This window comes from Rutidosis leptorrhynchoides, chromosome 9 (assembly GCF_046630445.1).
Source record: "Rutidosis leptorrhynchoides isolate AG116_Rl617_1_P2 chromosome 9, CSIRO_AGI_Rlap_v1, whole genome shotgun sequence".
Taxonomy (NCBI): domain Eukaryota; kingdom Viridiplantae; phylum Streptophyta; class Magnoliopsida; order Asterales; family Asteraceae; genus Rutidosis; species Rutidosis leptorrhynchoides.
The window spans coordinates 157,462,647-157,534,735 of record NC_092341.1 but is presented as its reverse complement, the minus strand read 5'-3'; the positions used below and the strand labels follow the sequence as shown (position 1 = coordinate 157,534,735).

Genomic DNA, 72,089 nt, shown 5'->3' with positions numbered 1-72,089 from the left:
TATATATATATATATATATATATATATATATATATATATATTTCTTTTCCTTTTCAATTAATTCAAAGATCATTATGAGTGATTTCATTCCGTTTAAAAGTCCAAAAACGCAAATTTGTACTCGTTATTATTAATTGTTGAGCTTGGCCGATATGATTCTGTGAAGAAGAAGAGGATAATAGGGATGAACTAATCACGGGTTAAATGTAAACTGTTATCGAATTAAATCAGAAAAATCATAATGGACGAATGGTTTAAGGAGTGTGTTGGTGAGCGAGAGGTCTCGGGTTCAATTCCGGTTTGGAGCAATCTTTTTGTAAAATCTCCTTAAAGAGGGTATACTTCTTATTTTTTTATATATTGTTATTATTTTTGCTTCTATTATTATTTATTATTGTTATCGTTATTATTATTAGTAATGTACTTATTATTATTATTATTATGTATTTATTAAGTATTAGTATTATTAATATTGTTAGTATTATTAATATGACTATTATTATTATTATTATTATTATTATTATTATTATTATTATTATTATTATTATTATTATTAGTATTAATATCATTTTGTGATTATAAGTATAAGTAGTAATATTAATGTAAGTAGTATTATTAAAATTTATATAAGTATTATTATTAACCTTATCGTAGTTATTATTATGAGTATCACTCTTAAATGAACTATTACTAAAATTAATATCACTAGTAGTAAAAATGGTTAATTTATAGTTATTATTAATATTAGCATTATTATAGTTATCATTAAAACTAAAAGTATCATTAATATTATTATTATCAATATAGTATTAATATCATTACTATGGTTATAATTATTATTATTATCATTAATATTTCTATCATTTAAAATTAATATTTGTATTAGTTTATGAATGATAACATTATTATTAGTATTATTACGAGTATTATAATTATTATTAGTAATACGATTATCTTATAAGTATCATCATCAGTATTATTATTATTACCATTACAAGTATGAATATTTATATTATAATGAGTGTTATTAATATGAAATTACTAAAATCATTATGATAAGTATCATTAATCGAAAAATTTATATTTTACATTTATTATTATAAATATCATTATTAATATCATTAATATAATTATTAACAATAATACCTTATGTACTAATATTAAGTCTTATGATTATTATCATTTTTATCAAAGTATTACTAAAATTACTATTTCTAACAAACAAATGATATATACATATATAAAAATACATTTAATATATATAACATAATAAAAAGTAATATTTTATATAACAAAATAAATATATGAAACATATATATTATTAATATAAAAAGTATATAACTAATAAATTTATATATATCACTCGATTACAACTATGTATATTAATAATTATATAAATGATATAGGTTCGTGAATCCGAGGCCAACCCTGCATTGTTCAGTTTTATCATATGTATTTTTACTACAAAATACATTAGGTGAGTTTCATTATTCCCTTTTTATATACATTTTTGGGCTGAGAATACATGCAAATGCTTTATTAACTGTTTTACAATACTTATATGTGTGAGTTTCATTTGCCCCTTTTACTCTTTATGTTTTTGGGCTGAGAATACATGCAAATTCTTTATTAACTGTTTTACAATATTTATATGCATGAGTTTTATTATTCCCTTTTTATATACATTTTTGGGCTGAGAATACATGCAAATGCTTTATTAACTGTTTTACAATACTTATATGTGTGAGTTTCATTTGCCCCTTTTACTCTTTATGTTTTTGGGCTGAGAATACATGTAAATGCTTTATTAACTGTTTTACAATATTTATATGCGTGAGTTTCATTATTCCCTTTTTATATACATTTTTGGGCTGAGAATACATGCAAATGCTTTATTAACTGTTTTACAATACTTATATGTGTGAGTTTCATTTTCCCCTTTTACTCTTTATGTTTTTGGGCTGAGAATACATGCAAATGCTTTATTAACTGTTTTACAATATTTATATGCGTGAGTTTCATTATTCCCTTTTTATATACATTTTTGGGCTGAGAATACATGCAAATACTTTATTAACTGTTTTACAATATTTATATGCGTGAGTTTCATTATTCCCTTTTTATATACATTTTTGGGCTGAGAATACATGCAAATGCTTTATTAACTGTTTTACAATGCTTATATGTGTGAGTTTCATTTGCCTTTTTTACCCTTTATATTTTTGGGCTGAGAATACATGCGCTGATTTTATAACTGTTTTACGAAATAGACACGAGTAAATGAAACTACATTCTATGGTTGGATTATTAAACCAAATATGCCCCTTTTTAGTCTGGTAATCTAAGAATTAGGGAACAGACACCCTAATTGATGCGAATCCTAAAGCTAGATCTGTCGGGCCTAACAAGCCCCATCCAAAGTACCGGATGCTTTAGTACTTCGAAATTTATATCATGTCCGAAGGAGGATCCCGGAATGATGGGGATATTCTTATATACATATTGTGAATGTCGGTTACCAGGTGTTCAATCCATATGAATGATATTTTTGTCTCTATGCATGGGACGTATGTTTATGAGAAATGGAAATATGAAATCTTGTGGTCTATTAAAATTATGAGATGATTATTTATGTTAAACTAATGAACTCACCAACCTTTTGGTTGACACTTGAAAGCATGTTTATTCTCAGGTACTTAAGAAATCTTCCGCTGTGCATTTGCTCATCTTAGAGATATTACTTGGAGTCATTCATGACATATTTCAAAAGACGTTGCATTCGAGTCGTTGAGTTTATCAAGATTATTATTAAGTCAATTATAATAAGATATATTACGAAATGGTATGCATGTTGTCAACTTTCGATGTAATGAAAGATTGTCTTTTCAAAAACGAATGCAATGTTTGTAAAATGTATCATATAGAGGTCAAGTACCTCGCGATGTAATCAACTGTTGTGAATCATTTATAATCGACATGGACTTCGTCCGGATGGATTAGGACGGGGGGTTTCAGTTGGTATCAGAGCGGTGGTCTTAGCGAACCAGGTCTTGCATTAGTATGTCTAACTGATAGTTGTTTAGATGCATTAGTGAGTCTGGACTTCGACCGTGTCTGCATGTCAAAAGTTTTGCTTATCATTTCTAGTCGGAAATCATCTACTTATCATCCTTAGGAAATTACCTGCTTATCATTCCTAGTCTAGACACATAATACTGCATTGATTACATGAATAGTGTATAGATAAATTCATATCTTAGCGTATCTGTTATTGTTACCTTTACCTGACAGATTCTGTAGATTCCTCCGTAATTTATGAGATTTTAGTATTTTATATGCATATGTAATTTAAGTATTGCAGGATACTAATCTACATCCTATAATCTATTTCTTATCAAAAATCTTTCATCTAATCGTACGAGATGAATCCTGCAACCAGTTCGAGTCCCTCAGATTCCGATAGCTATTCCGATAGTTATTCCGACAGCTATTCCGACATAGATGTTCACCTAAGCTCCGAAAACAGCGTCACCAGAATGAATCAACCAATCAGCCATTATCAATTCATCTGATGGGTTCGTAGTCGACTTAATTAATGAAAACGCGCAGAAGGCAATCCCTTCCACCAACCGAATTCACCTCTTGACAATGAACCTGAAACGTTTACCGGCAAACCTGTTCGAGACACCATTTTCAGTCTCATTTCCAGGGTAACTCGACAAGATTATATTCTATCCACAATTCTGAACCTTATTCATCCGCTCGTTCCGATCGACAATCGTCCTGGAGTAATAAGTCAACGAACTTCGTGCTCGAATAATCAATTCGGAGAATATGGTGCAAAATGTACCAGCTTCAGCAACATCACCGGCACCAACAGTACCATCAGTAACAACACCAGTACCATCAACAATCCATGCTTCAATTATCATCATCTGTACTTTGAGTGTGATCTTCGTTCTACGTATTGTTCTACCTCATTTATCTTCGTTCGACATGACGAATATATAATCTATAAAGTTTTAGAGATTATTTATTCTAGTTCCAACCGAAAAGCAAATGAGTTTAATATCATATTAACTCATTAAATCCATGAATATATCTGAAGAAAATATATATGTATATATGTTTTCATAAAGATTGTAATTAAAAATTCTCTTGTACAAACTGTTAATGGTGAAAGTATTTAACGGGTAGGTAATACCCGAGGAATATTTAACTTTCACATTAATAAGTTACATTGTACGTTCTTCGAATCTGTTTCAACAGTCATATGCTATCCTACTTACATCCACCGATATACAAATCCGTTCACCACAGAATAACCATATTCATCCAATTACATATTTGGATTTTGACCTATCAGAATCCAACAAGTGGCATAATGAAGAAATAATGGACACAATAAAAATTGATTAGAAACAGATTAATTAACAATATGAAATTCTATTAAGAATCCACGCTAACAAAATCCTAGCTAACTGTTCCTAGCTAATTGTTAATTCCGTATTACCATTTAATTATCGCAATTTATTTATTGCAAATTACATTCTCGCAATTTTATTTATCGTCATTTAATTTCTGTTATTTACTTTACTCACTTTATTTATCGTCATTTAATTTCTGTTATTTATTTTACGCACTTTAAATATCGAGACACGTATACAAGGTTTTGACATATCATATCGACGTATCTATATATATTATTTGGAGTCACCATAGACACTCTATATGCAGTAATGATCGAGTTCTCTATACAGGGTTGAGGTTGATTCTCAAATAATATATATACTTTGAGTTGTGATCGAGTCTGAGACATGTACACGGGTCACGATACGTATTAATTAATTCAAATATTATATATTAAATGATATATAAATTGTTGAATTGGTAACTGTGGACTATCAATCGAGGACTACCAACATTGGACAATTAAAATGAATTAAAATATTGATTATAACATATGAAACTAAACAAATCTTCAAGTTTGCCACTTGATTTCACCCTAAAACTTCATTTGTATCTTGACGATTACAATCTGCGTCCAAACCTTTCGTAATTCTTGAAAACACATCAATCAAGAGGATGAACCAACCGCACTTCATCTACGTAAGAAGAGATTGATGCATATAGTTATGCACTTGAAAACACTCAGAACCTGAGTAAACGTTTAACACATATCTGTGCTAATTCCTTTAGCGTTATTATTACCCAAAATAACTTGGTAATTTCTTCCAAAGTAGCAAATTTTGTCACAGCTCCGGCAAGTCAACTTCGAATTTTCGTTCGAAACAACATTATTATCACCTTGATTTATATGTATGCTCTTTTATTGTTACCGGGAAATCTTTTATATTCTACCATATTACCAGCAGACGTACCAGCAACCTTGTTGCTTCTTGACTTAAATCTCTCTGATAAATCATTATATTTATTCATTAAAACCCTATCATATACTCATCCGCATCCTATAACGAGAACTGCCATACCAATTACCGGGAATCAGCAATCGGTACTTTGAAAACTCACAGCATATCTACATCAACAGTTATATGTATAATAGTCGTCTCTTAAGAATTATGATCTTTCATTCTGAAATTCCGAAAAGCACCCAGTCTACAAATCAATACTTCAAATTCTGAAGAAAAAAAAAGCTGAATACAACAGCAAAAATTATACAAGCTGAATATAGCAGCAAAAACTGTATACGACCTTAACCGTCGAAGGTATAAAGATAAAGAATAGTATATTGGCAAAGCTCAGAAAAGTTAGAACTGGAAACCAGATTGAGCAAACCATGAAGGAGACTCTGAACAATTACAAGGACTAAACTTGTACATAAAGAATCCAGATGATTCTGTTTCTGATGAAATCTTTAGCGAATGCCTTACTCCTTGAGCACTCTAAATCATCGTGAATGAATTTCTTCATCACAATTTGATTCTGAAATCCTAAGATATCATCGTACCTTTCTTTATTAATATCCTCAATATTTCTGAAGATATCTTCATAAATATTCTCGTTCGATATTAATTATCTCTCTGCGATATCCGTATTATATCATAAAAGGAAACTGTTTTAGTTTCTATATTCTGCGAACCTTCGAATTCAAAATATGAATGTTTTTGAAGTAGTGTTGGAAACTGATGCATGAGTTAGTATAATATAATGACACTTGATCAACGTGATTATATTACAGTAAGTCATGCTGAGTTTCTAATGAAACGTGATGATTCACAGTACCATCATCATGTGCCATGTTACACGACTCTTACATTCTATCTAATCTCTAAACATATTAAGAACATATCTTCTTGATAGTTCTATCTTTTCAGATATTCTGGTAAATTAACAAATCAAAATCGCGCCATTACGATTTCCTTCTTAGAACATTTACTATGTTCATTCTGAAATTCATATCTGCGAATTCTGAACCATTACAAGTAGTGCTTAATCACAAGAAGAGGAAACGAAAGAATGAAAACTCCAAACTAGAAATTGGAGTATAAATCACAGCAAATAAGAGAGAGCATTAACTGTGGATGACGATGATTATAGGAGACAGAAGCAGGAACACCGAGATATAAGAGAAAATATAAAGCTCAATAACAACCCGAATGTTACAAACCATGGATATTAATACGAATAGCAATATAAAGACACGGTATAATTAAGAATAGTATCACCCCAAGGTAATAGTAGAAGTAAACAGATTCTTCTGATGGAAGATTGAAAAGAAGGATAACAGAAATGATAATTAGAAAAATATCAAGGATTAGAACTGGATTAAGCATTTTCACAATTTTTTTGGATGTATGAACTAAGAAAGAAAGTATAGGAATGGTGAGAATAATAAAATGGAAGAGGTAAATTTATAATGGAAACATCCGACAGAGCAATCGAGACAGATGATCGCATTTAATTAAAGAGATCTTAATTTCCATAAATCGCGAAGAATCAGATCTTATAGATTTTCTAGATTTTTTTTTAATCTTTTGAATTCCGGAATCCAACCCTGACTCTGTCAAAAGTTAAGATGAATCTTTACTTTTCTATTTCACTCTTTGGTGATAGCTTCATTCGTACTCTTCGAATAATCAAATTTTTTTTTATCCATATTACTCAATAATAATAAAACTCAATTTATCAACTCATATTCATCATGAAAACATTTTTTATTGTTAGCCATGACCACCTCCCTCAAATTTAGGGACGAAATTTCTTTAACGGGTAGGTACGGTGATGACCCGGGAATTTCCGACCAAATTTAAACTTAATCTTTATATGTTTCCGACATGATAAGCAAAGTCTGTTAAACTGAATCTCAAAAACTTTGAACTATTTTTCATGAATGCATTTAACCATTAACTATTCCCGACGATTCACAAACTTTGTGTGTAAATAAATATGTACATATATGTAAATGTAAGAATGTATAATAATTAGAAGTAATGAAACATAACTTAAATTAAATATGTAAAATAAAATACAATTTAATCAATTGAATTGAATAGGTAAAGGAGTATATAAAATAATGAAGTTATTGTTAAAATAAATATTTATATATATATGAATCTATACATAATTAATGTTGTATGTATATTATAACATATGTAAAATGTATAAATATTAAATATTCCATATATGTTAATATATCATATTAATAATAAAGACTAAGTACAAGTTAAAATATTAAAGTTAGGTTACTAACCTTACTTTCATGATAAATGTTAATATTTGTATTATTAATATTATTATATATAAAATATATAGAATTTGATATGTATAACTTATCATGATTAGAAAAAAAAAATATTATTGTTAGTATTATGATTATTATTGTTATTATTTGTATTACAATTATTATTATTATACCTATAAAGTATTAGGGGAATTATTATCATTTGTATTACTATTATTTATAATATTAAGAGTAACATTACTATAATTATATTTAGTAACAAGATAAATTATAAATTGTAAATACATGTACATAAGTAAAAGAGATATATAATTTTGGGATATAAATACAAATACAATATACAAATAGAAATATATATATAGATAGATACCATGTATGCAGTTAAATAAATAAATATGTACGGTATATATATGAAGATAAATATTTTTTATTTATAAAAAAAATAATTAAATATGTAATTTGATATCTATCTTAATCAAGCTGTAGGTAATCTTGGATTTTGTCCATAAAATCTGTACTAGAAAGATTCAATATCAGTAATATACAAAAGCAGTTGGCAATCTTTTTCACTTTTTATTTTTTTTATTTATTTTCGTGTACTGGGTGATTCAATCCTGTCGATCAAATGGTAGGATAAAACAAGCGATTCTATTGATAATTGATACGATACAATCTCACATAATCATTTATCAATTTACAACTACTGTATGGATTAATTTTTTTAAAATATAAAAGCAAGAACACCTCTCAACCTCTGTTCTTGACTTGATTTTTAAAAGATTCGATTTCGAGTAGCATTTCAAAATCTGTAAGTACAGTCGTGTTAGAATTCAATTACTAAAACTATCTGCAGAATTTCAATCCTCAATTCATAGTATCGATTACGAATTTTCGAGTCAAACATTTTGAATTAAAAAGTCAAACATTTGTTCTTGATTAAATTTGAGTTCATGTTTAAGTTTCAAGATCAATTGAGGTTTGAGATAGTTTATAGGAAGGATTTACAATCTTTTTCATGTTGGACTTACTAGCTGAAAACGTCTAAAAATCAAAAATCAAAAATCAAACTTTATTTTTTTTCAAAGTTGCGACGGCAGTAAGCATACATATATATATATATATATATATATATATATATATATATATATATATATATATATATATATATATATATATATATATATATATATATATATATATATATATATATATATATATATATATATATATATATATATTTTTTTTTTTCTTTTCCTTTTCAATTAATTAAAAGATCATTATGAGTGATTTCATTCCATTTGAAAGTCCAAAAACGCAAATTTGTACTCGTTATTATTAATTGTTGAGCTTGGCCGATATGATTCTGTGAAGAAGAAGAGGATAATAGGGATGAACTAATCACGGGTTAAATGTAAACTGTTATCGAATTAAATCAGAAAAATCATAATGGACGAATGGTTTAAGGAGTGTGTTGGTGAGCGAGAGGTCTCGGGTTCGATTCCGGTTTGGAGCAATCTTTTTGTAAAATCTCCTTAAAGAGGGTATACTTCTTATTTTTTTTTATATATTATTATTATTTTTGCTTCTATTATTATTTATTATTGTTATCGTTATTATTATTAGTAATGTACTTATTATTATTATTATTATGTATTTATTAAGTATTAGTATTATTAATATTGTTAGTATTATTAATATGACTATTATTATTATTATTATTATTATTATTATTATTAGTATTAATATCATTTTGTGATTATAAGTATAAGTAGTAATATTAATGTAAGTAGTATTATTAAAATTTATATAAGTATTATTATTAACCTTATCGTAGTTATTATTATGAGTATCACTCTTAAATGAACTATTACTAAAATTAATATCACTAGTAGTAAAAATGGTTAATTTATAGTTATTATTAATATTAGCATTATTATAGTTATCATTAAAACTAAAAGTATCATTAATATTATTATTATCAATATAGTATTAATATCATTACTATGGTTATAATTATTATTATTATCATTAATATTTCTATCATTTAAAATTAATATTTGTATTAGTTTATGAATGATAACATTATTATTAGTATTATTACGAGTATTATAATTATTATTAGTAATACGATTATCTTATAAGTATCATCATCAGTATTATTATTATTACCATTACAAGTATGAATATTTATATTATAATGAGTGTTATTAATATGAAATTACTAAAATCATTATGATAAGTATCATTAATCGAAAAATTTATATTTTACATTTATTATTATAAATATCATTATTAATATCATTAATATAATTATTAACAATAATACCTTATGTACTAATATTAAGTCTTATGATTATTATCATTTTTATCAAAGTATTACTAAAATTACTATTTCTAACAAACAAATGATATATACATATATAAAAATACATTTAATATATATAACATAATAAAAAGTAATATTTTATATAACAAAATAAATATATGAAACATATATATTATTAATATAAAAAGTATATAACTAATAAATTTATATATATCACTCGATTACAACTATGTATATTAATAATTATATAAATGATATAGGTTCGTGAATCCGAGGCCAACCCTGCATTGTTCAGTTTTATCATATGTATTTTTACTACAAAATACATTAGGTGAGTTTCATTATTCCCTTTTTATATACATTTTTGGGCTGAGAATACATGCAAATGCTTTATTAACTGTTTTACAATACTTATATGTGTGAGTTTCATTTGCCCCTTTTACTCTTTATGTTTTTGGGCTGAGAATACATGCAAATTCTTTATTAACTGTTTTACAATATTTATATGCATGAGTTTTATTATTCCCTTTTTATATACATTTTTGGGCTGAGAATACATGCAAATGCTTTATTAACTGTTTTACAATGCTTATATGTGTGAGTTTCATTTGCCCCTTTTACTCTTTATGTTTTTGGGCTGAGAATACATGTAAATGCTTTATTAACTGTTTTACAATATTTATATGCGTGAGTTTCATTATTCCCTTTTTATATACATTTTTGGGCTGAGAATACATGCAAATGCTTTATTAACTGTTTTACAATACTTATATGTGTGAGTTTCATTTTCCCCTTTTACTCTTTATGTTTTTGGGCTGAGAATACATGCAAATGCTTTATTAACTGTTTTACAATATTTATATGCGTGAGTTTCATTATTCCCTTTTTATATACATTTTTGGGCTGAGAATACATGCAAATACTTTATTAACTGTTTTACAATATTTATATGCGTGAGTTTCATTATTCCCTTTTTATATACATTTTTGGGCTGAGAATACATGCAAATGCTTTATTAACTGTTTTACAATGCTTATATGTGTGAGTTTCATTTGCCTTTTTTACCCTTTATATTTTTGGGCTGAGAATACATGCGCTGATTTTATAACTGTTTTACGAAATAGACACGAGTAAATGAAACTACATTCTATGGTTGGATTATTAAACCGAATATGCCCCTTTTTAGTCTGGTAATCTAAGAATTAGGGAACAGACACCCTAATTGACGCGAATCCTGTAACATCCCGCGTTTTTCCGTTAAATTTATTTTTAACACCGTCTTTTTCTTTTAAATAATACCTTTCGTTATTTAAATTCGTAGTTTCCGTTGACTAACGTTCATAATAATTCCGTCATTTAATTATAACATCTCTCGTTAACTTGCGTTTTAAAAATATTCGATCGGTTAAATCCCGCACCCGCTTTGAAACTCGAGGGACCGGAGTTGCCAAATGGGCAAACTAGTTGACTAGGTCAACTAGTCAACCCATTTCATCCATTCCATCATCTCCCTCATCCCTTTTCTCTCCATCTCAAGAACACACACACAAACCCATTCCATTCATTCATCATCTAAATTCAATCTTGGAAGCTCACAACAAATCCGATTACATATTTGGAATCCTCTCTTCATCCTCTACAATTTGATACCAACTTCATCTCGTTTGGGTAACATTTCTAAAACTCTAGATTTCTCTAAATTCGTGTTTTGATTTGAAATGGTGTTAGTTAGTGTCTATGGCTCGAGTCTAACATGAATATATGTTTGGTTTGCTCGATTTGTTGTTTTTGGAGTAACTAGCATGAACTTGAAATGGGTGTGCTTAATCCTTGATTTTGGATGAGTTAATGTTGTTAGATTGTTAAAGTGCATGTTTAAATTGTGTTACTAGTATCACTAGCTTCGTTTTGATGCGTAGGTTGATTAAGAAAACTTCAAAAACATGAATATTGATTTTGTGATGTTTGACTAGGGTTTGATAGTTCTTGACATGAACTTTTGATGCTTGAATGCCATGGAATGTTAATTGTTAGTGATTAGTTGTAATGTATGCTTAATTACCTTCGAAACGGCATATCGTATGTGTAAATTGGATTCCCGAATCATAAAATACGTTTTACGAACTTGAAACTTTGAAAATAAACCTTTCTTGATCAATTGACGAGTTTTCGGTTATTGTAAATGATGTTTTTGATTGATGATACATGTTTAGTTGTGTTCCTTGTCAAAAGAGCTTTCCAACGGTATAAGATACGCCTTCTAGTTGTTTACGGTTTGCGTTTTATGGTTGTTTGAAGTTTTGACCAAGACTTGAACATTTGAAACTGACCAGGTACCAGGCCACGCCTAATGTCGCGGCGCGACACCTCTGGCCGCGGCGCGGCATATGCCGTGGTCAGATTCTGACCTACTTTGTCAAATTTCGAAAAATGTTAACTATGCTACGCACCTCCGATTAACATGTAACTTGGCCAACATGCTCATATATGACTTCTAAGCTTAGAAAAATAGTTCGGGACCCGACCCGAACGTGTTGACTTTTCGTTGACTTTGACCAAGTTTGACTTTTAGTCAAACTTAACCAAACTTTTATACAATCGTTCTAACATGCTTTTGTACGTGATTCTTGCATGAAACTTGACAACGTGATTCACATGCTATACTATTCAAGTCGTATTGAGCCATAGGACTAATTGAACACATTTCACCCGACCTTGTGTCGTAACCGGTTAATTGATACAACTTATTTGTTTAGGTCAAGGCTAAGCAACATTCATGCACACGTTTACTTTGTGAAGTACATTTATACTCGTGCAATCAAAGGTGAGATCATAGTCCCACTTTTACTCTTTTTGAACTTATATTGGGATGAGAAAACATAAACGATTCTTTTGAACTAAGTGAACACAAGAACGGGAAAACAAACATTCTACATACGAGTTTAGAACAAAATCCTCAATTCGATTATCATTAGTTACACTTGCCGGGTGTAAGCGAGAACTTATGTTATATGGCCATATGGGTTGACAACCCTCATCCTTGACGGTTCGCTACCGTCTACGGATGAAATATATTTTCGAGAATCAGTGTTTGTTCTAGCACTAAGTGATGGGGTATACAATGGAAGGAATGTTAAGCTTTGATAATTGGGTGCTCGTGAAACAAACTTTTGGAATGTATTACTATTATTTCATTGATGCAAATCTTGTGGTTCACTTGTACTTACTTACTTAAACCTATGATTTCACCAACGTTTTCGTTGATAGATTTCTATGTTTTTCTCAGGTCTTGCACGATATGTGAAACATGCTTCCGCTTACTATTTGATACTTGCATCCGATGTCGAGTATACATGCATTTCATGGAGCGTCTTTTGACTTTACTTTAAACCGTGTCGCCTAGATTTCAATCGTATCTATAACGTTGTAACTTAACTTTTGGTTGAACAATTCTTGTAAACTTTGAAACAATCTTTATTTTGAAATGAAGGCGACATATTTTGGTCAAACGTTATCTTAAAGACTTATAATCAGGTAATGGGACCCACGTAGCCGACGCCGTCACTTGACGATTTGTCGGGGTCGCTACAGGTGGTATCAGAGCCTTGGTTGTAGGGATTTAGAGTTCATTTGTGTTCACCCCGAGTCATAGGGTACATAGGTGAATCTAGACTACAACCGGCATATAGACTGAAGTAGGAATTATTTGACTAATTGTGCATTTATACTCGAACTCTTCTATCATATCTAACTCGTATTCGATCTTGATCTTACGTTGATAAATTTTGTTGGTGCGCCACCTTGACTTTATGAAGTAATGTTAAATGCACATGAGAATCAGGGTAATATAATTTCCGGGATTATATTACGGTGATTCACATGGACGTTCCGACATTATGACATAGAGAATTTAAGGCGAGTCAAGGAAAATTTCCTCTCTATCTTTATTCCATGCCACGGTTAGTATTGTTGAAAATACTAACCAACGATATTCTTGTCTCATGAAGGAACAATGGCTCACCAAGGTCAACACAATACTCCTCTCGAAACCCTAGAACAAGCTCTTCAACGAATGATAACCACCGCCGTGGGTACGGCCGTGGCCGATCACTTTTCTAACAACAACAATCATGGAGCCGGTAATTCAATCGAAGGTTGCTCCTACAAGAACTTCATGAAGTACAATCCTCCCACTTTCGATGGAACCGGGGGACCGGTCACTCTCACCCGATGGTTTGAACAAATGGAGACCGTTTTTAACACAAGCGGTTGTCGAGACCAAGATAAGGTCAAGTTTTCCACCATCACTTTCACCGGTATTGCTCTCTCATGGTGGAACACGTATGTACAATTAGTGGGAAGCGATGAAGCCCACACACTCTCTTGGACCGAATTAAGAGAAAGAATGATCACCGAATACTTCCCGCGCGATGAGACTCGAAGGCTCGAACAGGGTCTAAGGAATTTAAAAACGGCCGGAAATGACCTCAAGGCTTATAATCAACGGTTTACCGAACTAGTCTCGATGTGTCCAATTCTCATGACTCCCGAATCCCTAAGAGTCGAACTTTACATGGATGGCCTCCCTAAGAGCATTCAACACAAGGTAATGACATCTCAACCCACTAACCTACAAGAGGCTTTAACAATGGCCCGCCAAGCCTTAGAAACGGTGAATGAAATGGAAGCACCGGCACCAATGGTCGAGAACCACCCGAGTAACAACAAAAGAACATGGGAAGCCTCTCAATCAAGCAACCACAACAATAACAACAACCCCGCCAAGAAGCCTTTTACCTCCAACGACAAGAAAGGCTATGCCGGAAAACTGCCTTTTTGTGACGAATGCCACAAGCATCACTTTGAAGGATGTGGCAGGTTTCGCCACCGGCGCCAAGGACCCGTCGCTCGAAAGATGCCCAACGCACACAGAACGGGTGCTTGCTTCGAATGTGGTCAACTGGGTCATTTTAGGAATGTGTGCCCAAATAAGAAAATCAACCCCAACGCACGCCGTTGAACCTTCGACATCGACACCAATGATGCCCGGAACGACGATGGACTAGTAACGGGTACGTTTCTTCACAACAAACCGTATATTTCATACTTGTTCGATTCGATTACCGCTAGACGTTTTATAACCAAGGATTTGACTCATGCTCTTTATATTCCACCTCTTTCCCCCAGATACTACTTAGACGATTTAAGTGACCGACGGAAAAATATTGTGTGCCTATAAATTTTATTGGAGGAAATACGTTAAGACTTTTGACTTGACACCTATAGAACTAGGGAGCTCGGAACCTATTCGTTAAAAAAAAAAAAAAAAAAAAAAAAAAAAATGTTTCCCCATCATCTTGTATAGATTATTGTGAACTGAGTAATTTTCGGTTGGAAACCGATACCCTCTCCCTCGCATCCATGACCTCATGATTATTTGCACGAATCCCGTATGTTCCAAATCGAACTCCGTTCCGGTTATCATCAATTGGGGGTTAAGTGAGACGATGTCTCCTAAGCCACTTTCCGAACTCGCAACGTTAGTTGTAAAACTCTCTTAGTACCGTTTGATTTATTTAGGGCTCGCCCATATCCATAAACCTCTTGAACCGCGTATACAAATTCATATAGACTAATCTGTTATCGTATTTATAGATGACATCTTAACTTATTTAAGTAAAGAAGGAAAACGAACAACATCACCATCTTACGCTCGAACTTTTGAGAAAAGAGCAACTTTATACCAAATTCTCCGAGTGAGAATTTCTGTTGAACGAAGTCCAATTTTCTAGACCATGAAGTTAATGGTCAAGGCATTACAATCAATCTCGAAATCAAGCCACATGTAATCAGGAAACTCTCCCAACTCAGACTTGTATTCGTAAAAATCTTAGATCTCACCGGTTGTTACCGAAGATTCATTTCTGACTTTTCTCGTATTACACGACTTTAATCTCTCCGCGATCGAACCTTGAGCGTGATTCTTCACACCAACATTTCTAGCTAAATTCGTACAACACCAGATGGGACTCAAATATGGAAATATTTCTACTTGGACGCCGAAAGGCATACTCCCTCGACTCGAAATCAACGGGACGGAAATTCGTTATTTTGCACGAAGAATTCGAATACTAAATTGTGGATCCGATCAATATTCTTGTCATCACGTACCACACTACATACCTCTGTTATTTCACCGTTACCGTCTGATATTACTGGAAATTAAGATAACACACAATCCAACGATACTTCACTCTTCTTTGACTTAACGCCCTTGTGTTTCTGATAATCGGTCAACTATTATTCAACCCCGAACTATACAACTACGTGTACTACCTCGTTTCTCTTTCAGACTTCAACTTTTGACAACTAGAGGCACGTTATAGCAACCTCGAGATGTAAACTCATCCTATTCTAAGTCCTCATTTCACTACTATCTTTACCGTTCGCATTTCCGTTTAAAGAAACTCCTTGTAACATTTCTCCATGGATAGAGAAACTCCTCATATTACATAAGTATTCGCCACGAGGGTGAATAGTCCTAACGAACATTTTTCGAACCCTAACTAACTTGTTCAAACGTATCTTAAGAGATTCTTTTCCAACACGGTGTATCTTTGTCAATTATTCTGTATCGAAATACTCGTTTCACTTCTAGTTTTACAAGAAACCTTGGGGAACCTGCTTAGACATGAGTACCGCGTACCACCCACAAACTGACGAACCGAGCAAACGAACGATTTACGTCTTGGAAAGACATCTCACAAACTCGTATTGTCACCTTTAGTAGATCACTCTTACAACAGTAGTTACCACTCGTGTGTTCACGCGCACTTTTCGAAACCTTATATGACCGCTAATGTCATACCCCTGTTCATTTAACCAAAGCATCAACCACCGAAATCTGAACTCCATCAAGAAACAACAATTGAGATCGTTCAAGTCCGAGAAGGGCTCGAGACAACCCATTGTCGCCAGAAGAGTTATACCAAACTTAGAGGAGAACCTCACAAATCCCAGTGTGTAACCGCGTAATATTGAGAACCCGCACCTTGGAAGGGTGTAATCCGTTTCGGGAATCAGGGAAAGTTGAACCCGCGACATGTTAACCCTTTTGAAACCTTGGGGCGTATTGGAACCGCTCCCTACCGTTTAGAACTTCCGACTCAATTAAGTTTCCGTTTACCCTACATTTCGTGTAACAAACTTAGAAACGTGTCCTGCGGAACAGGAACGTGCAATCCTGCTGGATACATCAACTATCGATGACAAACTTCTCTTCATAGGAAAACCAGTTGAAACTGGGGATCGTAAAAACCGAACCTTAATGCAACGTAAAACCCTGACTATCCAAATTCATGAGAACCCTCAAGAACGTACTTTCACTTATTCATAGCATTGACAACGTAAAGTCTCGAGTAAGAGATATCGACTACTACTTCCAACTAAATTTCGGGACGAAATTTCTTTTGAGTTGTGGATAATGTAACATCCCGCGTTTTTCCGTTAAATTTATTTTTAACACCGTCTTTTTCTTTTAAATAATACCTTTCGTTATTTAAATTCGTAGTTTCCGTTGACTAACGTTCATAATAATTCCGTCATTTAATTATAACATCTCTCGTTAACTTGCGTTTTAAAAATATTCGATCGGTTAAATCCCGCACCCGCTTTGAAACTCGAGGGACCGGAGTTGCCAAATAGGCAAACTAGTTGACTAGGTCAACTAGTCAACCCATTTCATCCATTCCATCATCTCCCTCATCCCTTTTCTCTCCATCTCAAGAACACACACACAAACCCATTCCATTCATTCATCATCTAAATTCAATCTTGGAAGCTCACAACAAATCCGATTACATATTTGGAATCCTCTCTTCATCCTCTACAATTTGATACCAACTTCATCTCGTTTGGGTAACATTTCTAAAACACTAGATTTCTCTAAATTCGTGTTTTGATTTGAAATGGTGTTAGTTAGTGTCTATGGCTCGAGTCTAACATGAATATATGTTTGGTTTGCTCGATTTGTTGTTTTTGGAGTAACTAGCATGAACTTGAAATGGGTGTGCTTAATCCTTGATTTTGGATGAGTTAATGTTGTTAGATTGTTAAAGTGCATGTTTAAATTGTGTTACTAGTATCACTAGCTTCGTTTTGATGCGTAGGTTGATTAAGAAAACTTCAAAAACATGAATATTGATTTTGTGATGTTTGACTAGGGTTTGATAGTTCTTGACATGAACTTTTGATGCTTGAATGCCATGGAATGTTAATTGTTAGTGATTAGTTGTAATGTATGCTTAATTACCTTCGAAACGGCATATCGTATGTGTAAATTGGATTCCCGAATCATAAAATACGTTTTACGAACTTGAAACTTTGAAAATAAACCTTTCTTGATCAATTGACGAGTTTTCGGTTATTGTAAATGATGTTTTTGATTGATGATACATGTTTAGTTGTGTTCCTTGTCAAAAGAGCTTTCCAACGGTATAAGATACGCCTTCTAGTTGTTTACGGTTTGCGTTTTATGGTTGTTTGAAGTTTTGACCAAGACTTGAACATTTGAAACTGACCAGGTACCAGGCCACGCCTAATGTCGCGGCGCGACACCTCTGGCCGCGGCGCGGCATATGCCGTGGTCAGATTCTGACCTACTTTGTCAAATTTCGAAAAATGTTAACTATGCTACGCACCTCCGATTAACATGTAACTTGGCCAACATGCTCATATATGACTTCTAAGCTTAGAAAAATAGTTCGGGACCCGACCCGAACGTGTTGACTTTTCGTTGACTTTGACCAAGTTTGACTTTTAGTCAAACTTAACCAAACTTTTATACAATCGTTCTAACATGCTTTTGTACGTGATTCTTGCATGAAACTTGACAACGTGATTCACATGCTATACTATTCAAGTCGTATTGAGCCATAGGACTAATTGAACACATTTCACCCGACCTTGTGTCGTAACCGGTTAATTGATACAACTTATTTGTTTAGGTCAAGGCTAAGCAACATTCATGCACACGTTTACTTTGTGAAGTACATTTATACTCGTGCAATCAAAGGTGAGATCATAGTCCCACTTTTACTCTTTTTGAACTTATATTGGGATGAGAAAACATAAACGATTCTTTTGAACTAAGTGAACACAAGAACGGGAAAACAAACATTCTACATACGAGTTTAGAACAAAATCCTCAATTCGATTATCATTAGTTACACTTGCCGGGTGTAAGCGAGAACTTATGTTATATGGCCATATGGGTTGACAACCCTCATCCTTGACGGTTCGCTACCGTCTACGGATGAAATATATTTTCGAGAATCAGTGTTTGTTCTAGCACTAAGTGATGGGGTATACAATGGAAGGAATGTTAAGCTTTGATAATTGGGTGCTCGTGAAACAAACTTTTGGAATGTATTACTATTATTTCATTGATGCAAATCTTGTGGTTCACTTGTACTTACTTACTTAAACCTATGATTTCACCAACGTTTTCGTTGACAGATTTCTATGTTTTTCTCAGGTCTTGCACGATATGTGAAACATGCTTCCGCTTACTATTTGATACTTGCATCCGATGTCGAGTATACATGCATTTCATGGAGCGTCTTTTGACTTTACTTTAAACCGTGTCGCCTAGATTTCAATCGTATCTATAACGTTGTAACTTAACTTTTGGTTGAACAATTCTTGTAAACTTTGAAACAATCTTTATTTTGAAATGAAGGCGACATATTTTGGTCAAACGTTATCTTAAAGACTTATAATCAGGTAATGGGACCCACGTAGCCGACGCCGTCACTTGACGATTTGTCGGGGTCGCTACAAATCCTAAAGATAGATCTATCGGGCCCAACAAGCCCCATCCAAAGTACCGGATGCTTTAGTACTTCGAAATTTATATCATGTCCGAAGGAGGATCCCGGAATGATGGGGATATTCTTATATACATATTGTGAATGTCGGTTACCAGGTGTTCAATCCATATGAATGATATTTTTGTCTCTATGCATGGGACGTATGTTTATGAGAAATGGAAATATGAAATCTTGTGGTCTACTAAAATTATGAGATGATTATTTATGTTAAACTAATGAACTCACCAACCTTTTGGTTGACACTTGAAAGCATGTTTATTCTCAGGTACGAAAGAAATCTTCCGCTGTGCATTTGCTCATCTTAGAGATATTACTTGGAGTCATTCATGACATATTTCAAAAGACGTTGCATTCGAGTCGTTGAGTTCATCAAGATTATTATTAAGTCAATTATAATAAGATATATTACGAAATGGTATGCATGTTGTCAACTTTCGATGTAATGAAATATTGTATTTTCAAAAACGAATGCAATGTTTGTAAAATGTATCATATAGAGGTCAAGTACCTCGCGATGTAATCAACTGTTGTGAATCGTTTATAATCGATATGGACTTCGTCCGGATGGATTAGGACGGGGCGTTTCAGATTGTATTGTTCCTTTCATTTTGATATACATCTTTATTTTCATTACCTTTTTCACTGATAGCTTTGAATACTCTGAGGGGGATATCGTCGATTAAAATAGTACTGAGTGTCTGGCCAAACGCTTCAACATCTCTCACTCTTTTGAACCTAACGAATTTGAAAAGTTGTCCGCTTGCAAGTGTTTTTCTGGCGATAACATACCGTATCTTTTAAAGTCTCCATAGATCTGGTACCATCCAAGTTAGTGGAAAGTTGAAAAACAAAAAAGACGTCACCTGATTACCGAACACTCTTGAAAGTCAATTTCCATAGTCTTTCCCGTTGTGACCTCCATATGAAGCCGTCGTGCCCCTCTAATCATTGAACACTCTTTGTCTCTTTCTCTCTCACATATATCCTTCCGTAATTATTTAATTGTTCAATAAAAGGTTATGGAATTTATTAATGATTTTCTTGAATATATTATATTATATTATAAATAATACTAAATAATGGTAAGACTTTTAATGTTTACCATGACACAAATGTATATACCCCAACTTTAAGGGTATTTTGATAAACATGTATTAAACTTTTTTTTTTTTAAACTTTTTTCCGATCACTTCTTGTAACAACTCTTTTTACCTTCATTTTTACTCCTTTCCTTTTTACTCTTTTTAAATGTTTAGTTACTCGAGCGTTGTCCGTTTTTTAAAATTTTTATATTAACTGACCGTTAACCGACCAAAACCACCCAAACGAACGTTACCCGATTAAGACCATCCCGCAGCGAAGCGCGGTTCTTTATCCTGGTTCATATTTAAAGGTTATGAAATTTATATGAAACTTGTATAACTATTTTTCCTGATAAAACACTTTCATTCATACAGCATAAATGAAAAAATATTTAAATATTATATCAATCAAATTACTATTCATTATTCTGTTATTTTGTGGATTAAGCTTTGATCGCATTGATCATTGGCCAGTAACATAATATCGTCTTGTCGTTATCTACGAGTATTTGTTTATCATTTCACTTGCATTTTCTTGCTAGATTCGTGGGGATTACATTTAATTTAATCCTGCCAATAGATTCCTCCCAAATTACAATCACAACAACAGTAAAGTTATATTTAACCTATTTTAACAATTTATTTTTATTTTATTTTATTATGAAATGAAATGGTATGAATGTATACCAAATACTAACCTCCTAAAGTTTCGAAGAATTTAAGCTAGGCAAAAAAAATTAAGCTAGCCAACAACAACAACAACGACAAAACCCAATACCCCATAAGTGTTGTATGGGAGAGGTGAATCACTCTCTATATTCGACAGATAGAGAGATTGCTTTCAAGTAGACCTCCGGCCAATAAATAGGGAAAACAAATTAAAATAAAAAAAATAAAATTAAGACGCCATGAAAATGATAAAATCAAATTTCCATGGGTTTTAAATTAGGCCTGAAATTTAATTTAGGCTCCAAGAGTCAGAATAGTCGCCAATAAATCGACACTTGCCGTGACTCAATAACGAGAGCCGTGAATTTAAGCTAGGCAATGATTTATTAATTTTTTATTATTCTGAATAATTACCTTTGCCCACCGCGATATTCACCTTTGCCCATCGCGAGTTAATATCGTAACCTAATCCTGAGAAACTCACATCAAACCATTTTATTTATACAATCTGGAATCTTAGTCCGTAACTCAGTTCAGAATAGTTGTACCAATACAAGTTATCGGTGAATGTTATTAAAACGTATGTCACAACGCTATTTATAATTGATGATCAACATTGATAGTTATCAATTTTAAAAACACGTGTCACAATACAAGACATATCGCAATTTAATCATATCACTACACAAAATACCGTACACATCAAAGCATTTTTACTTATTCATAATGTACTTATTAGACCATACGAAACCTTGAAAACGAAACAAATCGTTATTTTAATCTTACAACTGATTTTTCAAGAAACAAAGATAAGACACATGTACTCCAAGACAAGGATTGGAACATTGGTAGTGCCAAAACAACTACTATTATACTACTCCCCACCCAAAAGGTTAGAATTGTTATAATATATAAATATATATATATAAATGGATAGTCAATTATTGATACACAAAAGTAATATTATTGTATTACATAAACTTGTGATATTTTTGCTATAAATAGCCATGAATGCAAGCATTAAACTTGCACCATTTCTCACACTTACAAAGTGTTTCTTTCTTTCTCTCCATTATCATCTTTGTTTTTACACTTCATTATTAGTATTCTTAATCAAGAATCAAATCACTAAAGGTAGTTATAAGCCTACTGAATTATAACATCAAGAATCAAACCACTAAAGGTAGTTATAAGCCTACTGAATTATAACACGTTATCAGCACGATAATCTTAATACTAATTATGGTTGGCATTGCCACCTAAATGATATATGGTCGGTTATACCACCTGAATAATATATGGTCGACACTGTCGCCTAATTATCATTTATGTTACTAACATTTATATTTCTATTATCTAACATTTATATGGTCGACACTGTCACCTAATTATCATTTATGTTATATAACATTTATTTATGATTGCTTACATATGGTCGACACTGTCGCCTACTTATCATTTATGTTATATTAAATTTATGTTTAATGTTTATATACTTATGAATATAAATTGACTCTAATTTATCATGTTGTTTGTTTTAATTTTGATAATAGAAAATGTCGAATCTGGAAAAGCTTAAATTTACTCCTTTAGAATCAACGGGAAACAACTACATGCCATGGGTTATAAAAGTAAAAATGCATCTTAAATCAATGAACATTCTTGAAACCATAAATGAAAACAACACTTGTTCTGAAAAAGAACAAGCAACGGCATGTTGCTTTATTCATCAACATATTGATGAATGCTTACAAAATAATTATGTGACTGTAGAAGATCTCCATGTTTTATGGAAAGGTCTCAAAAGCAGATTCAATAATCAAAGAGAAATTTTACTTCCAGCTGCTATGGATCAATGGAGAACATTAAGGTTCCAAGACTTTAAGAAAGTAAATGAATACAGCTCAGCTCTGTATAATACAGTCTCACAACTTAAATTCTGTGGACATGAAATAAGTGATGCAGACATGTTGAAGAAAACTTTCTCCACAATGAATGCTGTCAACATCACAGTGCAAAGAAATTTGAGAATGCTAAAGTTCAAAACATATCCTGAACTTAATTCATATCTCTTAGTTGCAGAGCAAAATGATGAGCTATTAATGAAAAATCAGCAATCCCGTCCTACTGGTACACTTGCAATCCCTGAAGCAAATACTGAAATAATTATAAACAGGGACAAGGACGCGGGCAAGGTCGTGGTTATAATAACCATCACCATCATCATGCCAAAAGCCATAACTATGGTAGAAACCATCCTTATGGTAATGGTAATGGGCGAGGACGTGGTCGTGGTCGTGGCCGTGGTGGTCAAAGAAATAATAATCCACGAAAATATAAATATCAATCACAAAACAAGCCCACTAAACAAGATGTTGAAGAAAATTCTTCTAAAAATTCTGAAGAATCTTGCTACAGATGTGGTAGAATGGGCCACTGGGCTAATACTTGCCGAACATCTAAACATCTTGTTGTAACAACCCAACCCGTTAACCAACCAAAAAGGCGGAATAAAAAAAAAATTTTAAACTGGACAGGAGGGTGTGCGGCGCGCACCACTGCCTGTGCGCGGCGCGCACAAGGCCTGAGACAGTTCTGATCAAAATGTCCATTTTTCGCAAAAAGATCTTCGACTTCCCGACACTTTTAGACCAAACGCTTTTCACAACAATTTATATTAGTTAAAACTAACACGTTCCAATAATAAAATGAGTTTTACGAGACCGGGCCCACATCGGCCGTTTTACGACTTTCGTACAAAATACAAGTTTCGACCACATGATTTTTAACACAAAATAAAGACCGAGCATGGCGATTGATGAAACGCTACCCAATCCTAATCAATCCAAAAGCAAGATCTTCTAAAGCAACTACGCGAGTCCACTAGTCCCACGCTTACCCGAGCAACCGCATCCATGCAAATCTATAAAAATGTAAACAACGAGAGGGTAAGCTAACGCTTAGTGAGTGAAAATATACTACATACATATATATGCATAAAATGGACACGCCACGAAATAACAAATACCGCATACCGAAGCATCCATATATAAGGCACTACATTAAGCATACCGTACGATCTCTAAGCAACGAGCTAAAGATACAACAACAATTATAAGTTCACCAACGACGATGTGAACAAAGCCAAGAAGCTACACCCGGAGGGTTAGCTACACCACAACAATACATTAATATATAACAATATATATATAACGCACAAGGTTAACCCCTTAACCCAACACTGAGAACCAAGTACCACAATGAAGATTGGCCGAACTACACGAGCCTTAGTAATCCGAAATCACACGAGATTACTATCTTCACAACATCGAGGTTGGCCGAACTACACGAGCCTTAGTAATCCGAAACCACACGAGATTACTACCTCAATAAGATGACCGAACTACACGAGTCACCATGAATCCGAACTACACGAGATTCATTTTGATAAGATGACCGAACTACACGCGTCATCGTGAATCCGAACTACACGCGATTCACTTCTCCAACTCAAAACCCTTTGCCATTGGGGTTATATCATCCACATCACAACCACGTGTGATAGTGTACACGCGAACGCGTACTTCGCCAAAGATGGTCAACCAAAACGCACAACCGTACCAATTGGACTCATACAAAAGCCCATCAAATCCATCTATATGTGAAGTGAGCTCTATAGCCGAGAATCACTTCACCCGACCCGCACCCATCCTACACATACATATGCACATAGGATATTAACACTCACCTTGTCGCCTTGATGAATGCTTCCAAGTAAACCGCAACTCGCCAATGGAAAGTACCTATTCCATTATCACAAATACAACAATACACAATTAGGGTTGACTTACAAACCAACCCAATTCGACACTTAGTGCCATTTTGACCCAAATGCACTTCCAAGCACAAAACGCGCTCAAACTAACCAATAATCACTAACACTAGTGACAATGGTCCTAATAAACCAAATGAACCCAATCTTAAGTGTTAAACACTTACCAATCTCAAAATTACCCAAAAACCCTAATTTTGACTCAATTCCAAAATTAGTCTTTCAAACACACCAAAAGGGTTCCAATACTTCCATAATCACTAAACCAAGTGATTAAACCCAATTACAACTCATAAACAAGACCAATTTGTTCGCCAACCCAAAATCCACCAATAATAACAATAAACCCGATTACTAGCATCACAAACTCACTTCAAGAGTTTAAATGGGTTTCTCAGCAATTTAAGTTCAAACCCTAACTTGATTATCAAAATCAAACAATGAAATTCGGAGTTAGAACTTACCACAACCACCAAAACTTAGCTAGGAACGAGGTGAACAACTTTAAAACCCGAGACTTTGATCAATTCAAGCTCCTTCTTCTCCAAAACCCCAAATCTCTCTCTAGAAATCTCCCTCTCTCTCTAGATAGTTTAGTGTGTGTTTGTGGATGTGAAATATGATCCAAAACTGAATCCAACCAGCTGATATGGCCTCACATCCGGCCTTAAGTGAAAAGACCAAAAAGCCCCTCATTAAACTCTAATTTGAAAAAGTCAGATTTCTGTCGCAGACCAGGTGCGCGGCGCGCACAACCCTCTGAACAGGTTCTGAGCTTCTATTCCATACCACGCTTCACCTACGATACGTACATCATTTAAAACTCTGTGTAAAATAAATATTGGGGTCTTACAACTCTCCCCCACTTATAATCGATCATGTCCTCGTGATCCTTGTCACATAACCAAACGGACCACACTCCACGGTCCTCAAGCCTAAGTCCCAATCCGACTTTCCTAAGCAATCCTTCCCAATGAATCGCCTTTAAGAAACTAAATCGTCACACGCGATTTATCAAATCACAATACGAGCACTATAACCATGCACATTCCCTCACATCGGGAAAACTCAACCAAATCTCGTACCGAGATATAGATCTCTTAGCGTACACTTACCGAGTAAAACGCTAAAAATAACCAAGTCTGAACCTAAGGTCAACAACCCGAAACGATGAAGACCGAACCAAACGAACCCTTACGGATTACACCAATCACTAAACATCCCTTGTAGTGCGCCATACGACCAATACGCAACTACCGTAACATCATAATCCAACGGCTAGAACCAATAGCGCCCAAAACGACTATGGAAACGCAAAACCCAAGGTGTACGAAATCAACCATCGTCACACCCGTAACAAACATATGAGCGAAACACGGCTAACGCATCACTAAACATACAACATGGTCCTCACGACCCCACCATCAGTGTATCAAACAACCGATAGATCAAACAACACGGTCCTTACGACCCCACCATTGGTGTATAAAACAACCAATAGATCAAACATCCAGGTCCTTACGACCCCACCATCGGTGTATAAAACAACCGACGGATCACGCAACACACGAAGGCTGGCCGAAAACACACGCGCCTTAGTGAATCCGAACTACACGCGACTCACTACCTTCACTACAACAACAAACGGGAATGGCCGAACTACACGCGCCATAGTGAATCCGAACTACACGAGAGTCACTATCCCAGAGGAATGACCGAACTACACGAGTCATTTGTGAATCCGAACTACACGAGACTCACTCCTCCACACAATGACCGAAACCACACGAGTCATTTGTGAATCCGAACTACACGAGATTCACTTCCACAACATCGAGGTTGGCCGAACTACACGAGCCTTAGTAATTCGAAACCACACGAGATTACTACCTCAATAAGATGACCGAACTACACGAGTCACCATGAATCCGAACTACACGAGATTCATTCCGATAAGATGACCGAACTACACGCGTCATCGTGAATCTGAAAACACACGCGATCCACAACCATGATGAAGTCAGCGGACCCGAAGATCATGCTTCACCAATCTCAACACCGGATGAAGTCAGCGGACCCGAAGATCATGCTTCACCGATATAACACCACGCTCATGATGAAGTCAGCGGACCCCGAAAGTCATGCTCCACCAATCACGTACTCCCATGATGAAGTCAGTGGACCCCGAAAGTCATGCTTCATTAATCACAATCCCATGATGAAGTCAGCGGACTCCGAAAGTCATGCTTCATCAATCAACAATCCCACGATGAAGTCAGCGGACCCCGAAGGTCATGCTTCATCTATCACATACGCATTTTCGGCCTCAATCACCGAGTCGTGCAACATCGCGCTCTGCTACACTACAGTGAACCCTAGCGGATCACTAACCATCCATAATCGAGCAAGAACCACCTATATCAAACATAGGTACCGAACAATAATTCTCCAAAAGAGAACCCGACATACACCTCCCTTAACCGAAGGATTTCACCTTGCTCGCCAAACACGTCCATTATCTCCCAACGAGATTCACCAACTTACCACCTCGGTGATAATTTACAAATCCAATATCATAAGTACAAGTTAACCGAAATTGCACTCTACTACAAATCGATCCAAACTAGGTCTCGACCAAATTTCCGGATCTACCAATAACATCATCCGAAATATCACACTAAATCTTCCTCGTGCGGGAGTGTAACTCCCCCACTTGGAACCACGTCCCAATTTCACAACTCTTACAACCGCACAATGCTACCACAGGTAGACTTTACCAACAATTGGGCTCACACGACCCATTACCACATCTTGCTCCAACCTTGAGCACACGAAGGATTTTAACCAACCCTTAAACACTTTGAACGAAAAGTGTACCGCAACACAATCGGAGTCGAACACCACGCTAGTAGGTATAAAAGAGGCACCTAATGTCGCGTCACGTAGACTCCTTTACCAACATACATCGAGATTTAAAACACTCTATCTCAAGGGTTCCAACCAACTAACGAACCTCATGATTCGTCACTTCAACATAAAAGCGAACACGCGCTTAACAACTAAACACCAAAACCATTTCCGTGGCTTGGTAGAAACGTTTCCCAAATACTAAGGAATGCTTGGTTGCACCAAGTCTTACGCCCTTCGCCCGTCAATCAAACATCAACATAGGGTACTTCCATTAGGAACGTCACCCATAGCATAACATGCACAACAAAGGCATACAACTCAAACTCAAACGGCATTTAATAAATAATCGAAAGACATATTTATTAAAATGAAACGTACCTTAACGTCTCCTTGCCGCACCCGTCCCCACTAACTTGGGACATTCCGACTTACGATGTCCTTCTTTTTGGCAATTGAAGCACACCATACCATCACCCTTTGGTACCGAACATTCCCAAGATTTGTGACCCCTCACGCCACAATTGTAACATCTAGCCGCACTAGAATCCGACATACCCGTTCGCGTACCACCCGTGCTCACACTCGGACCCTTAGCCCTCTTTTTCGGAGCACTATAAGAAACGACCCTTCACTCACTTGAAGGTTCACCCTTTTTCGATCGTGAATACGACTCGAAACCTCTAGCCAAGTCGAATAATTCCGAAAACGATTTCGCTTGACCCTGACTAATTTTACTTTTCAAGTCATCATTCAAGGTCCGATAGAAATCCCCCATCAACAAACGATCATTCCCCAAATACTCCGGACAAAAACGAGCCTTCGCTATAAAGGTCGTCTTGAGAGTACTCAAATCCATAGATCCTTGTCGCAATTTTCGCAACTCATTACGCAATTCCCACAAATCGGTCGAAGTCCGGAACTCCTCGAAGAATTCCTCCTTAAAGTCGTCCCACGATAAAGCCATAAACGTCTCGCCACCGACAAGATCAATCTTACCATCCAACCAATCCCTTGCCCTACCCCGCAACAAACTCGTAGCGAGTCTCGTCTTTCTCTCAGGAGGGCAATCAATAGTACGAAAGCACCCTTCGACGTCCGAAATCCAAGTTGTGCTTATCAAAGGATCCGGTTTCCCGTCATACATCGGGGGTTTAGTCCTCATGAAGCTCTTAAGATAACGCTCCATTTCACTACTACCCCGAAATTCGGAATACTTCCTATCCATTCTTTCTTCCAACGCACCCATTTGCTCCGCAACGGCGGCCGCAACTCTAGTATTAAACTCCAAATCGTTCGTCTCGATCCCACTTCCCGTCGCCATTCTAAGGAATGCAAAGCGATTAGATCACGAACGTATAAAACCACACACACAACACCGCCCCATCTTGCTAAACACTCGTCGTACATCACTTGTTAGACACGATTTGCACCCGTAATAAGGTTTGCAAGTCCTTATTACGCACACACGCCGCATCAACTCGTTAGTACAACAACCGCCTCGTTCGATGATATAAACAAACACAAACAGAATTCTACGCGATATAAACACACGCGAGAATTACACCACAACCCAAATAATATATTAATAATATCCGCATTACTAATATAAACATTAGTCCACCTACAATCAAGGCACTAACTATAACTCATTCCGACCCGTAATCCTACAAGTCCCGCAACAATTAAGCACACACAAAAGTCTAAGTCTAGGCACCTATCTCAAGTCACCTAAATCCCTTAGACCATGCTCTGATACCACTTGTAACAACCCAACCCGTTAACCAACCAAAAAGGCAGAATAAAAAAAAAATTTAAACTGGACAGGAGGGTGCGCGGCGCGCACCACTTCCTGTGCGCGGCGCGCACAAGGCCTGAGACAGTTCTGATCAAAATGTCCATTTTTCGCGAAAAGATCTTCGACTTCCCGACACTTTTAGACCAAACGCTTTTCACAACAATTTATATTAGTTAAAACTAACACGTTCCAATAATAAAATGAATTTTACGAGACCGGGCCCACATCGGCCGTTTTACGACTTTCGTACAAAATACAAGTTTCGACCACATGATTTTTAACACAAAATAAAGACCGAGCATGGCTATTGGGGATACGCTACCCAATCCTAATCAATCCAAAAGCAAGATCTTCTAAAGCAACTACGCGAGTTCACTAGTCACACGCTTACCCGAGCAACCGCATCCATGCAAATCTATAAAAATGTAAACAACGAGAGGGTAAGCTAACGCTTAGTGAGTGAAAATATACTACATACATATATATGCATAAAATGGACACGCCACGAAATAACAAATACCGCATACCGAAGCATCCATATATAAGGCACTACATTAAGCATACCGTACGATCTCTAAGCAACGAGCTAAAGATACAACAACAATTATAAGTTCACCAACGACGATGTGAACAAAGCCAAGAAGCTACACTCGGAGGGTTAGCTACACCACAACAATACATTAATATATAACAATATATATATAACGCACAAGGTTAACCCCTTAACCCAACACTGAGAACCAAGTACCACAATGAAGATTGGCCGAACTACACGAGCCTTAGTAATCCGAAATCACACGAGATTACTATCTTCACAACATCGAGGTTGGCCGAACTACACGAGCCTTAGTAATCCGAAACCACACGAGATTACTACCTCAATAAGATGACCGAACTACACGAGTCACCATGAATCCGAACTACACGAGATTCATTTTGATAAGATGACCGAACTACACGCGTCATCGTGAATCCGAACTACACGCGATTCACTTCTCCAACTCAAAACCCTTCGCCATTGGGGTTATATCATCCACATCACAACCACGTGTGATAGTGTACACGCGAACGCGTACTTCGCCAAAGATGGTCAACCAAAACGCACAACCGTGCCAATTGGACTCATACAAAAGCCCATCAAATCCATCTATATGTGAAGTGAGCTCTATAGCCGAGAATCACTTCACCCGACCCGCACCCATCCTACACATACATATGCACATAGGATATTAACACTCACCTTGTCGCCTTGATGAATGCTTCCAAGTAAACCGCAACTCACCAATGGAAAGTACCTATTCCATTATCACAAATACAACAATACACAATTAGGGTTGACTTACAAACCAACCCAATTCGACACTTAGTGCCATTTTGACCCAAATACACTTCCAAGCACAAAACGCGCTCAAACTAACCAATAATCACTAACACTAGTGACAATGGTCCTAATAAACCAAATGAACCCAATCTTAAGTGTTAAACACTTACCAATCTCAAAATTACCCAAAAACCCTAATTTTGACTCAATTCCAAAATTAGTCTTTCAAACACACCAAAAGGGTTCCAATACTTCCATAATCACTAAACCTAGTGATTAAACCCAATTACAAGTCATAAACAAGACCAATTTGTTCGCCAACCCAAAATCCACCAATAATAACAATAAACCCGATTACTAGCATCACAAACTCACTTCAAGAGTTTAAATGGGTTTCTCATCAATTTAAGTTCAAACCCTAACTTGATTATCAAAATCAAACAATAAAATTCGGAGTTAGAACTTACCACAACCACCAAAACGTAGCTAGGAACGAGGTGAACAACTTTAAAACCCGAGACTTTGATCAATTCAAGCTCCTTCTTCTCCAAAACCCCAAATCTCTCTCTAGAAATCTCCCTCTCTCTCTAGATAGTTTAGTGTGTGTTTGTGGATGTGAAATATGATCCAAAACTGAATCTAACCAGCTGATATGGCCTCACATCCGGCCTTAAGTGAAAAGACCAAAAAGCCCCTCATTAAACTCTATTTTGAAAAAGTCAGATTTCTGTCGCAGACCAGGTACGCGGCGCGCTCACCTCAAGGTGCGCGGCGCGCACAACCCTCTGAACAGGTTCTGAGCTTCTATTCCATACCACGCTTCACCTACGATACGTACATCATTTAAAACTCTGTGTAAAATAAATATTGGGGTCTTACACTTGTTAAGATGTATCAGGATTCGCTGAAAGATAAAGAAAAGGAAGTAAACTTTGTGGATAACGTCGATCCAACAGTCACTGAGAAACCATCTGATTTATATGAAGATTTCTTGAATGTTTAAGTTGTGTGTCTTTCGAAAAATAAACGATTTAATATCGTCTGTCTTTGTCATTATGTTTGCTAAATGTTTCAGTACTATCTATTTGCGTTTAAAATATTGTGTAATATTAATGTACTCACTATTTATTTCTTATATATGAAGTTCAATATGAATTTTGCTGGAATACAACATCAATCAAGTGGTGGAGATCTCTGTATAGCAGACAGTGGAACTACACACACTATACTTAAATCCGAGATAAATTTTATTGATCTAAAACCAACGGAAGGAACTATACATACAATATCAGGACCTGCTAACTTGATAAAAGGGATAGGAAAGGCAAAAATCATACTACCAAATGGTACAAAATTTTTAATAAATGATGCCTTATTTTCTCCCAAGTCAAACAGAAATTTATTGAGTTTCTCCGACATATACCTTAACGGGTATGATTATCAGTCAGTGACAACAGAAAATGAGAAATATTTAAGTATCACTGACAAGAGTCATGTGGTTGAAAAACTGCCAAGACTTAGTTCTGGATTACATTATACACATATAAATGTACCAGAAATACATATGGTAGTTAACGAAAAATATATTGATCCTGGTGTATTCAGTTTATGGCATAACAGATTAGGCCATCCAGGATCAACAATGATGAAAAGGATTATTGAATGTACTCATGGACATCCACTAAAGGATAGAAAAATCCATCATGATACAATGGTTCCATGTACATCTTGCTCTCTTGGAAAATTGATAACTAGACCCTCACCACTTAAGGTTGAGAAAGAATCACCAATGTTTCTTAAAAGAATTCAAGGTGATATATGTGGACCAATTCATCCACCATGTGGACCATTTAGATATTTTATGGTTCTAATAGACGCATCTAGCAGATGGTCTCATGTTTGTCTGTTATCAAGCCGTAATGTGGCATTTGCAAAATTTCTTGCCCAAATTATTAAATTGAGAGCTCATTTTCCTGATTACACCATTAAAAGGGTGAGACTTGATAATGCTGGTGAATTTACATCTCAAGCATTTAATGACTATTGCATGTCTATAGGAATTGTTGTTGAACATTCTGTTGCTCATGTGCATACACAAAATGGTTTAGCCGAGTCATTGATTAAACGTTTACAGTTAATCGCTAGACCATTGATAATGAGAACAAAACTCCCTGTATCTATATGGGGTCATGCAATTTTACATGCTGCTGCATTGATTCGCATCAGACCAAGTGCAAGTCATAAATATTCCCCCCTACAACTTGCTTTTGGTCAAGAGCCAAATATTTCCCACCTTAGAACATTTGGATGTGCAGTATATGTTCCAATTGCGCCACCACAACGTACAAAAATGGGTCCTCAAAGGAGGTTGGGAATATATGTTGGATATGAAACATCTTCAATCATAAGGTATATTGAACCTATGACAGGTGATGTTTTTACAACACATTTTGCTGATTGTCATTTTAATGAAACATTGTTTCCTAGATTAGGGGGAGAAATAAAAAATAAAGAAAATGATGTTTCATGGTGTGAACCTCAATTAAAGTATCTTGATCCTCGCACAAAAGAATGCGAGATAGAAGTTCAAAAGATAATGCATATACAAGAACTTGCAAATCAATTGCCTGATGCATTCACAGATACAAAAACGGTGACAAAATCATATATACCAGCAGTAAATACTCCAGCTCGAATTGAAATTCCAAAAGCTGGCAATAACGTCACTCATGAATCTTTGCAACGTCAGAAACGTGGAAGACCAATTGGTTCAAAGGATAAAAATCCTCGAAAAAGAAAATCAGCTGATAATGAAGTAAAAGAAAGTGTTCAAGAAGAACCACAAATCAGTACTCCTACTGTAGAGGAGATTGATGATGTCAATACAGAAATTGCAATCAATTATGCGTTTTCAAAAATATTATGGAACCGAAATGAAATGAAAAATCTTGATGAGAAATTTTCATTTAATGTTGCATATGACATCATGAATAATGATGATGATCCAGAACCAACATCTATGGTTGAATGTAAAAATAGACATGATTGAGCTCAATGGAAAGAAGCAATACGAGCTGAATTAGAATCACTCAATAAAAGAAAAGTTTTCGGATCCATCATTCTCACTCCTAAAGATGTGAAACCTGTAGGATACAGATGGATTTTTGTCCGAAAAAGAAATGAGAAAAATGAAGTTACAAGGTATAAAGCTAGACTTGTAGCTCAAGGTTTTTCTCAAAGACCGGGAATTGATTATGAAGAAACTTATTCCCCTGTTATGGATGCAATTACTTTTAGATACTTAATCAGCCTGACAGTTTCTAAAAATTTAGAAATGCATCTCATGGATGTTGTGACTGCTTATCTATATGGATCACTTGATAGTGATATATATATGAAGATACCTGAAGGATTTAAGGTACCAGAAGCATCAAATGCAAAACCCAAAGAAATGTATTCGATTAAATTACAAAGATCTTTATATGGGTTAAAACAATCGGGACGTATGTGGTATAACCGATTAAGTGATTACTTGATAAGCAAAGGGTATACAAATAACCTTACTTGTCCTTGTGTTTTCATTAAGAAAACAACATCCGGATATGTGATCATAGCTGTTTATGTTGATGATCTTAACATCATAGGTACAAATAAAGAGATCCATGAAGCCATTCAACTTCTAAAGAAAGAATTTGAAATGAAAGATCTCGGAAAAACAAGTATTGCCTTGGTTTACAAATTGAGCATATGCCTAATGGTTTACTTGTACATCAAACAACATATACTGAAAAGATTCTGAAACGTTTCAATATGGACAAGACAAAACCATTAAGTACTCCTATGGTTGTTAAATCACTCAATGTTGAAACTGATCCATTTCGTCCATGTGAAGATCATGAAGATATTCTTGGACCAGAAGTATCATATCTTAGTGCAATTTGAGCTCTTATGTATCTTACAAATTGTACAAGACCTGACATTTCTTTTGCAGTTAATTTGTTGGCAAGGTTCAGCTCTGCTCCTACCAAAAGACACTGGAATGGGATCAAACACATATTTCGATACCTTCGAGGAACTACTGATTTAGGATTATTTTATTCTAACGAATCAAAACAATATTTGGTTGGTTATGCTGATGCAGGTTATTTATCTGATCCACATAAAGCTAAATCTCAAACTGGATATGTATTCCTAAATGGAGGTACTGCAATATCATGGCGTTCTCAAAAACAAACACTTGTTGCTACATCATCAAATCATGCCGAAGTGATTGCATTACATGAAGCTACTCGGGAATGTTTTTGGTTGAGATCAATGACACAAATCATTACTGATTCTTGTGGACTAGAACGCGATAAAAGTCCAACAATTATCTATGAAGATAATGCAGCTTGCATAGCACAGATGAAAGAAGGGTATATCAAAAGTGACCGAACCAAACACATACCTCCTAGATTCTTCTCATACACTCAAAATCTCATTAAGGACAACGAGATTGAAATGAGATATGTTCAATCCAGCAAAAACTCTGCTGATCTTTTCACGAAAGCACTTCCAACTGCTATTTTCAGAACACACGTTCATAACATTGGCATGAGACATGTTCAAAAGATGTAACAACCGAAGCGATGTCTACTTGAGGGGGAGTCAACTCCATGCTGCACTCTTTTTCCCTTAGCTAAAGTTTTTCCCACTGGGTTTTCTTTAGCAAGGTTTTTAACGAGGCAGTAACTTACAGTTGATCTTCAACAAACAAAATTGATATCCAAGGGGGAGTGTTATAATATATATATATATATATATATATATATATATATATATATATATATATATATATATATATATATATATATATATATATATATATATATATATATAAATGGATAGTCAATTATTGATACACAAAAGTAATATTATTGTATTACCTAAACTTGTGATATTTTTGCTATAAATAGCCATGAATGCAAGCATTAAACTTGCACCATTTCTCACACTTACAAAGTGTTTCTTTCTTTCTCTCCATTATCATCTTTGTTCTTACACTTCATTATTAGTATTCTTAATCAAGAATCAAATCACTAAAGGTAGTTATAAGCCTACTGAATTATAACATCAAGAATCAAACCACTAAAGGTAGTTATAAGCATACTGAATTATAATAAGAATGCCAATTTTTGTGACATATATAGCCTCAATTCTGATATATACTACTACAGTACTACTAGTAATTTTTTTTAGCATCATAAAGTAATTCTACTTTTTTCTGAATAAAAAAAAAATAGAGATAAAGTTACTTTATAATTTCGGTGTATGAAAAAAGGTAAAAAGGTAAGAAGTACTAAAACGATAAATTAAATAAAAATTACTGTATTTTTTAATTGAGGAAAATTAAAAGTGGAGTATGTATTTTTGTTGGCCCAAATTGTCTTTCCTAATCCGTATCACGATCGATCACTTTCATGGCCCTACAGTAATAGAAACATAATAGTATGGGGGATGTATGATAGCTCCTTTCAACCAACTAATCATAAATCTTGTACAACCTTTATTTATTTATTTATTCTTCTCAATGTTTCTGCCCTCACCTCAAGATTCCATTCCATTCATAATTCATCCGTAAGTCCCATGTGTGTGGTACATTATTTTTTTATAAAAAATTTGTTCCTTGATTGCTAATATTAAATAACAAATTTTAATATATTACTTTGAACTTTAAATCTTGGATCTGGGAACTTTTCAAAGGGTCTGTTTCTCAAATTTTTTCAGTAACTCATTTTGTTCTTGAATCTTAATTTACTTAAATTTGTGATTTTTCATCATGAGTTTGTTTGAATCAGATGTTAAATTTGGTGAACAAGAATTAATACATGCTGTTGTACCCTTATTAAAGTTATTGTGTCTTACTGTTATTGGTGTACTACTTGCACACCCAAGAACACAAATTGTCCCAAAATCTACTTTCAAGCTTCTTAGCAAACTTGTTTTTGCTTTATTTTTACCCTGCACAATCTTTATCCACTTGGGTGAATCTGTTTCTGTTCAGAATTTAGCTTTATGGTGGTTTATACCTGTAAACGTTATCATTAGTACTGTTATCGGCTGTCTTTTGGGACTACTTGTAGCGGTTATATGTCGGCCACCACCGGAGTTTTTTCGGTTTACGGTAATTGTGACCGGTTTTGGGAACACGGGTAATTTGATGCTAGCGATAGTCGGTTCGATTTGTCATAGCGCCGACAATTCGTTCGGGCCGGACTGTCATACGGCGGGAATCGCATATGTGTCGTTAGCTCAATGGGTTTCGGTTCTTTTAGTTTATACTCTTGTTTACCACATGATGGAACCCCCAATGGAATATTATGAAGTAGTTGAAGAAGATGGTGAAATTGAGATTGTTCGGGAGAATAGACTCGCGAACGATCTTAGTAGGCCACTGCTGCATGAAGCAGAGTGGCCTGGAATGGAAGATAAAGAAACCGAGCATTGCAAAACCCCGTTTATTGCACGGGTTTTTGCAAATGAGTCGGATTTTTCACAAACTTCCATTCCTGACCCTGATTCATTAGAAGACGGATCAGAACGACGACCCCCACGAAGCCCAACACATTCTATTAGGTGTTTAGCCGAGCCACAAATGGTTAGAAAGATAAGAATTGTAGCCGAGCAAACCCCGGTTCAACATATTATGCAACCACCAACAATTGCTACTTTTCTAGCACTATTGATAGGCATGGTCCCTTTTTTGAAATCTATCGTCTACGGTGATGATGCACCGCTAGAATTTTTAACGGATAGTCTAGACATACTGGCCGGAGCCATGGTCCCATCGGTGATGTTAGTTCTTGGAGGGATGATAGCCGAGGGTCCTAACGAGTCGAGACTAGGAATACGGACCACAGTTGGGATTATAGTCGCGAGACTTTTGATTCTTCCTACGCTAGGAATTGGTGTCGTTTTCTTGGCTGATAAAATGAACTTGTTAATTCAAGGCGATCGGATGTTTCAGTTTGTGCTTTTGTTGCAATACACTACACCTAGCGCGATCCTGTTTGGTGCAATCGCTAGTTTGAGAGGTTATGCGGTAAGTGAAGCATCAGCCTTACTGTTTTGGCAACACGTTTTCGCCTTGTTTTCCCTTTCCATGTATTCCATCATCTACTTCAAGTTGCTGCTTACGTATCTTTGATTGTAATTAAAATGTGTTTGTCATTCTGATTAAATGTTAAACACATTATTGATGTATAAAATGTTTCTCGAGTCATCTCATAATTGTAAAATTGTTTTTGAAGTTGAAATGTAACTTCTAATATTTGGTTTTCATCAAGTGTAAAGGTTCAAGTCTAATATTTGGTTTTTATCAAGTCTAATATTTGGTTTTCATCGTGTAAATATGGGCTTCTAAATTAGTGCTTGGCCCGTATGACTAGCTGCTGTAGGACCATTTTTGGCTCCTATTACAATTTTTAATTGGACCAGTTAAATAAAACTGATGATCCTGTTTTTGTTTTTTATGGGTTTATATCTATGGGACACCTATACACGTTACTGCTTGACCCATGATCTTACATATTTGTTATGAAACATATAATAAACATAACTAAAAAACTCATATAAGAAATATATCTATCATCAAAAGTAATATTGAAATTACATTGTATTTAGATCTTTGCTTAATAACAATTCTGTAAAGTTAACCTTGTCAAGATAAACCATAGGAATTACCAATTAGACTCGTATTCTCTATGTTCAATCCTTGTTGTAATGACGATAGCAACCAAAGTAAACAATAGCAATCAAGGTACTCAGAGTACAATATACAACAACAATAATACCTCCCGCTTATGCGAGGTATGAGGAGGTGCGATGTAGACAATCATTCATCTATCATAGAATAGAAGAGAAGTCGTTTCTCTAACTACATGCAGAAAAATAACAGAGTACAATATACACGTGAATTTAAACAAACATGCACCTTTTTACAATTTCTTTTTTAAGACAAAATTGCTGAAATGGTCCATGTGGTTTGTACCAAAATGCCGTTTTCATCCCTGCGCTTTTTTGACGGATTTGATCCCAGTAGTTTGTCAATGTTGCGGATCTAGTCCTTATTTCTGACGTCCCTCAAAAAATTCCGTTAACTCCAGTCACGTGCCAGACATGTGAGGGTATTTTCGTCTATTTCTTTCCTTTATTGATAAAATTGTTGAAATCGTCCCTGTGGTTTGTACCAAAATTGCTGAAATGGTCCCTGTCGTTTGTACGAAAAAGCTGGTTTCGTCCACACAACCATTTCTTTTCAAATCCAGATCTCGTTCGGTCGGGGTAGCAGTGTTGCTATTCGAAATTTTCAGATCTGTATGAACACTTCGATTCGTGTTTAGTTTGTTTAAATTTCAGATTTAGAACTCGATTTTGACTTTTATTGACTTTTGATCGATTTCAGCGATTTTGGTACAAACCACATAGACGATTTCAACAATTTTGTCAATAATGGAAAGAAATAGACGAAAGTACCCTCACATGTCTGGCACATGATTGGAGTTAATGATATTTTTTGACGGCTGTCAGAAATAGCGACTAAATCAGCAACATTGACAAAACACTGGGACCAAATTCGTCAAAAAAGCATAGGGACGAAACTAACATTTTGGTAAAAACCACATGGACTATTTCATTAATTTGTCCTATTTTAAAGTAAACATAATGATTTATGAGTAATTTAACAAAATATATTAAGCATATCAAGAATACTATGGAGTATCATTATATGTATTGTATAACAGTTTGAAGTATGAGCATGTACCTGTAAAATGAACGCTCAAAATTAAATTTATTGGGCCCTTGATTAGAAGGGGCGTCAATGGGCACAATTCACCCGGTTACAGGTCTCATCGTTCAGGAGCTCGTCACCCGGAGTTCTACTTGCTAACGAGAACTCAATGTAGTTGTCGCTAAGAAGGATTACTTTGCGAACCCAGAAAAAAAAAAAAAAAATGTTTATCAAACTTCAGTCAATATATGAAGTTAATTAACAAACAATGTCATTTGTAATATATTCAGGCAGTATACCTTCTACGCTATATTAGAATCAGACATCCTACATTACACATATCCAGGATTATTACACATATCCAGGATTATGAAACTTTTATAATTGAAGAAGTAACCTGAATGTCATGATAAACAACAAGTCAAAACTATGAAAAGTATTATATGCTAAATATAATGCATAAAGTGAATAGAAAATCAGTAACAAATCAAATTTTCACTAAAACTCAAGTATACTTGTGGTGTGTTTGGAGCAGGATTATGGGAGCTTATGGGAGCTTATGAGAGCTTATAGGAACTTGAGCTTATTATTTTAATAAGCTCCAAGTAATAAACATTGTTTGGTAGACATAAAAAGACTTTCTTCACTCTTGGAGTGTTTCACTCGGGATGGAGAAATAACTTCTCTTTATTCTAGGTTGGAGGAAGGATTGTCTACGTCTCACCTCCCCCACACCCCACACATGTGGGATTGGGTATTGTTGTTGTACATAAAAATTAAAGCTTATGAAAATCATAAGCTCTAGAAAAATAAGCTACTTCTAGTAGCTTATGAAAAAACTTAGAGCTTATGAATTGGAAAACAAGCTCCAGCAGTCCAGCTAGTTTATCAAATACTTATAGAAAATATTAAGTTCCAGCTATCATCTTCAAAAATAAGTTCCAGCTCCATCTCTAGCTCTAGTCCATAAGCTCCAGCTCCAGTTACAAGCTCCAGCTCCAACTAGTTTCATCCAAACAGGCCGTTACCCGTTTGATGGATTGAGGGTTTAAATTTAACCTATCGATGGGATGAGTACTTTAAGAGAGAACTTGCCTTAATGTAAACTACCTGTCAAAAAATTTTAAAAATTGGTTTTAGTTTCATTGCCTAAAAAATTGGTTTTAGTTTCACTGCCTGCACAAACTGGTTGTTCGTCCCACTTCATTTACCCCCAAGCGGTGTTAATAAATAAAGACAAAAAATTGGATCGAGTATCGAATAACCCAACCACAATACTTAAATCAAAATCCTAGCAAAGTAGTAGTATACGAAAATGCAATTTGTGATGGAAATAATAATGGTAGATATCATAATCATATTATATATCAATTAAACCTTAAACATGAAAAAATTACCTTGTTAAAATAATAATGGAAATAATAATGGAAGATATCATAATCGTATTATTTAGTTTATTTAAAAATAATCGTCATTTCATTGAAACGAGGGAGGTTCGCCTGCGCTCCGCTGCGGAGTTGTATTTTACAATTGGTCGTGTCGGTAAAATATGAAATTGCTACCGAAGATTTAATGTTGTGCACTTTCAGTTGACTGCTAGGCATGAGAGTTTTTTGTTACAACCAAAGAGAGGTTTGTCTACATACAAAGGTTTACATACAATATAAACAATACTACGTATAAAATAAAACTAAAGTTGATGTTAACATTAATATTAATATTAATATTAATATTAATATTAATTTAATATTTAAAAATACTGTAATAATAATAGAGTAGTGGGTATTGTATAGCAGGGAGTAGTCACATCCTTGTGTTCTCACCCTACTCAAATGTCCGTTTGACGTTTCTCGTTTTACGCAGTATTTTTTTGTTTCTATCAAGTACTATAACATACACCTAACTGTTATAACTTAATTGTTAATGACAACTATTAGTGGTCTTCTAACTTGTAATTATTATTATTATTAACTTATAGAATTAGTAGAGAGTAAAAGAGAAAAATAAGAATCTTATAAAGAAATGTGCAAGTTTCTTTCTTACATTCACCATATATTTATACAAGAAAATTCACTAGCCTACAATTATTGATCATCCACATTTTTCAACATTACTATTTCATATGTTGACTATATTATAACACTCCCCCTTGGATGACAATTTTGTTTGATCGGATATCGACTATATATTATTATCTCGTTAAAAACCTTGGCCAAAGAAAAACCCAGTGAGATAAAAACTTTAGCTAAGGGAAAAAGAGTGCAGCATATAGTTGACTCCCCCTCAAGTAGACATCACTGATCTGTTACATCTTTTGAACATGCCTCATGCCAATATTATGAACGTGTGTTCTGAAAATAGCAGTTGGGAGTGCTTTGGTGAAAAGATCAGTAGAGTTTTTGCTGGATTGAACATATCGCATTTCAATCTGGTTGTCCTTAATGAGATCTTGAGTGTATGAGAAGAATCTGGGAGGTATGTGTTTTGTACGGTCACTTTTGATATACCATTCTTTCATCTGTGCTATGCAAGCTGCATTATCTTCATAGATAGTTGTTGGACTTTTATCGCGTTCTATTCCACAAGAATCAGTAATGAGTTGTGTCATTGATCTCAACCAAAAACATTCCCGAGTAGCTTCATGTAATGCAATCACTTTGGCATGATTTGATGATGTTGCAACAAGAGTTTGTTTTTGAGAACGCCATGATATTGCGGTACCTCCATTTAGGAATACATATCTATTTTGAGATTTAGCTTTATGTGGATCAGATAAATAACCTGCATCTGCATAAATAACCAACCAAATCTTGTTTTGATTCGTTAGAATAAAATAATCCTAAATCAGTAGTTCCTCGAAGGTATCGAAATATGTGTTTGATCCCATTCCAGTGTCTTTTGGTAGGAGCTGAGCTGAACATTGCCAACAAATTAACTGCAAAAGAAATGTCAGGTCTTGTACAATTTGTAAGATACATAAGAGCTCCAATTGCACTAAGATATGGTACTTCTGGTCCCAGGATATCTTCATGATCTTCACAGGGACGAAATGGATCAGTGTCCATATTAAGTGATCTAACAATCATAGGAGTACTTAATGATTTTGCCTTGTCCATATTGAAACATTTTAAAATCTTTTCCGTATAAGTTGTTTGATGTACAAGTAAACCATTAGACATATGCTCAATTTGCAAGCCAAGGCAATACTTGGTTTTTCCGAGATCTTTCATTTCAAATTCTTTCTTTAGAAGTTGAATGACTTCATGGATCTCTTTATTTGTACATATGATGCTCAGATCATCGACATAAACGGCTATGATCAAATATCCGGATGTTGTTTTCTTAATGAATACACATGGGTAAATAAGATTATTGGTATACCCTTTACTTATCAAGTAATTACTTAATCGTTTATACCACATGCGACCCGATTGTTTCAACCCATATAAAGATCTTTGTAACTTGATTGAGTACATTTCTTTAGGTTTTGCATTGGTTGCTTCTGATACCTTAAATCCTTCAGGTATCTTCATATATATATATATATCACTATCAAGTGATCCATATAGATAAGCAGTCACAACATCCATGAGATGCATTTCTAAATTTTTAGAAACTGCCAGGCTGATTAAGTATCTAAAAGTAACTGCATCCATAACAGGAGAATAAGTTTTCTCATAATCAATTCCTGGTCTTTGAGAAAAACATTGAGCTACAAGTCTAGCTTTATACCTTGTAACTGTGATGACCCGGGAATTTTCGACTAAATTTAAACTTAATCTTTATATGATTTCAATACGATAAGCAAAGTATGTAATGTTGAGTCTAGAAAATTTTGAAACGATGTTCATGGATTCATTTAACCTTTTGACTATTTCTGACGATTCACGAACAACTAATTATAAATAGATATGTGTGTATATATATAAATAATAATTTGAAATATTAAATGTTGTTGTTATGAATTATGATATTATAATAATTATTATTTAAAAACATACCTATATATAAATAAATGTTTATTAAAAATAAATATTAAATGATTGTAATACTCGTTTGATATTTTGATTATTAGTAGACAAGTTTAATTCGAACTTATATGATTTTTAAAATAAACGGTGATCCGAAAATGAGTTTTATAAATTTTAGGCTTATTAGTAATATATTTAGAAGTTGTTTGTCAAATTTTAAAACTTTTTATATTTTACTTGGGGGATGGGAGTGAATAATTAATGTAATTTTTATGTAATAATTAATGATCGAATTTGATACCATAACGACTGAAATAAAAAAATATATATTTGATATAAAAATTTAGGCTTTTCCAAAGATTTTATCCACCACTGATTAACAGCGGAGTATGAAATAATACCCCTAATTCTTATGTCAATAGAGTAATGACAATTAAGGGCGGCTAGTATATTGACATGTTTTAAAATCGTGAGAATTATATTAATCTATGGTGTTGTTTTCAAACTTTCCTGTACAATAATGTAACCATAATTTTCCACTTGTTTGTGATTCATATTAATTATTGTTGTTCTCTCCACTTTTGAAATTGTATAGAACTTTGGATACTTATTTGGTCCGTGAATTGCATTATGAAACCGAGTTGTACTGTGTTAATTTTGCTATACTATTTTACAGATTCTTTTCTAAATGTGATGTTAATATAATATAATTATTATATTAAACCATTACACCCACTACCATTCTTTCTCTGCATATTTAGATATATATACATGAACCCATTTACATGAAATTGTCATCACCATATTACCACTTGATCTTTCTGTAATTATATACATATATTTAAAATACATATACATATTCATGTGCATAACATAAAGCACACAACCTTCGTTTTTCTTACTAAACTATCGGGTTGCACCACAACAACCATCAAGAACACCACCTGACTACCATCAACCTCGACGCCATCATCGTCACTACAACCACCACCACCGGTCATCAATCACCACCAAACAATAACCACCATCCACGGGTATCACCAAGAATAACCACTTGACCACCTCTTTTCTCTCTCTCTCTATATATATACCTACGTATTTTTATGCTTACTTCCAAGTTTTATAGAACACCATAGAATACACCACCAGCAAAACCCTGTAACTATCGTGATGTTTCCTATCTTCTGTCCGGTTTACAACTACGAGAACCACCACCTTGTTGTCTGTTCGAACCATAACCATCAACTATAACCCCTCGTTACCAAAACCACCGCAAGACTACCACCATTGCAGCCGCTACTACTGCAAAATTTCTGTTTCTGTTTCTACGTACACAACAACTTTGATGCAGCTGCTACTCGTTACTTATCTACTTTCTATCGCGAGGGTCAAATCCAAAACAACCACACACCACCTCCATCACTACCACAACCGTCACCCTTACTATCATCTTCTTCCTCAAAACAAAATCCACTGCTTTTATAGTTTTCTTCGACAAACTGTACATAGAACGTAGACTCCTGATGTGTGCTTCTGCAGTCGATAATGATCTTGTTTACAGCTGCCAATCTCGACCCGGTATCAACCTTGTTTTACGGTGAGCTATATTATGTTGATTAAGTAAATTGAAGAGTAGAATTATATAGGAATTGCTGGCCCTCAACACCGTCCCTACCTATTTAGTGGTATGATCGAGTATTAGGTGTAATCACATAAAATATTGCTAATTGGGAGAGCCAATTATTAAAGCAATATTGGAGGGTGTAACTAAAGCCGTGATAAACAATCCTATAGCTTTCTTTATTAATATTAATTTTCGATCAGATAGAATACAATAATTAGATAATGACTGTACATATTTTTTATATATCGTGCGAAGATTTTGATTACCGAAGCAAACCCATGAACGCTGTAGCTGAATCTGGGTTGTTAATTAGTTCCTGGGCCATTCAGGATGTTTAAAGGACTGATTATTTGGGCTTCTATATTTATGTTGGGCTGTTATACATAAAACTCGAAGTGGGCTGTTGTTGGGCACCGATCCATATTATTTTTTGGTTGGGCCTGCTCTTCATATTTGACCAAGTGGTTACGAGGGATACATCAGATGATAATATTAGGTTAGACGATTAAATTGATGGTGATGCTTAAAACCGATGATGATCTTGGTTACGAAAATGTTTATGATCATGATAATGTTATAGGATGAAGTTGGATCACGAAAATGAGATAATGATAATAGATAAATATGATGATCATGAAAAGATGATTATATATGATTAGTATAATGTTCGATGATGTTGGTGATATAGGTGATGATGAATAGGGTTTAATGATGATGATTATGATGATGGTTTAATTATGATATTAATGACGATGATGATGCTAATAAGAATAATGATGATGATAATCATGTTAATATACTGGGTATGATTATGATATGGATAATGAAAGTTTGATGAAAATAAAACAGTTTCATAAATAATAAATAATTAATCGAGTGGGCTATAACATAAAGAAACTAGCGGAACAGTGGTGGAGCGTGTGTCTGTTGAACGAGAAGTCGCGGGTTCGAGCCCGACCTATGACATAATTATTATCTTCTTAAGGTAGTATTATTATTATTTTATTATTAAAATTATTATTATTAATTCTTATTATTAATGGTATCATTTTTATTTAGAACTATCATTTTCATTAAAAGTACCATTTTTATTATCATTATCAATATTAGAAAATTATCATTTTTATCAAAATTATTATTATTATTATCATTATTATCATTTTAACAATAATAGTATTATTTTTATATTACTATTATAATTATTATTATTAATACTAGTATTAATATTGTTGTCATAATAACTATTATTATTATTATTGTAAAATAAAACAACCCTTTAATTATTATCAATATTATTTTATCAAATAACTATTAGTTATATAATACCATATTTACTACATATAACATAACTATATTAATATTTTTATACTAAATATTATAAATGTAATTTAATAGGTATCTAATGAATCACATAATTAAAATAACAATTAAATCACTAATAATATATAAATTGTTCGATTACCATTATATGTGTTAATATATATACAAATGATATAGGTTCGTGAATCCAAGGCCAACCCTGCATTGTTCAGTGTCGTCATATGTATTTTTACTACAAAATACAGTATTGTGAGTTTCATTTACTCCCTTTTACTCATTACATTTTTGGGCTGAGAATACATGCACTATTTTAATAACTGTTTTACAATATTTATAAGCGTGAGTTTCATTAATCCCTTTTTAAATGCTTTTGCAATATATATTTTTGGGACTGAGAATACATGCGCTGTTTTTATAACTGTTTTACGAAATAGACACAAGTAATTGAAACTACATTATATGGTTGAATGATCGAAATCGAATATGCCCCTTTTTATTAAGTCTGGTATTCTAAGAATTAGGGAACAGACACCCTAATTGACGCGAACTCTAAAGATAGATCTATCGGGCCCAACAAGCCCCATCCAAAGTACCGGATGCTTTAGTACTTCAAAATTTATATCATGTCCGAAGGAGGATCCCGGAATGATGGGGATATTCTTATATGTATATTGTGAATGTCGGGTACCAGGTGTTCAATCCATATGAATGATATTTTTGTCTCTATGCATGGGACATATGTTTATGAGAAATGGAAATATGAAATCTTGTGGTCTATTAAAATTATGAAATGATTATTTATGATAAATTAATGAACTCACCAACCTTTTGGTTGACACTTTAGAACATGTTTATTCTCAGGTACGAAAGAAATCTTCCGCTGTGCATTTTCTCATTTTAGAGATATTACTTGGAGTCATTCATTACATATTTCAAAAGACGTTGCATTCGAGTCGTTGAGTTCATCAAGATTATTATTAAGTCAATTATAGATGTATATGTTATAAAATAGTATGCATGCTGTTAACTGTCGATGTAAATGAAAGTTTGTCTTTTAAAAACGAATGCAATGTTTGTAAAATGTATCATATAGAGGTCAAGTACCTCGCGATGTAATCAACTATTGTGAATCGTTTGTAATCAATATGGACTTTGTCCGGATGGATTAGGACGGGTTATTTCAGTTGGTATCAGAGCGGTGGTCTTAGTGAACCAGGTCTTGCATTAGTGTGCCTAACTGATAGTCATTAGGATGCTTTAGTAAGTCTGGACTTCGACCGTGTCTGCATGTCAAAAGTTTTGCTTATCATTTTTGTCGAAAATCATCTGTTTATCATCCTTAGGAAATTACCTACTTATCATTCTTAGTCTAGACACATCTTACTGCATTGATTGCATAAATAGTGTATAGACAAAACTCATATCTTAGCGTATCCACTAATTCATATCTTAGAATATCTATTACTGTAAACTCTGCCTGACATACTCCGTATGTTCCTCCGTAACTTATGGGATTTTAGTATTATATATGCATATGTAACTTATGTATTGCAGGGTACTAATCTACATCCTATAATCTGTTTCTTATCGAAATCCTTTAGCTGATCGTACGAGATGAATCTCTCAACCAGTTCGAGTCCCTCAGATTCCGATAGCTATTCTGATAATTATTCCGACAGCTATTCTGATATGGATTTCCACTCGAACTCCGAAAGCAGTATAACCAGAATGAATAAACCAATCAGCCATCCCCAATTCATCTGATGGGTTCGTAGTCGACTTAATCAATGGAGACGTGAAGAAGGCGATCTCTTCCACCAATCGAATTCACCTCTTGACAATGAACCTGAAACGTTTACTGGCGAACCTGTTCGAGACACCATTTTCTCTCTCATTTCCAAAGTATCTCATCACAATCATATACTATCTCAGATTCTAAACCTCATTCATCCGCTCGTCCGAAACGACAATTATCCCGGTGTAATAGAAGAAGTTAACGAACTTCGCGCACGAGTTGTAGTCTTGGAAAATATGGTGCAAAACGTACCAGCTTCATCCAAATCACCGGCACCAACAGTATCACTAACAACCCAAGTTTCAATATCACATGCCTCAACATCTCAATCTATACCTCGGGTATAATCATAGTTCTACATGATGTTCTACATCAGTTATCTTCGTTCGACATGGCAATTATGTAATCTCTAATGTTTTAGAGATTATATATTCTTATTCTAACGGTAAATCAAATGAGTTTAATATCATATTGACTCATTAAATCCATGATCATATCTGAAGAAAATATATATGTATATATGTTTTCATAAGGATTGTAATTAAAATTTTTATTGTACAAACTGTTAATGGTGAAAATATTTTAACGGGTAGGTAATACCCGGGGAATATTTAGATTTCGCATTAATAAGTTACACTGTACATTCTTCAAATCAGATTCAACAGTCATTTACTATCCTACTTACATCTACCGATATACGAATCCGTTCACTACAGAATAACCATTTTCATTCAATTTCATATTTGGATTTTGACCTATCAGAATCCACCAAGTGGCACAATGAAGAAAACATTTGACAAAATAAAAATTGTTAGAAACAAACAAATTAACTATGAGAAATTTTGTTAAGAATCCACGCTAACTGTTCCTAGCTAATTGTTCCTAGCTAACTAATTAATTTCGTAATACATTTTATTTATTGCAATTTATTTATCGCAATTTAAATTCTCGCAATTTTATTTATCATCATTTAATTTCTGTTATTTACTTTACGCACTTTATTTATTGTCATTTATTTTCTGTTATTTATTTTACGCACTTTAAATATCGGGACACGTATACAAGGTTTTGACATATCATATCGACGCATCTATATATATTATTTGGAATCACCATAGACACTCTATTTGCAGTAATGATCGAGTTCTCTATACAGGGTTGAGGTTGATTCTACAATAATATATATAGTTTGAGTTGTGATCGAGTCTGAGACGTATACGGGTCACGACACGTATTAATTAATTCAAATATTATATATATATGAATTATTGGATTGTCGACTGTGGACTATCGACTGTGGACTAATAACATTGGACAATTAAAATAGATTAAAATATTGTTTATAATATATGAAACTAAACAATTCTTCAAGTTTGCCACTTGATTTCATCCTAAACCTCATTTGTATCTTGACGATTACAATCTGCGTTCAAACCTTTCATGATTCTTGAAAACGCCTCAATCGATAGGATGAATCAACCGCACTTTATCTACGGAAGGAAAGATTTATGCCTATAGTTATGCACCTGAGAAATTCTCGGCAACTGAGTAAAAGTTTAACACGTAGCTGCGTTAGATCCTTTGGGATTTATTAGTAAAAATAATTTTGCGATCCCTTTTCAAAGTAGCCAATTTTGTCACAGCTCCAGCAAGACAACTTCGACTTTTCGTACGAAACAACCTTATTATAACATTGATATATACGCGTGCTCTTTTATTGTTGCCAGGGAACCCTTCATATTCCACCATATTACCATTAGCGTTTAATCATCTAAAAAACACAATTTTCCTGAAACCACCTCGGATTAATAACCGATGATTCAGATATCATAGCATTAAATGCAGAGGAAACAGAAAAATGGTAGATGGTCTAAACGACTAAAAGTTTGATGATAAAGAAAGGAGTGTTAGGAACGCTTGATAGAAAATTGGGTATTGAAAAATAGATTGAGCTAACCATGAAGGAGAACAAGGACAAATACAAGGACCAAACCCTATATTCAAAGGATTCAGGTAATTCTGAATCCGTTGAAATCTTTAGAGAATATCTTGCTCCGAAGTCATGTTAAAATCTTGCGGAAAATATTTCTCCATCAACCATCGAACTTAGAAATTCCAAAATATCATCATCAATATCTTCGATATTTCTGAGGATATTTTCATAAATATTCTCGTTCGAAATTATATACCTCCTCGTGCTTCCTGTGTATCATTATATTGGAAACATTCAATAGAAAATTTATTACCGAAAAGCGGATTATGCGAAACTATGAAGGAAGCCGTGGACAAATCACAAAGAATAAGTTTGACTTCAAAGAATCTAAATGATTCAGTACCTACTGAAGTCATTAACGAATACCTTGCTTTTGACTCCAAACTCTTGAGGGCAAATTTTCTTCACCATCCTTCGATATTAGAAATTTCAAGATATCATCGTATCTTTCATTATAAATATCCTCCATATTTCTGAAGATATTTTCATAACTATTCTTATCTGAAATCATTAATCTATTCGTGCTATCAGTGTTACATCATATAGAAACTGTTAGTTTCTATATTCTGTAAACTTTCGAGCTTAAAATATGAATGTTATTGAAGTAATGTTGGGAACTGATGCATGAGTTAGCATAATATAATGACACTTGATCAACGTGATTATATTACAGTAAGTCATGCTGAGTTTCTAAATGGAACATGATGATTCACAGATCATAACGTCATCATGTGCCATGTTACACGACTCTTACGTTCTGTCTAATCTATAAACATATCAAGAAAATATTTTTCTTGATAGACCTATCTTTCCTTGAATTCTGGTAATTTGACAAGTCAAATTGTGCTATTACCGTTTCTTTCTTAGAACATTAACAATATTCATTCTGAAACTTATATCTACGAATTCTGGACCATTACAAGAGATGCCCAATCGCAAGAAGAAAAAACGAAGGAACAAAGCTCCAAAATAGAAATTGGAGTATAAATCGCAGCAAATAGGGGAGAGTATTAACTGGGGATGACAATGATTATAGAAAGCAGAAGCAAGGACTTCGAAGTATTAGGGAAGATATAAAGCCCGATAACAACACCGAAATTACAAACTGTAGATATCAGTACGTATAGCAATATAAAGACACGGAAGGATTATAAATACAATAATCCCTAGAGCATAATAGAAATAAACAGATTCTTCAGATGGGAGTTGGAAAAGAAGAACGATCATTGCGATAGTTAGAATAAGAACAAGGATCAGAACAGGGTTAAGCAATTTCATAAATCTTTTGAATTTGGGAATTAAGTATAGAAGTGGTGAAAATTAATGGAACGGAAAAGGTAAATTTATAAAGAAAATATCATACATAGTAATCGGAATAGGTCATCGCATTTAATTAAGGAGATACTAATTTCCTTAAATCTCGAAAAAAAAAAAAATCAAATCTTATAGATTTCTAAGATTTTCTTTAAATCCCTTGAATTCCGGAATTAAACCCTGACTACGTCAAAAGTTAAGACGCACCTTATGTTCTAAATTCAACCCAGATTACGTCAAAAGCTAAGATGAATCTCTATTTCTTCATTTCATTCTTTCGTGATAGCTTCACTCGTACGTTTCGAATAATCGAATTATTTTGTCCAGGTTAGACCCTGTGATAAAATTCTATTTATCAACTCATATTTGCCATGAAAACATTTTTATTGTTAGCCATGACAACCTCACTCAAATTTCGGGACGAAATTTCTTTAACGGGTAGGTACTGTGATGACCCGGGAATTTTCGACTAAATTTAAACTTAATCTTTATATGATTTCAATACGATAAGCAAAGTATGTAATGTTGAGTCTAGAAAATTTTGAAACGATGTTCATGGATTCATTTAACCTTTTGACTATTTCCGACGATTCACGAACAACTAATTATAAATAGATATGTGTGTATATATATAAATAATAATTTGAAATATAATTTGAAATATTAAATGTTGTTGTGATGAATTATGATATTATAATAATTATTATTTAAAAACATACCTATATATAAATAAATGTATATTAAAAATAAATATTAAATGATTGTAATACTCGTTTGATATTTTGATTATTAGTAGACAAGTTTAATTCGAACTTATATGATTTTTAAAATAAACGGTGATCCGAAAATGAGTTTTATAAATTTTAGGCTTATTAGTAATATATTTAGAAGTTGTTTGTCAAATTTTAAAACTTTTTATATTTTACTTAGGGGATGGGAGTGAATAATTAATGTAATTTTTATGTAATAATTAATGATCGAATTTGATAACATAACGACTGAAATAAACAAATATATATTTGATATAAAAATTTAGGCTTTTCCAAAGATTTTATCCACCACTGATTAACAGCGGAGTATGAAATAATACCCCTAATTCTTATGTCAATAGAGTAATGACAATTAAGGGCGGCTAGTATATTGACTTGTTTTAAAATCGTGAGAATTATATTAATCTATGGTGTTGTTTTCAAACTTTCCTGTACAATAATGTAACCATAATTTTCCACTTGTTTGTGATTCATATTAATTATTGTTGTTGTCTCTACTTTTGAAATTGTATAGAACTTTGGATACTTATTTGGTCCGTGAATTGCATTATGAAACCGAGTTGTACTGTGTTACTTTTGCTATACTATTTTACAGATTCTTTTCTAAATGTGATGTTAATATAATATAATTATTATATTAAACCATTACACCCACTACCATTCTTTCTCTGCATATTTAGATATATATACATGAACCCATTTACATGAAATTGTCATCACCATATTACCACTTGATCTTTCTGTAATTATATACATATATTTAAAATACATATACATATTCATGTGCATAACATAAAGCACACAACCTTCATTTTTCTTACTAAAGCATCGGGTTGCACCACAACAACCATCAAGAACACCACCTGACTACCATCAACCTCGACGCCATCATCGTCACTACAACCACCACCACCGGTCATCAATCACCACCAAACAATAACCACCATCCACGGGTATCACCAAGAATAACCACTTGACCACCTCTTTCTCTCTCTCTATATATATATACCTACGTATTTTTATGCTTACTTCCAAGTTTTATAGAACACCATAGAATACACCACCAGCAAAACCCTGTAACTATCGTGATGTTTCCTATCTTCTGTCCGGTTTACAACTACGAGAACCACCACCTTGTTGTCTGTTCGAACCATAACCATCAACCATAACCCCTCGTTACCAAAACCACCACAAGACTACCACCATTGCAGCCGCTACAACTGCAAAATTTCTGTTTCTGTTTCTACGTACACAACAACTTTGATGCAGCTGCTACTCGTTACTTATCTACTTTCTGTCGTGAGGGTCAAATCCAAAACAACCACACACCACCTCCATCACTACCACAACCGTCACCCTTACTATCATCTTCTTCCTCAAAACAAAATCCACTGCTTTTATAGTTTTCTTCGACAAACTGTACATAGAACGTAGACTCCTGATGTGTGCTTCTGCAGTCGATAATGATCTTGTTTACAGCTGCCAATATCGACCCGGTATCAACCTTGTTTTACGGTGAGCTATATTATGTTGATTAAGTAAATTGAAGAGTAGAATTATATAGGAATTGCTGGCCCTCAACACCGTCCCTACCTATTTAGTGGTATGATCAAGTATTAGGTGTAATCACATAAAATATTGCTAATTGGGAGAGCCAATTATTAAAGCAATATTGGAGGGTGTAACTAAAGCCGTGATAAACAATCCTATAGCTTACTTTATTAATATTAATTTCCGATCAGATAGAATACAATAATTAGATAATGACTGTACATATTTTTTATATATCGTGCGAAGATTTTGATTACCGAAGCAAACCCATGAACGCTGTAGCTGAATCTGGGTTGTTAATTAGTTCCTGGGCCATTCAGGATGTTTAAAGGACTGATTATTTGGGCTTCTATATTTATGTTGGGCTGTTATACATAAAACTCGAAGTGGGCTGTTGTTGGGCACCGATCCATATTATTTTTTGGTTGGGCCTGCTCTTTATATTAGACCAAGTGGTTACGAGGGATACATCAGATGATAATATTAGGTTAGACGATTAAATTGATGGTGATGCTTAAAACCGATGATGATCTTGGTTACGAAAATGTTTATGATCATGATAATGTTATAGGATGAAGTTGGATTACGAAAATGAGATAATGATAATAGATAAATATGATGATCATGAAAAGATGATTATATATGATTAGTATAATGTTCGATGATGTTGGTGATATAGGTGATGATGAATAGGGTTTAATGATGATGATTATGATGATGGTTTAGTTATGATATTAATGACGATGATGATGCTAATAAGAATAATGATGATGATAATCATGTTAATATACTGGGTATGATTATGATATGGATAATGAAAGTTTGATGAAAATAAAACAGTTTCATAAATAATAAATAATTAATCGAGTGGGCTATAACATTAAGAAACTAGCGGAACAGTGGTGGAGCGTGTGTCTGTTGAACGAGAAGTCGCGGGTTCTAGCCCAACCTATGACATAATTATTATCTTCTTAAGGTAGTATTATTATTATTTTATTATTATTATTATTATTATTATTATTAAAATTATTATTATTAATTCTTATTATTAATGGTATCATTTTTATTTAGAACTATCATTTTCATTAAAAGTACCATTTTTATTATCATTATCAATATTAGAAAATTATCATTTTTATCAAAATTATTATTATTATTATCATTATTATCATTTTAACAATAATAGTATTATTTTTATATTACTATTATAATTATTATTATTAATACTAGTATTAATATTGTTGTCATAATAACTATTATTATTATTATTGTAAAATAAAACAACCCTTTAATTATTATCAATATTATTTTATCAAATAACTATTAGTTATATAATACCATATTTACTACATATAACATAACTATATTAATATTTTTATACTAAATATTATAAATGTAATTTAATAGGTATCTAATGAAACACATAATTAAAATAACAATTAAATCACTAATAATATATAAATTGTTCGATTACCATTATATGTGTTAATATATATACAAATGATATAGGTTCGTGAATCCAAGGCCAACCCTGCATTGTTCAGTGTCGTCATATGTATTTTTACTACAAAATACAGTATTGTGAGTTTCATTTACTCCCTTTTACTCATTACATTTTTGGGCTGAGAATACATGCACTGTTTTAATAACTGTTTTACAATATTTATAAGCGTGAGTTTCATTAATCCCTTTTTAAATGCTTTTGCAATATATATTTTTGGGACTGAGAATACATGCGCTGTTTTTATAACTGTTTTACGAAATAGACACAAGTAATTGAAACTACATTATATGGTTGAATGATCGAAATCGAATATGCCCCTTTTTATTAAGTCTGGTAATCTAAGAATTAGGGAACAGACACCCTAATTGATGCGAACTCTAAAGATAGATCTATCGGGCCCAACAAGCCCCATCCAAAGTACCGGATGCTTTAGTACTTCGAAATTTATATCATGTCCGAAGGAGGATCCCGGAATGATGGGGATATTCTTATATGTATATTGTGAATGTCGGTTACCAGGTGTTCAATCCATATGAATGATATTTTTGTCTCTATGCATGGGACATATGTTTATGAGAAATGGAAATATGAAATCTTGTGGCCTATTAAAATTATGAAATGATTATTTATGATAAATTAATGAACTCACCAACCTTTTGGTTGACACTTTAAAACATGTTTATTCTCAGGTACGAAAGAAATCTTCCGCTGTGCATTTTCTCATTTTAGAGATATTACTTGGAGTCATTCATTACATATTTCAAAAGACGTTGCATTCGAGTCGTTGAGTTCATCAAGATTATTATTAAGTCAATTATAGATGTATATATTATAAAATAGTATGCATGCTGTTAACTGTCGATGTAAATGAAAGTTTGTCTTTTAAAAACGAATGCAATGTTTGTAAAATGTATCATATAGAGGTCAAGTACCTCGCGATGTAATCAACTATTGTGAATCGTTTGTAATCAATATGGACTTTGTCCGGATGGATTAGGACGGGTTATTTCAGTAACTTCATTTTTCTCATTTCTTTTTCGCACAAAAACCCATCTGTATCCCACAAGTTTCACATCTTTAGGTGCGAGAATGATAGATCCGAAAACTTTTCTTTTATTGAGCAATTCAAATTCAGCTCATATTGCTCCTTTCCAATGATCCCAATCATGTCTATTTTGACATTCCATGACAGATTTTGGTTCTGGATCATCATCATCATTCATGATGTCATATGCAATATTATATGAACATATCTCATCAAGATTTTTCATTTCATTTCGGTTCCATAATATCTTTGAATGTGCATAATTGATTGAAAATTCCGTATTGACATCATCAATCTCCTCTGCAGAAGGAGTATTGATTTGTGGTTCTTCTTGAACACTTTCTTTTAACTCATTATCAGCTGATTTTCTTTTCCGTGGATTTTTATCTTTGGAACCAATTGGTCTCCCACGTTTCTGGCGTGACAAAGACTCAAGAGTGACATTATTGCCAGCTTTTGGAATTTCAATTCGAGCTGGAACATTTGCTGCTGTTATATATGATTTAGTCACTCTTTTTGTATCTGTAAATGCATCAGGCAATTTATTCGCAAGTTCTTGCATATGCATTATTTTTTGTTCTTCGCTCTCGCATTCTTTTATGCTAGGATCAAGATACATTAATTGAAGTTCACACCATGAAACATCATTTTCTTTATTTTTTATTTCTCCCCCTAATCTAGGGAACAATGTTTCATTAAAGTGACAATCCGCAAAATGTAGTGACCCGAACTTTTCCATTTTTATATATATTAAATGAAATTGTTATTTATAGGATTAAGTGTTTCCAACATGTTAAGCAATCAAACTTGTTAAGACTTGATTAATTGAAATAGGTTTCATATAGACAATTGACCACCCAAGTTGACCGGTAATTCAGGAATGTTAAAACTTGTAAAAACTATATGATGACATATATATGATTATATATATAGTTAACATGATATTATGATAAGTAAGTATCTCATTAGGTATTTTAACAATGAGTTATATACATAAAATTGTGTTTACTGAATTAAAAAACTCGAAACGATATATATAACGATTATCGTTATAACAACGTCTTACTAAATACATATGAATCATATTAAGATATTGATATACTATGTTTAATCATGATAAATGATAAGTAAACATGTCATTAAGTGTATTAACAATGAACTACATATGAAAAAACAAGACTACTAACTTAATGATTTCGAATCGAGACATATATGTAACGATTATCGTTGTAACGACATTTAACTGTATATATATCATACTAAGATATATTATATATCATAATATCATGATAATGTAACAATTTAACATCAATTTAAATATAATAAACAATGGGTTAACAACATTTAACAAGATCGTTAACCTAAAGGTTTCAAAACAACATTTACATGTAACGACTAACGATGACTTAACGACTCAGTTAAAATGTATTTACATGTAGTGTTTTAATATGTATTCATACACTTTTGAAAGACTTCAAGACACTTATCAAAGTACTTCTACTTAACAAAAATGCTTACAATTAGATGTATGTACCCATATCCGTACTCGTACAATACACAGCTTTTAGATGTATGTACTATTGGTATATAAACTCCAATGATCAGCTCTTAGTAGCCCATGTGAGTCACTTAACACATGTGGGAACCATCATTTGGCAACTAGCATGAAATATCTCATAAAATTACAAAAATATTAGTAATCATTCATGACTTATTTACATGTAAACAAAATTACACATCCTTTATATCTAATCCATATATCAACGACCAAAAACACCTACAAACACTTTCATTATTCAATTTTCTTCATCTAATTAATCTCTCTCAAGTTCTATCTTCATGTTCTAAGTTTTCTTCATAAATTCTATAAGTTCTAGTTTCATAAAATCAAGAATACTTCCAAGTTTGCTAGCTTACTTCCAATCTTGTAAAGTGATCATCCAACCTCAAGAAATCTTTCTTATTTACAGTAAGATATCTTTCTAATACAAGGTAATACTCATATTCAAACTTTGATTCAATTTCTATAACTATAACAATCTTATTTCGAGTGGAAATCTTACTTGAACTTGTTTTCATGTCATGATTCTGCTTCAAGAACTTTCAAGCCATCTAAGGATCCTTTGAAGCTAGATCTATTTTTCTTATTTCCAGTTGGTTTATCCACAAAAACTGAGGTAGTAATGATGTTCATAACATCATTCGATTCATATATATAAAACTATCTTATTCGAAGGTTTAAACTTGAAATCACTAGAACATAGTTTTGTTAATTCTAAACTTGTTCGCAAACAAAAGTTAATCCTTCTAACTTGACTTTTAAAATCAACTAAACACATGTTCTATATCTATATGATATGCTAACTTAATGATTTAAAACCTGAAAACACGAAAAACATCGTAAAACCGGACATACGCCGTCGTAGTAACACCGCGGGCTGTTTTGGGTTTGATAATTAAAAACTATGATAAATTTTGATTTAAAAGTTGTTCTTTTGGGAAAATGATTTTTATTATGAACATGAAACTATATCCAAAAATCATGGTTAAACTCAAAGTGGAAGTATGTTTTTCAAAATGGTCATCAAGACGTCGTTCTTTCGACTGAAATGACTACCTCTTACAAAAATGACTTGTAACTTATATTTCTGACTATAAACCTATACTTTTTCTGTTTAGATTCATAAAATAGAGTTCAATATGAAACCATAGCAATTTGATTCACTCAAAACGGATTTAAAACGAAGAAGTTATGGGTAAAACAAGATTGGATATTTTTTGATTGTTGTAGCTACTGGAAATATTGTAACAATTCTATACAAATCATATCCTAGCTAACTTATATTGTATTATACATGTATTCTAATATATTATGTAATCTTGGGATACCATAGACACGTATGCAAATGTTTTGACATATCATATCGACCCATGTATATATATTATTTGGAACAACCATATACACTCTATATGCAGTAATATTTGAGTTAGCTATACAGGGTTGAGGTTGATTCTAAAAATATATATACTTTGAGTTGTGATCTAGCCTGAGACGTGTATACACTGGATCGTGGATTGGGTCAAGATAATATATATCAATTTATTTCTGTACATCTAACTATGGACAACTAGTTGTAGGTTACTAACGAGGACAGCTGACTTAATAAACCTAAAACATTAAAACGTATTAAAAATATTGTAAATATATTTTGAACATACTTTGATATATATGTACATATTTGTTATAGGTTCGTGAATCGACCAGTGGCCAAGTCTTACTTCCCGACGAATTAAAAATATGTGAAAGTGAGTTATAGTCCCACTTTTAAAATCTAATATTTTGGGATGAGAATACATGCAGTTTTATAAATGATTTACAAAATAGACACAAGTACATGAAACTACTTTCTATGGTTGAACGATCGAAGCTGAATATGCCCCTTTTTACTTGGTAACCTAAGAATTAGTAAACCAAATCTACTAATTGACGCGAATCCTAAAGATAGATCTATTGGGCTCAACAAACCCCATCCGTTGTAGCGGATGCTTTAGTACTTCGATGTTGTTTTATGTAACATCCCGTTTTTTCCCGTACGTATCGAAAGGTACATACTTAATCATTTGTACGTTTGTAACTCGTCGTTTAGGCGTAATTGTGTAAATATATATATATATATATATATATATATATATATATATATATATATATATATATATATATATATATATATATATATATATATACTTGTTAATGTGTGCGTATATAAGTTTGTATATGAGTTTGGTTAGCGTTAAGTCTTGTGTGGCTTAGATACGATGTTTAGAAGTGTATTGGAAGCTTGAACGACTTGAATGTTGTATAAAACGATTTTTGTGTTTAAGGTTGTCGAGATGGCCAGATAGTGCCTTAGGCTACGCCGCGACAGACGGGTCCGCGCCGCGGCATATCGAGCAAACCAGGGACAGAACCTGGGTTAAGAAGGGGTGATTTTCCCTTTGTTCGTCGCGCCACGATGATTTGAGCCGCGCCGCGACATATCTGCCTGACTGGTGCCGGTTTTAACTCAAATTAAATGACTTCAAGGGGCAAATTAGTAATTTGGCGTATAAATCTGATGGGAGCATTAAATCCCAACCACTCATCCATTTCATTTAATTTCTTTTCCCTTTTCTTTCTAATTTCTCTCCCAAAACTTAAAACCCAATTGAATTAAAGGTGAGTTTTGAGATTGAAGGATTGAGGGTTGATCTTTGGAGCAAGAATTAAAGTTGTTCCTCTTGTCTCTAGCTATGCGTTGATAGTCTCGGTAAGTTCTAACTCTATGTTTTAAGTTTTAATTGGTTAATGGCTAGGGTTTTGGTTACTAGAGACTTGTATGACCCATTTGAGGGTAAAATGGGTGAATTTGGGTTATGTTGTTGTAAGGAAACCCTAATAGCCACTATTTAGGGTTCTGGCCTTGTGATTTGAGGTTGTAAGTGTCAATTGGTGTTGTTAGTCACTAATGCACTTTAAGATTTATGAAAGAAGTGTAAATGGGTAAGTTTGACTTGATTGCGAGTCTAAGTAATATAAAATGGGTCAAAATGTACTAGTTGACCTAATTAGATGAAATGGGTATGGATTACCCTAAGTTTTGTGTTAATTGAAGTTAATAGACTTTAATTCACTAGTCTTAGTGATTAAAGTCGAGTCTTGGCCATTTATGGGCGGTTGTGAGTAGTTGAGTCATTTAATGCAAATTGGGTCATTAAATTCTCAAGTGGGAGTATTGTGGTTAATCCCACTAGTTGTGAAATTGAATGTGCACTTAATGATTTAGGTACATTGCATTGAAGCTCGGAAGTGCTAAATCACCATCCTTGTGACAAAGTGAGTGGAATAAGTATACATCTACGTATATGATGTGTTTACTTATAGAAATGGATATGTGTTGTCCAAGTTAGTGAGATATGCGTTGTACGCTAACAGTTTTAAGAACGGATATATGTTGTCCAATTTAGTGTTATATGTATTATACACTAATGATTTATGAATGGATATGTGTTGTCCAATTTAGTGTTATATGTGTTGTACACTAACGATTTTATAAACGGATATGTGTTGTCCAAGGGTTAGTGATATATGTGTTGTGCACTAACGGTTGTTATGAACACCAAATGGGAAATTAGAGTACCATTCCTTTTACGATTAGTTAACCATGGTTGTATGAATTGTGCATTAGCATACTTAAATACGAACTATATGCTTTTGTTATTGCTAGCTCAATGTGAATTGCGGTTATTGGTATATGCATAATGCTTTGCATGATTGTCGAATTGCTATTTTGTGTACGGTATTGTGTAAGTGTTTGCAAGTAGATATATTATATATGTGTATGTATAATTATTGCATTCACTAAGCATTAGCTTACCCCTCTTGTTATTTATCTTTTTAGATGCAGGTGTGGACAAGGGCAAGGGGGTTATTGGGCACTAGGTGTCCTTGTTGATGTTATGATGAAGCTTTTGGAAGTTGACCTACGTTTTGGGTAGTTTAGTCCCAAACCATGCTCAAGGGGTCGTTTAGATTATAAACTATCATTTGTAGTTGGTCATACTTGTATCATATTCGTTAATGGCCTTTGTGCCTTTTTGTAAACATTAAACTCGTAGTATGCTTTTAATGAAGCGTGTGGAATGGTTTACATATTTAATTGGCGCGTAAATGTGTATCATTTAAAAAAAAAAATTTATCGTACGGAGTACGGGTTGGGTTGTTTCAAGTGGTATCACAGCATGGTCTAAGGGATTTAGGCGACTTGAGATAGGTGCCTAGACTTAGACTTTATTGTGTATGCGCTTTTATGCGGGACTTGTAGGACTTTGGGTCAAATCGGGAATTGTTAGTACTTTGGTTTATGTGAACTAACCTCGTGCTAATTGAATTGTGTTGTGTTTACCAATCATCAAGTGAGATGGACGTTGTACTAGCGAGTTAATGCGACGTGTTCGCGTAACAATGATTAGCTACCATTGTTACGGGAGCAAATCCTGTCGAACAAGTAATGTACGACGATTGTTGAGTAAGATGGAGTAGTGTGGGGTATACGTATATGCATATGTGTTATGTCCTTTTGTTCGTTCGTTGTTTAATCTTTTCCGTTTTATAGAATGAAGATGAGAAACGGACACGACACCGAAAATGGGGGTACGAGTGAGGACGTTGAGTTCACGGCCAAAGTTGAGGCCATCTTTAAACGTCAAAAGGTGGAGTTCCTCGAGGATGTTAAGAAAATGTTTCTAGATACGATTGACGAGCAATTAGTCAATGTAGTCAAGGAGCAAGTGAAGGCCGTTCATCAAGAGGATAATGTGGGGAGACGGGACTTCTTTTATAAGAATTTTAAGGATTCTCAACCTCCCACCTTTGAAGGTGAACGAGACCCTCTCAACAGTGCCCGATGGATCTCCGATATGGAGGGGGCTTTCCGTACTTGTGAATGTCCTCTTGATAAGAAGACAAGGTATGGTTGTAGCATGTTAAGGGGTGACGCCAAGCTATGGTGGGATGCGAAAATCCAAGTTTATGGTGAAGAACAATGCATGGATTTTACTTGGGATGAATTTAAGGTAGAGTTTTTCGATGAGTACCGAACTTCGGCCGATCTAACTAGGCTTAAGGACGAGTTACGTTCTTTGAGGTAAGGGTCGATGGATTTGAACACTCTCAAATCCGTGTTTTTGTCCAAAACTCAATTTTTCCCGGAGTATGTCGGGAACGATAAGATGTTGAAGGAAGATTTTTATAGGATCTTGAATGATAATTATCAAGAGAAAATTAGTGTGAATGTGGTGAAGAGCTTTAATGAATTGTTCAATATGGCGAAGGGTTTTGAAGCGCTTGTGTTGAGAAAGAATAGTTTTACTTTTGGAAAGAGGAAGTTCGAGAATTCGAGTCAATCGAGCTTTTCCAACAAAAGGAACAAGAAGGGCTCCGAAAATGTTAATAGTGTGAAGAAAGGTGGCTCCGGTGGTCATGTACCCACTTGCTATACTTGTGGGCAAAAAGGTCACATCTCTCGTGATTGCCCCAACTCACCTTCCACACCCAAATTTACTTGTTTCAATTGTGGTAAAGAAGGGCACAAGAGGCCCGAGTGTCCCGAGTTGCGGAATGATAATGTTAAGCGGTTAGAAAAGGCGGCGGGTACGGCTAGGGGTCGAAATTATTTGATGACCAATGATGAAGCCAAACAATCGAACGAAGTTGTCTCAGGTACTTTCATGGTTAATTCTAATCCGGCAAGGATATTATTTGATAGCGGTGCTAATTTGTCTTTTGTATTGCCTCAATTTGTGTCTAAGCTTAACAAACCGCTAGCTAAGTTAAGCCATCCGGTAGAAGTTGAAATAGCGGATGGTAAGACGGTGCTAGGGGTTGATGTGTGTAAAGATTGTAATGTTGTGTTTGGTACCGAAACGTTTAAAATCGATCTCATTCCGATGACTTTGGGTGAGTTTGATATTGTTGTTGGCATGGATTGGCTCGATCGTTATAGAGCCGATATTGCATGCCATGATAAGTTCATTCGTGTGAGAACCCCAAGTGGGGGAGAGTTGATTATTTATGGTGATAAACGAAGAAGACTCGTACCATTTTGCACTTATGCTCGGGCACGACGTTTTCTCAAGAGTGGTGGTGTATGTTATCTCGCTCATGTAGTTGATACTCGTGATGAGCCATCACCCATTCGTAAAATTCCGATGGTTAATGAGTTTGAAGACGTTTTTCCGGATGAGTTACCGGGTGTTCCGGAGGAAAGACAAGTAGAATTTCGCATTGAGTTGGTTCCGGGAGCTACTCCCATTGCTAAAACTCCTTATCGTTTAGCGCCGACGGAAATGCAAGAATTGTTAAATCAAACCCAAGATTTGCTTGAAAAGGGCTTCATTCGACCGAGCTCCTCGCCATGGGGTGCTCCGGTCTTGTTTGTGAAAATGAAAGATGGAAGTATGCGGATGTGCATCGATTATCGGGAGTTGAACAAAGTGACGATCAAGAATCGCTATCCATTACCTAGGATTTACGATTTGTTTGACCAACTCCAAGGTGCAACGTATTTTTCTAAGACTGACTTACGGTCTGGCTATCATCAAGTGCGAGTCCGTGAGGAAGACATAGAGAAATCGGCTTTCCGAACGCGTTACGGGCATTATGAGTTTGTAGTTATGCCTTTTGGTCTTACGAATGCACCGGCGGCATTCATGGATCTTATGAACCGAGTGTGCCAACCTATGTTGGACAAGTCGGTGATCGTGTTCATTGACGACATACTAGTCTACTCGAAAAGTATGAACGAACATGAACGCCATTTGCGTGAAGTGTTAAAGACATTGCGGAAGGAGAAGTTGTATGCAAAATTCTCCAAATGTGAATTTTGGCTAAGGGAAGTTCAATTCCTTGGCCATATTGTGAATCAAGAAGGAATTCAAGTAGACCCGGGGAAGATAGAAACGGTGAAGAGTTGGGGACAACCGACTACGCCTACGGAAATCCGAAGCTTTCTCGGATTGGCCGGTTATTATCGTCGGTTCATCCAAGACTTTTCTAAGATTGCTTATCCTTTGACTAAATTGACGAGGAAGAACGTAAGATTCAATTGGGAGAACGAGCAAGAAATCGCTTTTCAATTGTTAAAAGAGAAATTGTGTCAAGCTCCAGTGTTAGTGTTGCCGGAAGGGGTAGAAGACATGACTGTTTATTGTGATGCTTCTTTAAATGGGCTCGGGTGTGTTTTGATGCAAAGAGGTAAAGTCATCGCTTACGCCTCTCGACAATTAAAGGAACATGAAAAGAGATACCCAACTCACGATTTTGAATTGGCGGCGGTGGTTCATGCGTTAAAAATTTGGCGCCACTACTTGTATGGTGTCAAGTGTACGATTTATTCGGACCATAAGAGTTTGAAACATCTCTTTACTCAACGAGATTTGAATTATCGTCAATGTAGGTGGATGGATGTGGTAAAGGATTATGATTGTGAGATACTTTACCATCCGGGAAAGGCGAACGTGGTCGCGGACGCCTTGAGTCGAAAGAGTCAACATCCGGCGATACGAGTAGGATCGTTATGCATGATTATTACTAACGATTTCCTTGTAAAGCTTGGTGAGATTCAAATAGAAGCGTATGTTCACAACAAGCATGAAGAGCGGATTGTGGGGCAAACAGAGTTCATTACTATGGGCTCACGTGGTTTGTTGTCGTTTCAAGGAAGAGTGTGGGTACCTAAGATGAGTGGTAACCGACAAGTGCTACTTGATGAAGCACATAAGTCAAGGTACTCCATTCATCCGGGTGCAACAAAGATGTACTATGATTTGAAGAAAGATTATTGGTGGCCCGGTATGAAGCGTGATGTGGTTAAGTATGTTGAACAATGCATCACGTGTCTGCAAGTTAAAGCCGAACACCAAAATCCGTACGGTAAGTTACAACCCTTGGAAGTCCCGAAATGGAAATGGGAGCACATTACCATGGACTTCATTACTAAGTTACCGAAGACGGCGAGAACCCAATATGATACGATTTGGGTGATAGTTGATCAATTGACGAAAAGTGCTTTGTTTCTTCCCATACGGGAAACGATATCATCGGAGACTTTATCCAAGTTGTTTATCAAGGAGGTGATATCGAGACATGGGGTTCCTATATCTATTGTTTCGGACCGAGATACTCGTTTTACGTCCCGGTTTTGGAACAAGTTTCATGAAGATATGGGTACTCAATTGAAAATGAGCACGGCGTATCATCCTCAAACGGACGGTCAAACCGAACGCACGAATCAAACTTTGGAAGATATGTTACGAGCGTGCATTATTGATTTCGGTGGAAGTTGGGATGAGCACTTACCCTTGGTGGAATTCTTATACAACAATAGTTACCACACTAGTATTGGAATGCCACCTTATGAGATGCTCTATGGGCGTAGGTATCGAACTCCCATTTGTTGGGGAGAAGTGGGTCAATGAGAAATCGGAAGTTCCGATTTGGTTTTGGAGACAAATAGTAAAATTGAGATGATTTCGGGCTCGACTTAAAGCGGCGCAAGATAGACAAAAGTCTTATGCCGATAAAGGTAGGAGAACGATAGAGTTTCAAGAAGGTGACATGGTGATGCTTAAGGTTTCTCCATGGAAGGGTGTTATCCGGTTTCGGAAACGAGGAAAGTTAGCTCCTCGGTTTATTGTTCCTTTCAAGGTTTTGGCACGTGTTGGTGAGGTTGCTTATCGACTAGGGTTACCCGAAGAACTTACGGGAATTCATAACACATTTCATGTTTCCCATCTTCGTAAGTGTTGTCAAAACCCGTCCTTATCCACCTGGACGAAATCATCAACATCTGGTCCCATTGCGAGGTACTCTCCTAAATATGCCAGGAATGACTCCAAATAATATCTTTCAATTGAGCAAATGCACAGCGGAAGACTTAATTCGTACCTGAGAATAAACATGCTTTAAAGTGTCAACCAAAAGGTTGGTGAGTTCATAGGTTTAACAATCATTTTAATATATTAATAGACCACAAGATTTCCGTTATCATAAACATAATACACTCGCAAGTGTATGAAAAGCATTCTAAGCAGTGGGCACCCGGTAACTAGCCTTAACAAGAGTGTGTACCCCTGAGTTATAATAATATGTGCACCGAATCAAGTGCGTTCCGTTAACCTCGAAGTACTAAACACCCGTTCTTCTAGTTTAGTAGTGACTAGAAGAACATCTGGGTGGGGGTGTAAAACCCGATAGATCTATCTTTAGGATTCGCGCCTACCAGTTCATAAACCAATAGTTAAAGTTACCAAGCTAGGGGATTTTTGATTCTAACCCACATAGAATTAGTTTTAGTACTTGTGCCTATTTCGTAAAACATTTATAAAACATCGCATGTATTCTCAGCCCAAAAAGGTAAAGAGTAAAAGGGAATCAAATGAAACTCACCTAATGTATTTTGTAGTAAAAATACATAGGACGACAATGAACAAGTATAGGGTTGGCCTCGGATTCACGAACCTATATCATTTATATATATATATTAATACACTTAATTGTAATCAAACGAATTTATATAGCATCTATTATTTTAGTAGATTATATGTTTCATTAATAACTCAATTAACTATTTTTTATTCTATATACTTTAGATACATAATTAGTATTTATTATAGAAATATTAATATAGGTATGTCATATGTATTTAAATATATTTTTATATAACAAATATTTATTTGGTAAAATAATGTTAATAATAATAATTAAAAGATGTATTTGATTAAAAATAATAATACTAATAATAATAATGATAAAATAATAATAATTTTGATAAAAAAAATGATTTTAATATTTTTTAAAAATAAAATGATAATAACAAAAGTAGTAATAACAATAATGATAATAACTGTAGTTTATAATAAATAATTTAATAGTGATAGTAATGATAATAATAATAATAAGTTGATAAATGACTACCTTCAAAAGCTCAAAAAGAATAATGAAACGCCCTAGCCGGGACACGAACCCATGACCCCTTGCAAACCCGCTAACACCTCTAATCATGCCACCAATTTCTGTTTTTCCTATAACTATTAAATTCGATTTTTATATATCCCGTATAAATGTAAGTTCTTCTTCTTCATCTAAAACCCATTTTAATATCTTAGCATCAAACATTCTTTTTTTTATCATCTAATCGTTTTCATCATAACATTACATCATACAATATTAATATGATCACCATCATGACCTTCTTTTTATTATCATCTTAAATCATCATCATATGATCACGTCGCCATCATCATTATCATATACTTACATCATCATCATTCTCATTCTTCTTCATGATCATCATCATCATCAATCATTTACTTCGTAAAAAAAAAAAAACATGAAAACAGTCCAAAACAATTGAGAACTGTTTCGGCCCACTAAAACAGACCCAAAGTAACTCGGCCCAACATGTTTAAATTCATTTAAAAGAGTTTAAAGGCCCCAAGCTACATGATTAAGTGGCCCGATTAAGAAACTAAAGCCTAGCAGTCCATTGGAAAAAAAAATGTCGGTCAGTTTCTACCAGCTGGATTCCATCGAGCAATTGTCAACAACTTTATAACCTTCATTGCGTCTTTACTGTATCGCATCATAAAAAAAACAACAGGTTGTTTTTGCACCCTTCTCGTTATTAAAAGAAAATCAAAAAAAAACAAACATAACAGCTGCTTTATAAGGGTTGCAATTTGTGGTGTTGTGGAGGAGAGTGGTGGTGTTAGAAGGTGGTACAAGGTGATGGTTTTGTAGCTGCTCAAACAGAAAGATAGCGAGAAGTAGAGCAGCGATTGGCAACAAAGAGTGGTGAGGTGAAGGTGGTCGTTGATGGTGATGATTATTATGTGGGTGATCGACAAATCATGAAAGAAACAGAAAAACAGTTCGTATGTTTGTGATTGATGGCGATTGTTTGTTCATTGGTAACATGAAACAGAAACAGGAAATAGTAACGAGTTATCTAACGATGGTGATTCATGTTGGTGATAGGGTTTTGATTGTGGGTTGATAAAGGTGGTGGTAGGGTTCACGATGGAGTGGTGACAAAATGGGTTTCGTTCTCAACAGAACCCGATGAGTAGTAACTCAAATGGGTTCGTTTTAGTGGTTGTGATGGTCGTGTTTTGTCGTGTTCATGATGAATGTGAAAGTTGTCAATGGAAGTGACCAAGGTGGTGATATAGGTAATCAAGGTTGATGGTTATAAAAGGTGTTGAATGGTGATGTTCCTATCCGGTATAATTGTAGAAACGAAGAAGATAACATTAGCTTAGTACTCATGGAGTGATGATTAAATGGTTGAGGGTGAATGATCGAGAAAATATTGAAATCAAAGTGATGTGGGGTTTATGCTTTCAATCCTAGCATATATATAATTAAAGAAGATGGAAAGATGGGTGTGTTGTTGTAGTTCAATATCTAATATAGGGTGCTGTATATCGAGTAAAATATCTATAAAGTTAGTCTAAATTATTTGTTAGACTAAGGGAAAAGCATACACAATATTAAATATAACTTTTCACATGTAATAAAATCACAGCTGTCTTAATTTGTTTATATCTATCTGTAATTATATATGTTAAAGTATTTAATATTAATAATATAATATTACTTATATATTTCAATTGTGTGATTGAAACAATCAATAATAGTAAGCAAATTGAAAATAAATACAGGAACCATTTAATATCGTATGATTAAAGTTGGAAGTTAGTAAGCACGGTTCATGTATCACTCAAACAAATATAGTAGTTGATAATAATATGAAGTAATAAAAATAATTATAATAAATAATGAAACTAAAACGTGTAACACAATAGCCGTCAACTTTCTCAAACTGAATTTCGTTCCCTATCATTAACTAGTGGCGGATAAACGTATTCAGAAAAAAAATCACAAATTTTTTTACAGTAATTATATTTATTTATATATATTTATATATATATATATATATAATTACATATTTATGTACAAACATTTGTTCGTGAATCGTCGAGAACAGTCGAAGGTCAATTGAATATATGAAACAGTTCAAAATTTTTGAGACTCAACCTAACAAATTTCTCCTATCGTGTCAAGAATATTACATCGTATCGAGATTTTGGTTTAAAATTAGTCGAAATTTTCCGGGTCGTTACATTACCCACCCGTTAAAGAAATTTCGTCCCCGAAATTTGATCGAGGTCGTCATGGCTAACAATAAAAATATTTTTATGACGAATATGAATTGATAACTAGAGTTTTATCACCATTTAGTAATAGTGATATAACAATTCGATTATGTGAAGCCTACGAGTGAAGCGGTCACAAAAGAATGAAATGAAGTAAATGGAGGTTTGTTTTAACTTTTGACGTAGTCACTGTTGAATTTCGGAATTCAAGGGGTTTAAGGAAATCTTCTAATCAGAAGGAAAATGTGATAGCACGATTTATTAGCAACTGTTGGAATTACGGAAGAACAAAAATATCAAGGAAATATTTCCGTAATATGCTTAAAGATTAAGTAGAATGAAAGATACGTGTAACATGGCACATGATGAGAATAAGGTCTGTGAATCATCATCACGTTACATTAGAAATTTAGCATGACTTACTGTAATATAACCACGTTGGCCCGGCGTCATTATATTATATTAACTCATGCTTCAATTCCCTACACTTCTCCAAAAATCATCCATAATTTAAACTCAAATTTTATAGAAGGATAGAAACTGAAACAGTTTCTTTTATGAGGTAACATAGATAGCACGAGAAGATAGATAATTTCGGACGAAGATATTTATGAAGGTATCTTCAGAAATATTGAAGATATTTATGACGATATTTTGAAATTTCTAGATCGAAGGATGATGTAGAAAACGTTTCCGCAAGGATTTTAACATGACTTCGGAGCAAGATTTTTTTCTAAAGATTTCGGTGGATCCAGAATTTCCTGGATTCTTTGAATATAGGATTTGGTCCTTGTATTTGCCCTTGGTCTCCTTCTTGATTTGCTCAATCCGTTTTTCAGTACCAAATTTTCTATCGAGCGTTCCTAACACTTCCTTCTTTATTATTAACTTTTGGCCATTAAGACCATCTACAACATGCTGCTTCGTCAGCATTTTCAAAGTTAACGGATCTGGATCATTGGTTATCAAACCGAGGTGGTTTCAGGAGAATTGTGTTTTTAGATGATTAAACGCTGATGGTAGTATAGTGAAATATAAAACTTTCCCCAGTAACAATAAAGAGTACACATATATATCAAGGTTATAATAAGGTTGTTTCAAACAAAAAGTCATAGTTGACTTGCTGGAGCTGTGACAATTTTGGCTACTT

General features: G+C 34.1%; 1 protein-coding gene across 1 annotated transcript; it reads left to right on the top strand.

Annotated features, from left to right (window-relative positions):
- Positions 1-37,181: 37,181 nt before the first annotated feature.
- Positions 37,182-38,858, top strand: LOC139866951 (protein PIN-LIKES 2). The gene has a single exon (XM_071855255.1). It carries the CDS (start codon positions 37,346-37,348, stop codon positions 38,711-38,713), a length of 1,368 nt encoding a protein of 455 aa, XP_071711356.1. The 5' UTR covers positions 37,182-37,345; the 3' UTR covers positions 38,714-38,858.
- Positions 38,859-72,089: the final 33,231 nt, after the last annotated feature.

Excerpts from the sequence above, each read along its gene's own strand:
- LOC139866951 (XM_071855255.1), top strand. The coding sequence starts at position 37,346 with ATGAGTTTGTTTGAATCAGATGTTAAATTTGGTGAACAAGAATTAATA.